Below are 72,089 nucleotides of genomic sequence, written 5' to 3'. Positions count from 1 at the left end.
ATTAAGAGTTCCTATTTGAGAACTTACCTTTGCATCATTTAGTCAGACTGCCATGACTTGGGAGTTACTGCTTGAAATCCTTTGGTGTAATTGAGATCAGTGAAACACTGTCACTTGTTTCTGAGACATATTATCTCTATGACTTCAACTTTCAGTTCTTACTGTAGCGACTTACCTAATTGCATATTTTATTCTAGCTTTCCTGGGGCACTTGCTGATTCTTCTGCATTATCTGAGTCTTTGATGTCTATTTTTAATGAATAAGATTTTCTTGTAGAAAACAAATCATGTTCTTGACAACTGCTTCCCCCTTCTTTCCTTAATACAGCACCATCTGTATTTATGCATGTACTGTAGAGCATTTATTCATTTTAAGTATAGAAAAGCAACAGCATAATTATATCTGTAGATTAAGTATTTTCTTCTACTATTTCTTTTTTGCTGAGGATGACAAAATAGAGAATAGACAGAAGGTAGAATAAAGATGTTTTTCTGCTAAAAAGGGTCCCTTTTTTCATTGTGCCTTTCAATATTTAGATTTTTTTTATATTATTCATATTTTTAAAACAATAACTTTGTGCAAATAATAAAATATGTAGACACATATATACAAAGTAAAATTCAGTGTTTCCTAAATCTTTAACTATAGTGAAATCTATGTTAGAAATTCTTTCATTTTCAAATTAGCTGACCTTAGATATAATCTCTACAATGCGTTCTTTCATTCCTTAAATTTGCATGACTGTTTTATCTGTCTTCTTAGTACCCACATCTATGTATGTCAGATAGCTCAGCAGACAGTGGAGCAGACACTCAGCTGGGCCTGACACGTCAAGTAGTTGAAATGAGCACCCAGTTCCCCTGCACCTATGTAGTGCCTTAGGGCCATCACTGGTGTACGTGAAAGTGGACATGTTTGTGTTGTGGAGTACAAATCCTGATGTGTGGAAGTAAATCTGTACAGAAAAGAAATAGCTCCATGAGAAAAGACAAGACCACAGAATAATAAACAAATTACCAGCAAATATGATAAGAATATGCTTTTAAATGTTATTTGCCATCACCATTTTTGTACACAACCAGGTTTTGAACAATTCAAAACGCATGTTTCTTTTCTTCATTCAATATCTTTACCCTCCACTATACAATTTCATCTGAACCATTAACATCTTGATTATAATTATTGTGTTCCTAGATTTACCCCAGAGAAATTCCATTAACTCTGTGTGGTTTCTTCCGATTTATATCAAGGTGAGGAAGATGAAATTCTAACCATTTGTTTTCCATTGTCATAGAATGAGGAAAACTGTGTTATAGCCTTTTGACGTAGTCTACCCTTTTATAGCTTCAGGAAATGAAAGCTGTTAAAAAATCCTCTCCATTTTTTTAATATCTGGTTTAACCTTTCCAGCCACATTAACCTTTGTATTACTATTAGTGGTTCAATTATTCATAAACTCCTTATTCCTAAAATGCTATTTTACAGCTTCCATGACTTGAAATTTCTTATTAATTTACTTTTCCAAATTCTTGACCTTAATAGAAAAGGTTATTTCCACTAGTAAGACTGAGCTTATGTCACTCAGTTTTGGCATGCAGAATTGCATTTTGTCTACTTCTTTGCCAGAATTCACTAGTTGGCTCATTAATTGATTTGAATCTCTCTATACTAGTGATTAAGGTAAGCCAAATATATCCAGTGATGGAAAAGAGTTTTGATGCCAGTACTGTGGTTGGTTGGTATCTTTATTTTTTTCTGGACAGTTAGTAAATCTTAGTTATTCAATGGTCAGTGAGTAATTAAAGAGCAATGTATAGCTTTGACTATAGTATAAACCAAATGCACTATGAAACATACTAGACATTTTTATGGTGAATAAGTGATTTTATCTAGGTAGCATTTTCCGGCACTGACATGGAGTATGACAGAGGATGATTAAGAGGAAGGAGAGACCATGGAATGTGAAGGGACTACCTCTGCCTGTTACTTCTCTCTCAATTCTGTTCTGTATCCTGTGAGCTGACAGATGTCAGGGCAGGTAAAATCAAGATGTTTTTCACAGGTGTTTCTCATCCAGAAACCCAGAATATGCTTTGGTTGAGCAAAAGCCTATAATTTTAATGAGCTGATTTTCTTGAGTAATAGCTTATGACTGGCTTATCACTACTTTCTTTCCCACATTCTGCTCATTTTTCCAGCTCTTTCTAGATATTGATATTTCATCTGCAGAAAGTCTGAAAAAAGTTTCTGAAATTGTTTGCACTGAAAGGGAAACGAAGCTGGACAAATTATAGAGGATGTATTTTAAGTAAGTGTAATAACAAATATAGAATAGAGAATATATATGTGAAAACTTGTTTATCCCATACATAACATTAAAAGATATTTCAAGTCAGGAAATTCAAAATCACTAGAAATAAATTCATGTTTCATTCATATAGTTGCACAGTTAAATTCAGTCCCACGGGAATTTGATGCTAGGGCAAGAATTATCATTATGGGCATTGCAGGACATTGCAGAAACGCAGAAACACCACTCTTAAAATTAACATCATGCTTTTAGGAAGAAAGTTTTTCAGGTTTTCAAACATTATTGATAGTTTTGTAGAGCAACCAGATTTTCTATAAGATCTCTGAAGTCTGAGTCTGCTAAATCATGTGTTTAAGCTATGTGAAATATTGATTCTAGCTTGGATACAGACATGATGTTTCTTCCCTACAAATTAAAAAAATAAAATTATCAGATACTTCTATTTAAATTATCATACACAGAAAATCTTTGTCTAGTTCATTTTGAACTTCTCCTATACAGATTTCCTGGAATACTGATATTCAGTTATATTTTTTGATACATAAATTATGTGTCGGCAATATATGTGTGAGTTAAGTTCCAAAACTCTTCTTTTGTCAATAGAAATTCAATTAGTAATACTATTATATCAAGACCGTGAGAGACCTAAACTCTGCTGGAGCAGCAGCTGGATAACCTCAGATGGCACTTCTTGGGTCCTGTATGACATGTACCCATCCTGTGCCAATGCAGGGGATACTTTGTGTCTGCACAGCTGAATCCTGTCCCAAATGACTGAAACACTCACTTACCTCCAAACTTTTTCCCAAAGTATCACTGTTGGATGTCAGAATCTCTTCTTTGAAGCCCAGAGAGCGGCTTGCAGAGTACAATGGACAGGAATAGTACGGCGCAAATCATGACTTTGTGTAATAGTTTTCTTGTGCTAAGTGCAAACAGATATTTATATGACCACGTGTGAAGACTTGGGAATGATAAAGTTCTTGCAGGCACAATGCATAAAAGTGAATTTTGTCTGTTGTACGTCATATGATATATTTTACATTATCATTTCTTTGCTACTCTTTTAGTCATAAGAGATAAGATGTACTTTCCTTTGGGTCTTGTTACTTTATGTTGCACCAATACCATTTCAGAATTCTAGTTCATTATAGCAACTTGTGGACTTATGAAGAAATCCCCACCATAGATGCAGAAGCAGTTCATTTCTTAGATAAAAACAGTGATTATTTCAAAGAAAAATTAAAAAACTGTGTCTATTAAAAATATATTTTTAATAATAACAAAATCAACAGATTTATTTCCAAAATTTAGGTTTTCAGTTAATTTACCTATCATCTTATAGGGGCAATGTCTTATTGCTTATTTGACGTGCTTATAAGATTAGTATTTATATGCTTGGTTGCTAGTTCACATCCCACATTTCAAAATATAGATATTTGAAAACAAGTAGTTAAACCTACTTTCCAGTTCTTACATAGTTTACAGTTGTTAGACATGGTAAGAATAGACACAGCCACAGTCCAGGAGGTTCCTCCAGTGTATGGATGATAACTTCCTCCTGCAAATGGTGGATGAGCCAACCAGGAGAGGAGCGCTGCTGGATCTCATCCTCACTAACAAGGAGGGTCTGGTCGAAGCAGTAAGGGTTGAGGGCTGCCTTGGTTGCAGCAACCACGAGATGGTGGAATTCAGGATCTTGTGTGGTAGGACCAGTAGAATACCAAGTAGAATTGCAACCCTGGACTTTAGCAGGGCAAACTTTGGCCTTTTCAAGCAATTGCGAGGGGAAATCCCATGGGCAAGGCTGTTTGAAGGTAAAGGGGGCCAAGATAGTTGGTTGGCATTCAAGGATTGCTTTTTCCGAGCTCAAGATCGGAGCATCCTGACACGTAGGAAGTCAAGGAAGAGGGCCAGGACTAAATAGGGAATTGCTGGGTATGCTCAAGTGGAAGAGGAGAGTTTACAGGTCCTGGAAGGAGGGACTGGCCACTTGGGAGGAACATAAGGCTGCTGCTAGAGGATGTAGGAAGGCAGCTAGGATGACTAAGGCCTCCTTAGAATTAAACCTGGCGAGAAGGGTCAAGGACACCAGAAAGAGCTTTTTCAAATACATGGCAGACAAAACTAACACCAGAGGCAATGTAGGCCCACTGATGAATGGGATGGGTGCCCTGGTGACAGAAGATACAGAGATGGCAGAGTTACTGAATACCACCTTTGCCTCTGTCTACTCTGCTGCAGGCAGTCCTGAAGAGCCCTGTACCCCTGAGACCTTAGATGAAGTCAGGTCAACGGAGCGGTTTGCCTTAGTCGATGAGGAATGGGTTAGAGACCAGTTGAGCAATCTGGACATCCATAAATCCATGGGTCCAGATGGGATGCACCTGTGGGTGCTGAGGGAACTGGCGGAAGTCATTGCTAGACCACTCTCCATCATCTTTACCAAGTCTTGGGAAACGGGAGAGGTGCCTGAGGACTGGAGGAAAGCAAATGTCACTCCAGTCTTCAAAAAGGGCAAGAAGGAGGACCCGGGTAACTATAGACTGGTCAGCCTCACCTCCATCCCTGGGAAAGTGATGGAACACCTTATCCTTGGTGCCATCTTAAGGCATATCAAGGATAAGAGGGTTATGAGGGGCAGTCAACATGGCTTCACCAGGGGGAAATCATGCTTGACCAATCTCATAGCCTTTTATGAGGAAATAACACGGTGGATGGATGGCGGCAGAGCGGTGGATGTGGTCTACCTTGACTTCAGCAAAGCATTTGACACAGTCTCCCCCAGCATCCTCACAGCTAAATTGAGGAAGTGTGGACTGGATGATCAGGTAGTGAGGTGGACTGTGAACTGGTTGAAGGAGAGAAGCCAGAGAGTTGTAGTCTATGGGGCGGAGTCTAGTTGGAGGCCTGTAACTAGCGGAGTGCCTCAAGGGTCAGTACTGGGACCGGTATTATTTAATATATTCATCAATGATTTAGATGAGGGAATTGAGTGTACTATCAGCAAGTTTGCTGATGACACTAAGCTGGGAGGAGTGGCTGACACGCCAGAAGGCTGTGCTGCCATCCAGCGAGACCTGGACAGGCTGGAGAGTTGGGCAGGGAATAACTTGATGAAATATAACAAGGGAAAGTGTAGAGTCCTGCATCTGGGCAGGAACAACCCCAGGTTCCAGTATAAGTTGGGGAACGACCTGTTAGAGAGCAGTGTAGGGGAGAGGGACCTGGGGGTCCTAGTGGACGACAGGATGACCATGAGCCAACACTGTGCCCTTGTGGCCAAGAAGGCCAATGGCATCCTGGGGTGTATTAGAAGGGGGATGGTTAGTAGGTGGAGAGAGGTCCTCCTTCCCCTCTACTCTGCCCTGGTGAGACCGCATCTGGAATATTGTGTCCAGTTCTGGGCCCCTCAGTTCAAGAAGGACAGGGAGCTGCTGGAGAGAGTCCAGCGCAGGGCAACTCAGATGATTCAGGGAGTGGAGCATCTCCCTTATGAGGAAAGACTGAGGGAGCTGGGTCTCTATAGTTTGGAGAAGAGGAGACTGAGGGGTGACCTTATAAGTGTCTATAAATATATAAAGGGGGATTGTCACGAGGATGGAGCCAGGCTCTACTCAGTGGCAAACAATGATAGGACAAGGGGTGATGGGTACAAACTGGAACACAAGAGGTTCCACTTAAACTTGAGAAGAAACTTCTTCTCAGTGAGGGTGACAGAACACTGGAACAGGCTGCCCAGGGAGGTTGTGGAGTCTCCTTCCCTGGAGACATTCAAAACTCGCCTGGACACATTCCTGTGTAACCTTGTCTAGGTGTTCCTGCTCCGGCAGGCGGATTGGACTAGATGATCTTTTGAGGTCCCTTCCAATCTGTAGCATACTGTGATACTGTGATACAGTACCTTTCAGAAATACAAGTTTTAAATATAAGGCATGAAAAACCATCCATTTACCTATTTAAAAAACTTTTTAATACTTTTTTTCTCAACCTCCTTGATAATCTATCCTAATACATCCACAAAAAAATGCCAGTTAAAAGAGCAACTTCAAATGTGAACACCTCTTGTGATAGTGCACTTTGCATGTCAAAGCTAAAGACACATTTTCTGCCTCTGAACTAGTAACCTTTTAATATAACCAAGTAACCACTGAATTTTCTGCCCTACATATCTTGAGACTTCATTTGAATCTTACAAAATATTCTGAGCCTGACCTTTTCATGCAAGAGAAGTCAAATGTGGTGACATTATCAAAATCTGTATTTTATTATTTTTATATTTATCACTTCTTCACACTGTGTGAAAAATTATGTCAACTTTTTTCTTCAAGTACAATAAAATAAGTCTCTTCAAACATTTATTAAGATTCCACAAGGTATGTCAATACAGAAAAGAATATTTTAAACATTTTTTCAACTGGATTATATATTTACTTCACTAATACAAAACCAGTTCCCAAGTAACTGAGTTACTGTAGATTTTCATTTGAATTTCATGTATTGGATGTAAGAGCTACTAAGTATAGGCAAATCTTACTAATTTAATATTTCCCATATAAATATTGTATTAGACATGCATTTTTAAAAATTGAATTGAGTTGAACCTATGTAATTTCCTGACTGAAAAAAAAAACAGGTGCAATGATTTGGCAGAAGAAAGACTATATGAAAAGAGATTCCTAGAGAAACTTAAGTTAATTAGGAAATTTAAAAGCCTGAACTAAAATCAGAACCGAAATATTTAGATGCAAGTGCACGTAACAGTGATTTCCAGGAGATTTCCAAGATCATCTATGACACAGTAAAAACCAAAATATATTCATGAAAATTCATTGCTTTCAGTTAGGCTACGAGGGTTTTTTTTTGTCTTTGTTCTTCTTCGAGCATGTACATATGGTATTTGTTGTGGATGAAGGTCACAAACTTGTCATTCCTGTATTTCAAAGAAATAGAGTGAAAACTAATCCTTTTAACTGAATTATAAGTTAATATTTTTGTTCTGTGATTTTATTTTTTTATCTAGTCCAGTCCTGTTCTGTTGTCCCACTTCCCTTGTGTACAGAAATAAATATCGGGGCGGGGGGAAGGTGAGCAAACAGCTGTGTGGAACTGAATATCAAAGATTTAGCTTTCTATCCAGTCTGTAAAAAACTGAAAGGTTTAGGATTTAGTTCACGTTAGGTTGTTGTTTTCTTTTCGTATAGGGTTTTGGTTTTAATTCAGGGATTTACTGTAGTCTGATTAATACATTTCCATTTTTTTTCTTCATTAAACTTGTGTAGGAAGATTTTATTCTAATGGTGGCTCACCAGATTTACCTTTTACCTCTGTGTATGTCTATTTCTTAGATCAGTATTTTGTTTTGAAGATTCTGAGGAGTTATTTCTTAATTAAATCTCGATTTTGATGAAATAAAGTATGATTAAACAGTTTTCCATGCTACCATATCCCCAAGCCTACTACTTTTAAACATTTGTCTTACAGAATCCTATTTGTAACAAAGTTATCATATAGGTTTGTCTTCAGGAGCAGCCTGATACTGGATGAAGACTTATGCTTATGAGAAGTCATTAACCCATAGCTGTGTGGTTAACTGAGCCCAAAGATGAGGGAGATGCAGATTTGAAAAAGAAGCAAGTGGTTTTTTTGCATTTATTGCACAGGAAGAAGTACATTGTGGAGAAAGTGATGGTCTTTACTACAGATTAACTTGGTGGAATATGTTGTGAAAATTTATATCTCAGGGTCTTTGATCACACGTCTTTTCTGAACGTGAGGAGTCACTGATTTGGATGCCCTGCTTGCCCTCACTATATTACAGGGTTTCCTCTGCCCATCACTGTTCCTTCCCCTCCCCCCCCCGCCCAAGTCTCTGTGTGTGCTGTGATTGGCCCTTAGCAATATAACCTTAAAATATGACAGAAGTTGGTTGTAGGATATCAACCTGAAAGGGAGGACTGCCAAAAGTGGAAAAAGGAAGGCTCTGCAGAGGGATCTGGAATTGTCAGACACATGTATATGAAATTAGATAAGATTAATTTCAACAACATAAATTAAACATATCTCTTGTCTTAAAACCCCAACGTATCATAAACTTCTAAATCTTATCTGTTTTACAATTTCTGTAGAAATCACTTAAATACAAAATACTTGTTTTAAAATTTAAGATAATTCCCATTAATTAAGAAAAATGGCTAAATACTTATTACACTGCATAATCTCATCAAATGATTTGTATTTATCCTAGTGTTAAAAAGGTGCTAACAACCAGGAACAACTGCTCTGGATACTCAGACCAGTAACATTCTTTAGCATGGTGGATGGATAGTATTTCCTGGCCCCTAACTACTGTTGTCATGCCAGGAAATGTTTCACAGGATCATAGGAAGGCTAAGGCTGGAAGGGACCTCTTGAGATCTAGTCCAGAGTTCAAGCAGTTAGAGGAGGTTGCTCAGGACTGTGGCCAGTTTTATTATCTCCAAGGCAGGAGACTCCACCACACCACTTCTCTGGGCAATCTACACCAGGGCTCTGTCACCCTCACAGTAAAAAAGTGTTTCCTGATGTTCAGAGGGAACAGGTCCTGTACTTCAGATTGTGCCCATTGCCTCTGGTTCTGTCCCTGGGCACCACTGAAAAGAGCCCGGTTTCCTCTTATTTACCCTCACCTCACCCTACTAGGAATTTATACACCTCAGTAAGACCCCACGTCCCACATAAAGCCTTCTCCTCTCCAGACTAAACAGTATCAGCTCTCTCAGCCTTTCATTCTGTGAAAGATACCCCAGTCCTTAATCATCTTTGTAACCATAATTTCACTGACTTCCTGTAGATTCATTCTAGCAAAATATTACATTAGATTTTTTACCTATTTCTTCTGTTGTTGTAGCTGGTCTTCAGTTAATTTCCTCAGTGCATAGTACTGTTTCTTTTCTCTTTTAATGTTGGGCCATATGTTTTGTTATCTGATCTTTCTTTGGTCAGTTACCCTGTTTGGAATACAAAGGAGTATCTGTCAGTCAACAGCTTCTAAAATCTGACCAAATTCATAATACTTATATTTTTAAAGCAGGTTTTAGAAATGCAACAAGAAAGAGACTAAAGCGAAAAAACCCCAAAATAACAAAAAACAAACCAACCAGCCAGCAAAAGTAAAAACCAGCAACCAACCAAACATACAAGCCTGCTAAATAAAAACAAAGAAATTATTAACCCTGATTTTTTTGTTGTTTTTTTGTTTGTTTGTTTGGTTTGGTTTTTTTTTGTTTGTTTGTTTGTGTGGTTTCTTTTTTGTTTGGTTGAGGTTTTTGTGGGTTTTTTGTTTGTTTGTTTGTTTTATAGCTACAGAGAAGTAGCTTTTTTCTTTTTGCAAAAGTTGTTTCTTGATTAACATTTCCTAAGACCAGAATGTCTTTCAAACAAAGTTTCTTAAAGTCTTTAAGCACTATATTTTCTATGCACTAAACAAGTAATTCTAGAATGCTAAAAAAAATAAAAAATCTCTTGTTAATCTGGAAACACATGAGAAAGTCTGCTTATCACCAAAATAAATACTTGTGATATATTCTCAGAAAATATTTCATAAAACATGAATGTAAGAGTGAGCAGATATTGCCATGGAAAATATGGAAACTAATTCCTAACAAGATAAATCAAAATACTTAGTTCATGCAGTTGGATAGTCACTTTGGGATGTTTCAGCTTTTCAGTTTCTGATAAGAAGGCAGCAGTAGTAATTTAAAGATAACCGTGAAGACAAATATCAATGATTTGTAACATATAAGATTTTCTTATTTCAGAATTCATGTTGCTTGTTGCTGCAGCTAGGAGAAATTATGTCCTAAAGCAATTAGTTACACAAGTTACGACTAGGCAGTATATTTTGTTAGCTTCATTTTCTTCTGGATATGTAAGTGATCGTTAATTTAAGTTACACTAAGTTTGAAATTTTCATTGTAATTTTTTCTGGTAGGTATAACAGCATACATTGCATTAAACTTGCCTTTGCACTGACTTACTCAAAATCAAGCACAAATCTGTCAGCATTATACATAACGGCACTTTCATACATAGAGGACTATGATAATTCAGAAAACAGTAAAGCTGGTTGAATATAAGTTTCCTTTGATTTTTCCTCTCTTTTCCTAGATTTTTCCTCTCTTTTCCTAGTAGGATATGCTCTCTGTTTTTATTTCTATGCCTTCAGCAATATTTCCGGCAATCCCATGTTGTCTGAAAGTCTTTATAAACTTCATACAAATATCTACATGGGCAGTTCTTGAAAGCCAAACTACTTCACAAAGTGAGCTTTTATCAAAGCATTAAGCTGTTAATAAATGAAGAATGTTTATCCTCAGAAGAGCTTCAAAGAGTGTTTTGATGAAGATGAGCCTTCTTTCTCTCTTGCAGCTGTCCTTGCTTGTGGAGGGGAGCTGGCAGGCCAGATAAGGCTTGCTGCCAGAGAAGAATAAGTAGGAGGAGGTGGGCCAGGTTTCAGTGCAGGTGTTCCTTTAGAACTTGCTGTTTGATTACATCCTAAACTGTATCTGTGAAAGTGAGGCTGCTTTTGTTCTTTTATGTCGGCCCTGTGCTATTTTTAAACATGATATAGCCCCCAGGAAACATTTGCAATTTTTTAGATCACTAATTAGAAAACAAAATCAAAGTGAACAAAGACACTGACCAGGAATCATTTATAACAGATTCATATTCATTTTCTATCTTTTCAGTCATGCTGCTGAGGTCATTCTCTTCTATAATTCATAAGTAATAATACTGAATGAGGAGATTCATCTGTAACCAGCTAAATAAAGATAGACAGAAAGGCATTAAGTTTAAAAAAATAATTTCTCACAGAACAGAAGCTTAATAAGCTTAATAGTTACTTATACGCTGGCAGAAGGAGGTTTCCAACACTTGAGTGTTTCCACCTTCAAGAACAAGTTGAATTGCTCTGATGCTTTCAGTGCCTGTTTTTTTGGATTTTCTTATAAATATAGCTCCTAACTTGAAAGACAGGTTCCTTTTTTTTTTTTTTTAACTTTTTTTTTTGCAGGGGGAGTGGTGGTGGTATTATTTTCTTCACAGGTCATTAATGTTTTTACCCTTTGTTCCACCTACAATATGCATCTATTTCAATCGGGCAGAAATTCTAAGTCAAGTCCTTGGAAAAAGTCTTTCTAACTTGAATATTAATCATTTCATTCATCATTTGATAGATTTGATAGATAAAAGACAAAGGCAAAATGACCTGAATATACCACACATAAGGATTTACATCTATAATAAATCCAGTTTCCAATAAAATCTTCATGGTCAATTAACCATATCATAGAATCATATAAACCAGATCACAGCATACACATAAAGATTTCATAGTAGATATTTCTTATTGGAATCATAAAATCATAGAATAGTTCAGGTTGGAAAGGACCTTAAGACCATGTAGTTCCAGCGCCCCTGCCATAGGTGTTTAGAAGTACTAAATATCATCACAAAAACTAGAAAACAAAATCCAAAATATAGAAGCAAGAGGATTACAGCCATTTCAACCTATGCCTGAAAGTGCAATTTTCCAGCTCTGTTTTCTCATTGCAGTGCCAAACTAGTTGAAAAGAAGTGGAAACTGGTCATGCCCCTTCAGCTGCATATTGCTCTGCTATGATGAGATACCTGGGAGGCATAAAATTGGTATTGGCCTTTTTTCAAGCTTTTTTCTTCTGAGTGGTGTCAAAAAAGGTGTACTGGTAATGCAGAAAAAAGATTCAACTATTTATACTACATGAAAGTAACTTGTTTCCAAGGCCCAGATAGAATTGAGTCTGGCCAGGAATGTCAGAGTTAACAGGAAAGGCTTTTCTATAGGTATATTTCTAACAGATGACAGACTACAGATAATGTGGGCCCTCTCCAGAGGGAAATGGAAAAACTGGCTACCCTGGATTTGGAGAAGGCTGAAGTTCTCAATGACATCTTTGCCTCCGTCTTCACTGGCAAATGCTCTGACCACACTGCTTAAATCTTGGAAGGCAGTTGCAGAAACTGTGAGAATGACAGCTACAGGTTGGGCAGAGAAGAGATTCAGAGCAGCCCTGTGGAGAAGGACTTGGGGATGTTGGTAGATGAGAAACTAAACATGAGCCGGCAGTGTGTGCACTTGCAGCCCAGAAAGCCAACCGTATCCTGGGCTGCATCAAAAGGAGCGTGACCAGCAGGTCAAAGGAGATGATTCTGCCCCTCTACTCTGCTCTTATGAGACCTCGCTTGGAATATTGTGTGCAGTTCTGGTGTCTTCAACATAAGAAGGACATGGAGCTGTTGGAGCAAGTCCAGAGGAGGGCCACCGGGATGATCAGGGGGCTGGAGCACCTCCTGTATGAAGACAAGGCTGAGAAAGCTGGGGCTGTTCAGCCTGGAGAAGAGAAGGCTGTGTGGAGACCTCATAGCAGCCTTCCAATGTCTAAAGGAGCCCTACAAGGAAGCTGGAGAGGGACTCTTCATTAGAGGCTGTAGTGATAGGACAAGCGGTAGTGGGTTCAAACTTCAACAGGGGAAGTTCAGGTTAGATATAAAGAAGAAGTTCTTTATTGTGAGGGTGGTGAGGCACTGGAACAGGCTGGTCAAGGATGTTGTGAATGCTCTAACTCTGGCAGTGTTCAAGGCCAGGTTGCACAGAGCCTTGTGTGACATGGTGTAGAGGCACTCCTGACTATGGAAGGGGGGTTGGAACTAGATGATCTTAAAGTTCCTTCTAACCACTCTATGATTCTATTATTTTTCAGGCAGCAGGTGGACACAAGGGGAACAAGTTTCTTACCTAACTCAGTATCAGGAGATTTAATACTGCCTTTCCCAGTGTCTAAGAGTATATCCTGACATCAGGCTGTCTGGAAGTACAGTTGTTTGACTCTGCTACTTTGTGTAGTTGAGCAATCTTTGTCACAACATTAGGGCAGTACCCTGACAACTAATGCACTAATTCCATATTCTGAAAGATAGGAGAAAGTGCATATTACAATGCTTTGTAGATTTCTCCATATTTTATGAATAGACACCAAAGAACAAAAAATCTTTAACTGTAGGAAAATTGGACTGATTTTATCAATTCAGCTTATTTCAGGCAGGACCCTTTGATTGCTTGTAAGGGTCCTTTTTTCCATTTTCCTTGACTATAAACAGGCAAGCATTTTAATCCTGATTCCCTCTCCTCAAACCACTTTTCATTCACCTTGTTTTTTTTTTCCCATTTGTTTTTAGGGAATTTTAAATTTTTATTTCATTTTTTTTAATTGTCAAAACCAATTCTCTCACTGAATTATAAAATTTAAAAGATTGAATGAATCTATTGTCTCTAACACACGCAAGCAAAACCAGTAAAGGCAAAAATGACCTTCACTTTTGTGATATTTCTATACCATTTTGTTTTTTTTTTTAATGGGAAAATATGATTTCTAAGTTAATATGTCAGTAAAATGGCTCCCCTTACAAGATACTGATGGCTTCTATAGCTCTTGGAGAAAAAGAGAATAATAACATTAAATAGAAGGACATTGTAAAAAAAGTATTTTATGCTTTTTTCAGCAGAACAACTAAGTACAGAAGACTAAAAAAAAATTCTTCTGAGATTTCCTTGTTTTTCAGAAAGGATATACTGAAATATATTTTGTAATACTCTACATCTTTTGCATCAGCTTCAGTGATAGAGCTAAACAAATTGATATTCTTTGAAAGCTGTCAAAAGGTAGCAGACCAAGATTATGTGTTGCCATGGTCATAGATCATAACCACTTCAAAGAACAGTTTTAAACTAATAGAAGGCTCTTTCATGCAGCAAAAAAATTCTACTGACTCAAAAGTGAAACTTGACAATTTCAGATAGGAACTGAGCACATATTACTTACCAAGGAAGAGAACTAACTTTTATACACGCCCATTATTCTCTTGCAGGGAATTCTCCACTGCCTTAAAATTTAAAATTAAAACCTGATACAGAAGTTAGAGGCACTTTCTTTCCATAAACAGAACTATGTGGATAAAGATATTTTTAGTGTGAGAAAAATCCAGCTGATCTGAACATTCTTCATTTGGTTGCCTAAAGATAAAGATAAAACAAATTTTTTTTTTTTCCCATATGTCTTTATATTCAGTAAAAGCAGAGCAGAAGGTAAAACAAATGGCTAGATTTAACTACTTGTCATTGGAAGACCTAATCAAGTAGGAAGTGGCTCTGAAACTGGATCTTCTCATTCAGAGCTGTGTTGTTAAGTATTTCAAGATGAGTTTCTCATTGTCAAATTTCATTTATTAGCAGATAGAAAAATTTCAGCTGAAAGAAGGAAAGGGAATATGTTAGGCCAGCTGTTGTCCTGCCTTTACAGAGTTCAAGACCCCTATTATGTTTTATTCTCTTAATGAAAAAAAACATGAATTTGTGCAAAGAGATAAGATGAAATAAACTCTTTCATTATTGTGTAAATGTACTTGGAAGGCTAAGCTGAACTGCAACAAAATGAGGAAAAGGACTTGATAGTACAACAATCCCACTGCTCACTAGAGAGTTGCAAACAGAACACGGGAAAATAGGGAACATAGGAGAGACCTCTGTTCAGACTCTGTGAAATCCTTGAGCTTGCTTACATTTTATGGTAGCATCAGGAAGAAAGAAATACATTAAAACCCCCAGCCATCCAGGAATGTATATGATTTACCAGTTTACCCTTATTCATGAGATGTAAAAAATGCCATTTTTATTTTATTGACTGTGCAATGTACATATTTAACTTTTTTTGTTTATGAGTCACAACAGCCTTTTGAAGGAGACCAATGAACAACAGCTTGGTTACACTTTCCACTTTTCCTACTTTGACTCTCCACCTAAAAGCCAGTCAATTAAAGAGCATAGTGGGTAGCTTTTTAGGGGGTTTTTCAATATGAGAACATACTGAGCATATTTCAGCATGAGAACTCACATCAGACATGACTTAGGGAAAAGTCAGCAGGAGGAGCAAGGCTCAGAAGAAAGGAAGCAGAATGTCAGTAATAATGGGATGGTGGATTGCTCCTTTCATGATAGATATTATCTGCAACTTTGAATTCAGATGTTATGCATTGAAGAAGCCATGTTTTATCCCTAGCTTTTTTGACAGAATATCTGTCTAGGTTGGAGGTTGTTTTGTTTTGTTTTTTTCAAAGGTGTAGTGAGTAAAGAAAGGAAGCTTAAAAATATAATTGACTTACAGGCTGTATGATCACAAAAGGAGCACTAAGTTATTTCTTCCCTCCTCATCTCGCCTCTTACAATGCCTTTGAACATGCAGTTCTTTAAGATTATTTGAGATTAAAAAATATTATATACAGATAAAAGGTAAAATTTCTGCATACACATTAGTGCCCTGAGAAAGAGTATATAACTCACTCTGCTCTATCCCCTATAACCCGTCTGACAATTAGCTATGCTCATTTTGATTTTGACTGCACCACAGTAGAGTGGATGGATTTGCAGCGTCCAGAGCAGCGCAGTGTGGAGATAGCAGTTTGACATTCATATACTGAAATAAAGTGCTCTACTTAGGAGAATTTCACAAAGGTTTATATTCAAGGAATGTCTCTAGATCTTTGTTTTTTTTATTTATATGGTGAACACTGACATCATAGATGCAAATGCTAATATTTTACAGAACGCAGTCCTAACTGACCCAAATTACAGCTAATAAAGCAATCTAAAACCCCCACAAGTTTCTAAAACAAGATCACTTGTATGTTTATGCACTGTGGGCTGACATCCTGACCAATTTATAATTTCTTTCATTACTTTGTCCATTGCATAATTTTCTATTTCCAGTATAAATCCTTGGAATACAATAGAAGACTTCATAAGATCTACAAAAGGTAAAGCTACTGTAGGAAATGCACTGCTACATTTTAAATTATTAGCTCAGACTATTTGTACAAACACCAGAAGACAGAACAAATGCTATCGAAGAAAGCTGCACAGCTCGCCAGCAGTACTGACCAGCAGTAAAAGTCTGTTAATCTCAAAATAATTAATTAGTAGGATAAAACTAAATTCACTGGGTAAAATTTTCACCACTTTCTCTCCCTTTGTGCAGAGAGGATGCATGAGGGCTGAAAATCAGTGCCATTCAACACCTAATTTAACAGTTTAGCACCTCAGTGGTGCTTAGACTTAGTTGTATGTTGGAAAGTAGGATGACTTACTTGATACAGGTAAAGAAGATAAAAACATGCTATGTTTTTAAGTGCAAAGATGTAACACGAATAAAAAAAATCCAAAAATCACTCATTAATCTCATTAATTCTGGTGTATTTTCAGTGAAGCTCTTCTTTCACCCCATACAATAAAGGAAAACAACAGCAATTAGCAGAAGTGATCTTTTATAATACAGTGTCATGTTTCTAAATAATAACTAAAACCTAAGCAACTTAATTTTTATGTTAATGTATGTTCCTGATTGCTTCTACATCTGAGAGTCCTGACTTCTGATTAGAAGCCTGTATCCTTACTGAAATTGAGAGATGGATTCTCTCCAGATGAAAATAGGAAATGAAGATAGAAATATATATTCATTTCTCTTTGGTGGAGAAATAAATTAAAATGTGAACAGTTAGCATTCCTATTTGAATGCAACCCTCAGCAACGCAATCTGCTAAAGGAGTAAGACAGCCACTATGTATCATTGACTTTTAAGGACGTTACCAATATTTCAGGTGGACATAGTGAAAGTACTTCCCCACAGAAAGCCCACAGAAGACCTCCAAACCCTGTATTTATGTATTTTGGTACATATTTCTAAGTGTCACAAGTTTAGCAAAAAACATAAACATACATGCTTTGTTTCCAGCTTCCCTATTAAGAAGAAGCAACTAGTCTTTCCATCATTGAACTGAAACTGTGCCTTATGCTTAGCATCTGAATGATCTGAATATGTGTCCTGGCTTGGTCCCCTTAAATGTAATTTTAATTGATTCCCTTAAATTTTTCTTGCTTGAAACTTTTAAAGCAAAAATGCATTGAAATATATATTAGGTTTGTTCTACCTAGGTCATCTATCAGCTAGGTCTAGGCTTATATCTCTCACTCCTGACTTGGAAACTAATTTAATGGGACAGAACTGATGGATTCTTTTCTGATGTATTTCAGTGCTGCTCACACGTTGCCCATATATACAGGGGGACATAGATAACGAAGAAGCTTTTTATGGAGAGCCAAAGCTGAGAGGTCTCATCTGATTTCAGCTGACTTCTGTGTGCTCATCTCAGCTCACACTTACACAGCAGTGAGCTCTGTGTTGGTTACCTGGTTTCAGATGGTTCAGGGATAAGGTGGGAGAGAGTTTTGCCTTGTCCAGTGTCTTCCCTGACTTCTGGAAGTGAATGGCTCATTCTCTACCTGGGATTATAATTATTCTGGACACCGGTTCTTTGCTCACAGCTTTATGGAGATGAAAAGAGTAAAATGTTTCATCTGAGACGATTGTTCTTGATTCTTGCTGAAATTAAAGAGTATGCCATTTGATGCAATACTTTTTCTACTGAGATTCAGGTACCTGAAGGAATGTCTTCATACAGACATTGCTCTCCCCTGTTAATATCCTGACATAAAAAAAAACGTCCAAGAAAAGTCTATTTCCTTCCAGTCTGTATTACAACTCTGAGCATAGGTAGTGCTGAGGTCAGATTGTAGTAAGCATCTCTAAGTGTTAGCTGAGGAGCAGTGAGCAGTCCAGGAGATGACCCTAGGAACCTACAGAGAAAATCAGCTGGCACTGGTAGAGAAAATGGGAGGGCCCCAGCTCTTCCTACTGATTCAAGGAGATAGAGCCAGTGCTGGCAGGTGTTAAGGAGGCACATGTCTTATCTGGCATGGTAGAATAAGGTGAACTACTTCAGCAATAAGAAAGAAATCCTACCCAGAAGTTCCATCCTTCATTTAGTCATATTCTTTTTGTTGTGAAGTGATAGTGAACAATAGAGGTTATTGAATAATTTACAAGTGGATGTCCCTGAGGTCTGTAGGTGAGGCAGTTCAGGATAGGTGAGTTATTCTTTTAACCTTAAGCTATGACATAACAGTGCAGCATATATGAGACAATATTTAATCAGAAAACAGTGAGGAGGACATGTAATATCTTCCATTGTATTCAGAGATACAGAGAAATAAGTGCAGACTGATTGTGTGCAACACATTATTTTGAGAAATGCTGCTGCATAAATAACTGGGTAAGCAGGCTAGATTTGATTGCTTCCACATAGGCTCCAGTGCTGCTTGGGACAGGCCAAGTAAACATCCAGTCCATGTGAAATATTGTTCCTGTTACTGTGTATTTCTGACAGGAAAGCTGAATGTAGATTAATTGGTCAGGTAATGTGGCCTTAAAGTCTGGGCAGCTACTGTGGCTCTGAGCACAAGGATTAGGATTGAAAGAGTTCCTATTTTCAACTAGACACACAAGGTTGAGCACCCACATTTAATATCTCACTGTCTTGAGAAGTCCGCTCAATAGTAGGTCTCCATTTTAGTTTCTTCTTTCTTATTAAGAGGCATGAAGAAATATCTGGAGGTTAAAAGTATGTCTGCCCACTTTTTTATTTTTGTTTTAGTTCTTGGGTTTTATTTTTGTTTTTTTACTAAACATATTATCTGATCTAATAAAAGATATCATTTCTCATCACAAGCTGTTATTGTCAGATATCACATCTGAAGTATATATGCTATCTCTGCATTTTCAAGACTGTATGCCTGACTCAACAGTTCAGGTTCACTTGAATCAACAAAATCCCAATTTCTATGGGGAGGCAGACACGTCTCTCCAACCATTCTCCAAGGGTGAAAGTTGCTGTCCTTCCCCAGCTACCTGATTGGACTCCCTGCACTTACCAGTAGTAAAAGCTGCATACATGACTAGTGTCAAATTTACCTTAGAAAGAAGGGACACTTTCAGTGACACCACTGTTCATATGCAGAAAAACACTCTGGAAAACTTCTGCTTTTCCCTAAAAATTGATTGACCAGACCAGTTTTGTCCTTCCAGGCATTTATCAGAACCAGGCAGGGCAGAGAGAGTGCAAATTGTTGCTGGGTGTCATTTTTGGGGGGAGGTTATTAGCCCTTTTCCACATTTCAGGTGAGATTATATGCAAGGGAAGCAGGATACTTGATACTAGAGAACTACATACCTCACCTAAGGCTGCAGACATCCTCTGGGTTAGTGGTTCAATACCTCTAAACTCGGCATTAAAGGGTCAAATCTGGATGTTGCAGTACCCAAGCATCTTTAAGAATTTAATTGTAAGTAGTTGTTTAAAGCCATATAATAAATTTCTCACAGGTCATACCTTCCAATCCTCCGCTATCTTTTCCCATGTGTCTCATCTTTACTGATATCTTCTACCCAGAGACAGTGACATGTTCTAGAAAAAGGATTAGTGTTATACATTAAATTTAAGCTATACTTATAAAGGTTTATATAGCAAGGTTTTGGTATGTTTTCTGCTTTTTTTTTTTTTACTATTTATGTTTGGTTTATAATTAAAATTCTTTTTTCTAGCCAATGCTTTCTGCATTTCAGGTGGTTTATTGCCCAAGTGTCTTGCAGCACCTAAACATATTGCTAAAATCCCTTTCTGATTGGGATTTTCCAACATGCCAAGCACCACTGAAAGTAATTTGACTGAAAGAGAAAACTAAATCAGAAAACTACAGAGTTATGAATATGTCCTGGCTTTCTTCTGAACAAAGAGATTGTGACTTTCATACCATTTTTTTTTTGACCTTTCAAGACCAAACCAATTCCTTTTTCTGATTAGTGATGTAGCAGTTTCAAAACAACCCACATACAGACTATGGCCCCAATTATGAAGAATTTACAGGTGTGCAGTTGTGCTATGGTCTCAAATCAACAGAGTATGTTTCCACTTACCACTGAAAGAACAGCTAAATGTCACAGTCTGGCTTTAAATAGATTTTCCTGGCAGATTAGTCAATTATTTCCACTTTCAAGATAGAGTACATTCATACAAGGTTTAAATAACAAATCCATCTTAATCACCCACTGTCCCAATATTTTTCAGATTAAATGTAAAAGTACTAGTTATGTTTGATTCAAAATTTCAGTTAACATGCATAGCACGCTCTCAATATGTCATTTCCAGCAGAAATCATTAACACTTGTTTCTTCAAGCCTCCTGCTCTCTCACTTATTGAGTGTCTTTACCAGCATTCAGGTTGAAGCTTTTTAACAATCAATTAAGGTTTAATTTTCTTTTTTTTTTCTCCTGAAACCCTATTAGTAGAAGTTTGAGGTTTTACTCTCTCATCTTGACAGCTCTGCTTTTTCTAACATTTTCTAAATCAAATGAACTTCAGCATACCTGGGGAATTTTTTTGCAACTTAGACCATGTTTCTTATACTGCTGTATGATTTCATCAGTGAAGATGTAGAAATAGAATAATCAAACTCAGTCTCCTACACATTGTAAATGTATGCTAAAAAGAAATTGTTCTACAAATGCCTGAAAATCAAGGCTAAGTTACGATGAAAACTACTGTCATTTTTCAGGAAAGTGTCTTTAGACCATATTCTGAGGTACCTACGGCTATGTAATTTTAATATTCCAAAACATGCATATATTACATCTCTTTATAGGAAGCTTTTAAGAAAGCAATGGAATTAATAATGAGATTGCATAGAAAAAGAAAAATAATTTTCCTTGGAAACATTTTTGCATTATATTGCTCCTTTACTCTTTACTACTTGGAGTAGGGAAAGGAACATGAAATTCTTTTTTGTATTTTCGTTTTCCCACTGATTCTTCTTACTTAAAGAAAAACACTGTTTCTTAATCTCTGAGCATGATGAGGGGCTACCTGATTACTTAATGCTTAAACCATCAGCCATGCTTCTCAGATTTTCACTAGCTGAGGTCTGAGTGTTATCTCCCCAACAAAGAGACACACACAGACATTCCCTTCCTAGCATCAGTAATAATAATTTGGTAATAACTAATAAGAATATAACCTTTCAAGAAAATATTTTTTACATGTGCACAGGCTGTGCATGTCAAAGGAGCTAGAAGTCTGCACAGGAGCTTTGGTGGCCTGGCTTCTGAGTTGTGGTTTGTAATGTTTATCTAATTTTTATTTTACACAGTCATTGATGTGGAGAATTGGTCCATAAATACTGCATCTTCATGGACGTAGGTTTTTGAGGGAATAATTATTTTTAATGATTTTTTTTATCATTCTGTTTTCTCTTAATGCTGTTCTAATATCACAAAAGGGGGAATTTTACAGGAAAAAATATCAGTGCTAACAGACAAACAACTCTGTTTTCTTGTGAATTTTGCAGGCAATAAAGACTGGAAAGCAAAAAAGAAACCAGCTGAAGTCTTTTATTTCCAATTATTGTAACTAGGTTTTTATAATTTTCTTTTCTTTCCCCTACCACTAAAACCAGTTAATTTTAGTTGGGTCAGACATGATCTATGAGGAATCATTCACAAAGGTGGCTAAATTCGTTTCTGTAAGCAATGTGACAGTATGTCAGAGAATAAAGGCATTTGCCATCATGCTGATGTTGGAGTGTGACTGATTGGTTTGCACTAGATTTTGCCTGATGAATGCTTAACTGTCTGAAGAAAAAATAAACAATGTAACAGAGCAGTGAAGAAATGTTGCCTTTCCCACTACAAAATATTTTATAAAACAAAAATATTTTTTTATTGTACGAAAGTAAATGTACATCAGAGCAATATCACTAGTGGTATTGAGCTGTTGTAATCTGGTAAAGAAAAAAAATGAGCTACAGGTTGATCAGTCAAATTATTCTACTTTGGGTCTGGGCTTTTTTAACCTGATAACTCAAACTGTGAAATATTTTAATCAGAAAAAGCTTGGTTCAAGAAAGAATAGCATTTTCCTTCTTAATATCAGCAATTTTTGAATTAAGACAAAATACATCAGTATCAAATTTTAAAGTGTGTATTTTTTTTTAATCCATTCTTTTCTTACAGAAATATCAACAGCAGTTTTATTATATTTCTGTCAGCAATAGAGAAGTCAGAGGACTTTTTGTCTTATGGCCATGTTCATTAAAGTTTGATTCTAAGCAGATATTAAATATAATATACATAAACCTAAAACTACATTATATGTTTCAGGCTTAAATCCTTACTGAAGTACAAGTTCCATTAGGTAGAAATAATAGAAAAGGCTATTAAACACTTTTGTGATATCCTGATCTGATAGTGTTCTTGTACTCCCTGACAGGCTGCACACAGAGGCTGGTGATGAACAGCTCGTTTTCAGACTGGTGACCTATCACTAGTGGGATCCCCCAGGGATCAACATTGGGCCCAATGCTTCTTCATATCTTCATAACTTATCTGGAAGATGGGACCAAGTGTACCTAGATGAATTTTATTGACAATATTAAACTGAGTGGGGAAGCGAATTCTTCATGAGGGAGAGCCACTCTGCAGGATGACCTGGATAGGTTGGAAGAGTGAGCTAACAAGAACATTATGAAGTTCAACAAGGACAATTGTAAGGTCCTTCACCTGGGCAAACAGTCCAAGACTGCAGCACAGGCTAGGATCTGCCTGGCTGGGGAGAAGGTCTGTGGAAAGGGATCTGGGTGTGCTGGTGGACAACAAGCTCACTGTGAGAGAACAGTGTGTAGCTGTAGCAAAGAAAGGCAACAGGATGCTGGGTTTCATCAGCAAGAGCATCACGAGCAGAGATAAAGAAGTTATTATCCCACTCTACTCAATGCTTGTCAGGCCGCTCCTGGAATACTGTGTTTAGTTTTGGTCCTCACTATACAAAGAAGATGTGGACAATCTGGAGAGGGTCCAGAGAAAGGCCACAAGGATGCTCAAAGGACTGGGAAGCCTGCCTTATGAGGAAATGCTGAGAGAACTCTGTTTGCCCTGGAGAAAAGAAAGCTCAGGGGAGACCTTAGCACTGTGTTCTAGTATTTAATGGGAGGCTACAAAGAAAATGGAGATTTCCTACATTCAAGTGGTCATATGGAAAAGATGTGGGATAGTGCGTACAAGTTACTCCTGGGGAGATTCCAGTTGGACGCAAGAAGAAAATTTTTCGTAGTGAAAACCATCAGCCTTGGAATAATGTCCCTAAGTAAATGCTGTATTCCCCAATGTTGGATACTTTTAAAATTCAGCTATACAGGGTGCTGGGCCATCTTGTTTATACTGTGCTTTTGACAAAAAAAGGTGGACCAGATGATCCTCAAAGGTTCCTTCCAACCTGATGTTCTATGATTCTATAATTCTATGACTCAGAATTGTTGTAGGGTAGTAGCAACACTATATATCCCTACCAACCTTCACTGCATTTGAGGAACATGAGAAGAAAGTATTAAGTGAACCCTAATATTTGTTTCACAACTACAATAGTCATCACTGAGTCTATTATCTTGAGAAGAAAAAAGAGCCTACATCTGTCCTGGGCACCTGCAGTACTGTCTTCCACTACCACATATTGTTCCATGCACCTGCCACTGTCAAGGCCATCTGAGACCACAGCACTAGATGGGATCCACACCCATTGCTGAGCTAAAAAAGAAAAGAAGTTCATAAATTATAACTATATTGAAGATTAAAATTTGAAATGACAATCTACTTATTAATGGCTTGGGAACAAGACATTTCTGTCTTAGACATAGATGTATGAAGAGACATTGAAAGGAATATAGCACTATGTCATATGGGGGGGATATGAGGATGCTTCTGCTCACTGCAGTTTGATTACAAGCAATAAAAGGTGGCACATTGTCTCTGAACCTTTGCATGCATTTTTAAGCATGTTTTGCAAAATACTGTTCTATTTGAAACTGCTAGTTTAGATTAGCTTAGCATGGCTGGTGGCTATCTTGTCACATTGCATTACAAACATATCAAAGGCAGAATTTTCAAGAAGATGTAGAAAACTGAAAGGGAGATACAGTTCAGTTAAAACACAAAACAGTTCCTGTTGTCTTTCATTGTACAGTACTAAATGATTTTCAGGCAAATACTTAAATATGAAAATATACTACTGTTTTCTTCCTTTTTGCTTTGAGGATGTAGTTCTAGGGAGGTATATATAAAGTAAAGCATAACATCATTTAATATATATCATTTGACCCAGCAAGAAAATCTGTGTCAGCTCAGATAAATGCCTAAGCTGGTCTGAGGTAGAGGGAAAGAAGCCCAAAACCCAGCAACAGAAAATGTTATATATGTATGTTTACCTAAGTGCCTCTTTTCTCTCTGTATTTTGTGTCTGGCTTGGAGAGAAAATTAGATGTTTCTCTCTTCCATCCATCTATTGAGGATGAGATTTAGAATTTTGTAAGCCTATACTTTCTTGCTCCTATGACTTACATTCCTGACTGTATGTTGGCTGAATAACAAGAGTGATGGAAAGTGTAGCTCAGTTATTTGGGATAAGATTTTAACCCAAATGCAGCCAGCTGATAAAAGCTATTTTGGAGAAAGAGAAGGAAGACATGTGAGTGGAAGCTTGCCTTGAAGAATTCTGATAAGAAGTCCCAATGCATATCCCTTATCTTGTTTTGGATCAGGTTTTGAGTGTGTCATGCTTAATCAATCACCATTTAAACTATGTTATAGTTACATACCTAGCTCTCATCACAGGTCCTATTGATCCTGGTTCCAGTTCATGGACATGACTTCTTGCCTGAACCTTGGCACTGCCTCGTTACTAAGGCCTTGCAAGAAATCACTGGACTCTGGACTGGCCCTGGTCAACACCCATAGCAAATACAGCCCTTCTCACTTGCTGAGTGCTATGGGATAGGGCCCTGGACAGAAGGACCTACCACGACTGTTCTGTACACTGTACACTGCCCTTGAAATGCCCTCACAGTGCTGCGACATAGATGTTCCCAGTGTGCTTACATGATATGGTAGTCTATATTCCCAACCCAAGAAGATGGCAGTCTACTTTCCCAGCCCAGAAAATTCAGAGCTTTTCAGTTCAGATGTTTTCAGGTTTTTTGGTCCTCTGACTAGCGCTGCTAACTTCCCCAACTACTCCACATTAATTTTAATATGGGCTTAGACACCATCTTACTTGTAGATACCCCCACATATGCATCTCCATGACTGAGCTGATCCCCAGTTCTCTATGCTAGCCAACTGAAATTGTCTGAATCTGGAACTGATTTAACCTCTGAAGGCAGTGGTAGGGGACAAGACTGAAAACTCCTTCTTTCTGAGGAAGGTATAGGGACAGACAAGGAGTTTCCTAATTTTTTTATTTTTATTTTTTTTTCTGGCAAATTCTGCTCATGGACCTGATAACCACAATATTGCTCAAACACTGAGGAATACCAACCATGCTTTTAGAGTGCTGACTTGCGGTTTTCAAATTGGTTTCATTCAGTTCCTCCTAAGTAGACATCTAGGGTTACTTAAGATCTCCAGGGCAGTATGCACATGTGTCTCATGACAGCTCAACATGAATATCTAACCCAAATGACAGCAAGTGCTTATGTGTAGGAAACAGTTCCTGTATAAACAGGCAACATGCCATCCTTAGCAGATACCCCCTCTGAAGAACCAAGAGGATAATTACTACTCTATGAGTCACTGAGTACCCATATTTCCCAAAGTCTCAATTATTTAGTTTCCATGACTTAAAATTTCTGGGATATACATTTTCTTGCTAGAGCCCAAGCAATGGAAATAATGTGTTTTATAGACAGATAAAATAGGAAAATTATTTCTAACATTACATTTCAGGTATGATAATTAACTACCTAATCTGACTGAGTGAGGTGAGCATCCTCTGTAGAAAACTGAAATACTGTAAGCTGAACTCACAAATGTTCTACAGAACTGCTAACCAGACATATAATAGTCCTTAGTAAAATTTTCAAACTATAAAGATAGTTTCAAACTATAAAAATAATTAAAAAAATCATATGCTTACTGTGATAAACTTGTTCACTGTGCATTTAGGTCATTTGTACTTAGATTGCAACAGCTTGCTCATTGCTTGATCTTGGTTTAGATGCTACCACAGCTACAACAGGCATCAGTCTTCTCTGTCTTTTAGTCATTCATCTTGTCTGCCCGGAGTATTTTCTTGCAGCTTGATTGAGCTCTGTGTATGAGGACGCTTGGATGACTAGTCTTAGTGGCTTTGAAATAATACCCACTTTTTAAATGACTTCACAAAGTTAAAATTGGAGCTTAAGGAATGTGTGTTAGTAAGCTCTTAAGCTGAAAGAGACTTTAATAGTTTGAAATTCTGTGGATTTACAGTTTTGCTTCTTTGTTTACTGCAGAGTGGTTGGATTACTTCAAAGAAAACAATACAAAACAATAGAGGCACAGGACTGGAACATCAATTTATTCCAGTGAATAAAGTTTGGAAGTATATACCATGATAAGAGGAAAACCAAGTCAACCCTGATCTTTAGCAAGGGGACTATAAAATGAACTATTACACACTTCCAGATTTGCCTGCTTTGCAATGGATTTAGCTTTGGGGATGCCTGAAGGTCTCTTACCTTTCACAGAATATACTTCTTCCATGGTTATACATGGAAATGAAGTGAATTCACTGAAGTTGAAAAGATGAAAGAAAAGTGTGCCAAACCACCTTTGCTTAAAATATATAAATACTCAAGTTTTGACACACTTGCTTAAAATGTATAAATACTGAAGTTTTGAAATACTTACAGCATAATATGTGTGGGAGAAGCACATCTAGTTAACATAATCATAGTGGAAATAACGGAAGATATGATCCATAAATTAGAAACCTGATTGTGTGAATCACGCTTATTAGCTACTTGCAAATCAATATTTCCCTAGAAAAGGTACTTGTGAAAGCAGTGGTTCTGGGATAACATGATAAGAAGCTTCACAAAACTCCAGGGATTTTTGTGCTGCAGAAGAGGTCTGATCATGATTTATACAGTGTTGTTATGTGGGGATTCAGATAACATTTTTAAGCACTTTTGCTGCTTGGATACCTATTTATTTCTGACATTTAATTTAACAAGGAGACTGACATATGGGTTTAGTAGTATATTGCAGCTGAGATCATGTTGTTTTGCATTCCATTTTGTAAGTTCGATCCCATCTTTGTAACTTCCTTATGCCAGGCAGAATTCAGCCTTCAGAAACTGGGAACAAACCTGACTCAATAGTAATCACTGAAGATCAAAATTTGAAGTCCAGATTGCGAGCAAATAGTCCTCTCTGTTTAGTGTAAAGAACCTCTTTATACATTTTTTCATATTTGTATATATATTTAGGTATCATATATATATATATATATATATATATATATATATATATATATATATATATACACACACATCGTGTATTATGAAACCCCTCCAAACTGGCCACATTTTAATTGTTACCTACTGTGGTTTAGATCTGGCTTAAATTTGCATAATTGTGCAGTGTAGCACATAGTACAAGCTAAACTTCCATAACCAAACCAGATAGGAGCAGATAGGAGTAACAAATAGCTATTCTGTATAGAACCAATTATCCTTGATTACAGAATAAAATGCAGCACAGATTATTTTTTTTTTTTCCTTTTGACAAATTGACATTTTCTGAACAGGAAAATGTTTCTTCAGTAAAATATCTCAGCAGTTTTGTTAATATTCAGTGTGTATTCAAAGAGCAATGTTGTAGGTGTAACTGTTGACCTTGTTAAGCTGTACACACCATGCAGCACACATCACAAAGTAATTCCTAAGCTTGTATTTCCTTTGAAAATTCAGCAACCTCTGAACTGGTCAAGTTGCCATAAATTCCTGATAAATTCTTAGACACTGAGTTCACCAAAGATGAGGAAATGAGACATTCTCCTGATTAGGCTGAAGACATCTGGAAAGCAGACATTACATGAGAAGTAATAAATAATTAAATCTGCAATTCTGTTTCTATTTCTCTGTTCTGTACTTCATGGAAGGGTCTTTAATACTATTTTGCTATAATTTACTCTGACTTACACACCATAATATTATCTCTTGGTCCCACATGTTCTATTTCAAACTCCATCCCCAACTTCATGGCCAGCTAAAACCTCCATATTGTGAACCACCTGTGCTGCCAAATCCCTTCAGTTTACGTGCATGTAAATATTGTCTAAAACTATACTCATTTTTGCATCATTCTAAACTGTCAGGGGCCTTGTTAACTGTGACTTCATGAGCTAGAAAAAAGGGAAAGAAGGCAACAATAGAAAGCCTGTGCATTTGCTTGTATCACTGCTTTGCTACTTGTTTCGGCTTCTCCTTCCGTTTCCCTGGAAACAAATATAAGGCAAATGAAAACAAGGTAAGTATTTTAAAATATTGACTTTAAAAAAACTTCTGCTTATTCTGTTTTCACTGGATCCTGTCCTAAGGAACAAGAGTGGAAATACTTAACAACCAACCACTGTACAGTAGCAATGCCTGTTGTTACTGCAGCATTGGTACCAGATCTTTGGTTCTTCTTTTTGCTTTTCTTATAGTTTTCCAAAATACAACTCTATGAGGAAAAAGAGGATAAGAAAACTGAATGGGAAAACAGCCAAAGCCAACAGCAGAGAGCCAGACCTCTCTGTCGCATTCAGCTGCTCTATGAGCAGCACAGTTGCCACTGTAGAAGGATTGCCCACAGGCACTTGGAAGTGCTCATTTCTGTCACACTACATAGAACAATAGACTTTATCCTTACTAGAAACAGCATGACAATGTAAAAATATGTTTTTCTCTAATACAAGAAATGAGATCCTTATAATATGCTCTTTATTAAAAAAAGAAAATTAAAAAAATAAATTCCTTTCATCTGAGACAATGTGATTGGGGAGTGATTAGTACTTTAATGTTTCAGACCTATTCCTGAAATCTCTATGCTTATCTGAAACGTATTGGAACCTTGATTCAACAAATCTAACTGGAGAGCTTGAAAGAACAGAAGTCTCTTAGATTTTCTTGGTGTTTGATACCTGTCAGAAATACTGGGACAGCATTATTTTTAACAGTATGTTTAGTCATGGCTAGAACCAGAAACATGTTCTGTAAAACAAAGGGGGAAACCTAAATATTAGTAACAATTTAAATATATTTCTGCAATAAAACATGAACAAGTTGAAGGCTAATGCTCAGGGAAACTGATTTCTCTTTTTGGTAGTGTAGAACCATATATGCAAATTACAGTTTGAGAGATACCCATCTAATTGATCTCTCATTGAAGTATGATTTTGTTTGAAAGACATATAACAGAAGTACCTGGTGCTCTGTAGCAAAGACGGTTAAATCACGAGGGCAATGCTTGGCAGTGCAGGACAGCCTTTTTCATTTAAGCTTAGTGGCAACTGCAAACTGGTAAGTACTGTTGCTTACACAAAGTATAAGTTACTGCTATGTAAGTGTTGTGGTGACAGCAGAACTCAACATCCATTGCGTATTCAACATTTTTAAGCTACCAGACATCCAGTTTCTTAATCAGAGGCTTTCACTTTGATATGTCTGCTTTTCCTCTCTATTTTTTTTTGTCACTGGCAAAATATGTTATTTAGAAATTAGTTTTAGATAATACTGGAGAACTTATGAAAAAAGAAAAAAAAAGAAAGGTTGAGTTAAAAGATACAAATGCAGACATATGAACTACAGCTATTTTGTACAGCATGTTTCCATTCAGAGAGAATTGCTCAGGCTGTCAATAACAGGAAAAGTGAGGTCTCCTTTCCTCTGACTTCTGTGCCTACACTTAAGATGTTGCTAGATTACTTGTATCATGCTGGATCAATTTGGATTTTTTTTAATATATATTTGCAATATTTTTTCCAAATTGTTCTGGTTTCAGTTTTATCTTTATTTACAAACACTTCACAGTGCTGAAAATCACTAGGTACATAATAAGTCAGCTCAGTGTATCCATTTCAACATTCTTTAGGAAATAAGGCAGGACTTCAGTGTTTTAGAGGGTCTGCTAGTCAAAGCAGAAAACAGAGTAGAAGATCATACATTAAAATAAAATTATAGTGTAAAAGGTATAGGAGACTGTGGAACAAAAATGCATATGCATTCACAATGTGCAAGTTGACAAGCTTATCTGGCTGTCTTTAAACCCTTTTCTATCTCACTGTGATACCCAACACTAGTGCTCAAGCAAACTCAAGCTCCAAGTAAGTGGAGTTGAACACCATTCTTTGAAGAAGGGCTATTACAAAGCATACAGTACAATAAAGTGCAATCCTGGAAGATCAGCATGTTTCATTTCTTTTATCTCTATCATTTCCTTCTTCTTCTGATTGTCTAAGTATCTCTTTTAAAGACAAATACAGGAGCCTAGTCCCAAACCTGTAATTCAATAAGGAATATTAGTCCTTTCTTCTTCTATGTCCCAACTATCAGAGTTTCACAAACCTCACTTTAAAATCATCAGAATCATAGAATATTTAGGTTTGGAAATGACCTTAAGATCATCTAGTTCCAACCCCCCTGCCTTGGGCAGAGACACCTCCCACTAGACCGTGTCACCCAAGGCTCTGTCCAACCTGGCCTTGAACGCTGCCAGGGATGGAGCATTCACAACTTCCTTGACCAACCTGTTCCAGTGCCTCACCACCCTCACAGTAAAGAACTTCTTCCTTATGTCTAACCTAAACTTCCCCTGTTGAAGTTTGAACCCATTACCCCTTGTACTATCACTACAGACCCTGATGAAGAGTTCCTCTCCAGCATCCTTGTAGGCCCCCTTCAGATACTGGAAGGCTGCTATGAGGTCACCACACAGCCTTCTCTTCTCCAGGCTAAACAGTCCAAACTTAATAAAGGAAAGAAAAATAAAGCACCAGGAAAGTAGAAAAGAAATAACCTTCATAGCAGGAAATGCTGCCAGAAAATCTTAGAAATACTTCCGATGGAAACATTATTAGTAGAAATACCCAAAACTCTTTTGGGGGGTGAAAGCCCAAAGTGCCTAGAAACTTTCTGGCAAAAGAGAGATTAAGAAATTGCCTCCTGTATTCTCACTGTTTTCTGTTTCATAAGAATGTTTTGTTAATAAGGACATTCTTAAGGACAGTTTCTCTGTACTTCAGATTTTAACCTCCATGTCCAGAAAGAATATAAAAATTGTGTTTTAGGCTGACCAGAATGTTCTGGAGGTTAACATTACCTTGTGGTTGTGTATAGATTCACTTGTCTTCTTGAATCTATGTGCCTGTTTCTAGTGTTCAGCTTCACTGTTCTTCTGAAAGGATGCTTCTATATTCTTTAGGCCAAAAAGCTAAATGACCTGGAATCACCTTTCCTGTTCTTCTAGGTTGACTCTTGGTGGTAAAATACACTGCTTCAGGGTATTTCGAACCCAGCTAAACATATTTTCAGTATTACTAAAATAGAACCTGCTTCAGGAAAGCAGGATTTGGGTTTGATCCTTTTTTTTTTTCCTTCTGCAAAAGCAGTCCGCTGAGCTAGAAATTGTATTCACATCATGATGAAAAGGTTGTCTTACATTTCATTCCAGAGTCCAGAGACTAATAGCACCTAAGACCTTAAAAGCTTCGAATGGGAAAAAAAAGCATGCAGAACTAATGGACAGAGGTACAATAGACATATAGAAGGTCAATGATATAATTCTCCTCAAATGAGTAAATTTATAGCATGAAACAAAATTTTTTTATTATTCTCATGGATGTAAAAGCATTAATCAAGTGTTTGATAGCTTTGGGCACACCCATTGTGTGTTTCATCTAAGACCTAAAACCTCTATTGATATTACAGAAGCTGCAGATCTGGGCATGTTTACCTGGACTAGAATTAACTTCAAAAGTAAAGGATGATTGATTAAATAGCACTGAGCTTAAAGTATATTTATCATATTCAATGCAAATTCTGGAAACAACAAAAATAGATACTTGTCAAAACTTGTCATTTGTATGCATGATGATAAAATACAAGGTGTTTTAGGTGTCTCTTGTCAACAGGATGTAATTAACTGTGGCTACATTTAGGTAGCATTTTTGCTGAGAATATCAACAGCTCCGATTCTCTCTGCAGGGAGTGTGTTTGCTTAGAAAGGTTCTTAGCTTTTCTGAAACTCTGTCATCTGGTTCTCTTCAGGGGTTTCAAAGCAATCATCCCTCTGCTCCAAGGAACTAGTAACAAAACCAAAAGTCAGTTTTGCTCATAATTTATTTTTGCAAGATCGTGAATTTTGGTCATGAATTTTGGTCATTTTTTGAGCAATACTTTTGTATTGCTCTGGTCATCATACGTAAAACACCAACATCCTGTGTGCTATCTTGGGTTGCTATTTTAATGTTTTGAAAGACTGCTTTTGTGGATTGACTTGATTTTTTTTTAAAATCAAATCTATTATTATGAAAATATGAATGCTGCTTGGTTTTGTTGCGTCAGAACACAAGAATAACTCAAAGCAATATTTTATTACAGCAGAATTAATGTTACTTAAAGATATTGGGTACTTACTAAATATAATTCTATAGCATTTATCTTATTCCATATCTAATTTGTCTGCATGTTCCATACACAAATATACATAGCCCATTGCATATATCGTTTTGCATATTGACAGAACTTGTGCCTCTTTTTCTGTAGATCCCAGTCTGGAACATTTATTAAGAATAGTTTTAGCTGCAGGGCTAATGAGGTATGGATGACAAAATGTGAAAGGAATAAATTATGGCATTTTCTTTTTTGTGTCTGAGAGAATACTCTTCAGTGAGTGCTGTTGATAACTTGGGCTGCTCTTGCTCCCCAGGAACCCAGAAGTCTCTCTTTCAATACAAGCATACCCTCTGCAGTGTTTATGGATACAATATTTAATTAAATCAAACAACCCCTCTCCCCCCTCCAAAAAAAAAACCACAACAATCAAACAACAAAAAAACATCTGGTGGTGACAGGTGGTTTAAGACTTAGTAATTTTTTCTTGAAAAACCCATGCTATTATGGTGAATAATAAAACATCTAATATTCTTAAGAAATTTCTAGAGATGTTCACAGGCTTATAGCTTCTCTATTTAATATAATGTACTACACCATCATTGATACCTTATATGACAACAGAAAAATTATATTATTAATTTCTCTGTAAATACAAATAGTTTCATGGATGCTTTCACAATACTTTGTGAACTACATCTTAGAGTCCAAGAACTAATTTCCTCTCAACTAACTTTAACAATATCCAGAAATCAGAATCAATATGAAACAGTAACAATGTAAAAAAATCATTAACTAGGCTTCCTTTATAGAAGAACTAAACAGATGGACAAACAACATAATTTTGTTATATTTTAATATCTGCTAACATACTTGTGGACCAAATGTTAAGAATTACTTGTTGTTTTGTTTTTGTGAACCACTTGTTCTCTGCTTTCATGCTGAAATAAGTTCAAAGTGAACACAGGAACATACACCAGAAGAAATTAAAATAACATTTTGCTTACAAGCTTGATTGATAGACAGAAACAGATACTGTAAGCTGAGTATTATATTGCAGCTCAGATGTGATCCCTGCTTTTTACATTTTCCATCAGTAACTCTTTGTGACATTTCTCAAAGAGAAGTATTCCTGGCACAACCATGCTCATTTCCTGTCAAGCACCTGCACATCACAAATGAGCACAAAAGACAGCAATCCACCCAGAGGAGTTTTTCACCTTGAAATAGACTTTCCCTAGTGTCATGTTACTGAAACATCACAATTTCCTCTGTTTGCTGAGAAATGAACCAAAGTCACTGATCATAGAAAGAACAACAAAACAAACCCACAAAACACCACCAAACACATTAAACTGTGCTAAACAGTGACTTTCTATAGCTATGACTAAAGAATGCACCACTGTATTCTGGAATAAAATCGTTAGGCAGAAAAGAGTATTGTATCCTGGTTTTGGCACAGTTGCCTCTGGGTTAATTTCAGTCAAAATCAGTCAGATTAACTAAATTATTTAAACTAAATAATTTCATTTTTGCCCATTAGCTCGTTCATAATACAGCATCTGATTGAAAAAAATGCTGCATTTCATTTAACACTTGTAGTAATGCTTCCTTCTACCACAAATCTTGCTTCCATAATGTTCTTTATATTATAGTTATGTATGATGATAACACAGGTATAACTATTCTGAGTATCTATGCATCCTAGACCATGCAGTGCTGCAAGATTTAAGATTTAGTAAATTTCTAAAAGTAGATTTAGTGCAAGCATCCAGTTGGATGTGCAGGATGATCTGCTGTAATGGCTGTTCTTTCTAGCAACAGAGTATATTAGTGTGTGCGTGTTGTTGGTAGTGGTGGTTTGTTGTTTTGTTGTGTTATTTTTTGTGATTTTGTTTGGTTGGCTTTGCTTCAGTTGTTTTTTTCCTTAATAGCCAAATAGAAAAATTTAAAATATGTCTGGGTTTTTGGCAAGTCTCAGATACACTTTTTTATAATCATGTGGTTAACTTTCTAATTCTCTTGACCTTATGGAAGCATATTCTGACTGACTGAAACACTAATTATCAAAGAAATCTCTCTCCTTATTGCTGTAAGATCTTTCTATATATTAGGTCAGTTAATATCCTATATTTTTTCCTTGCAATAAAATATATTCTGTAGTAAAATTATCATAAATATATTTAGTTATTTCTACATTAGTGCAATTAAGCAGCAAATGATACCTAAGACACTAAATATAACAGAGAACAATACAAATTGAGACAGAATTTCTGTAAATAATGAAAATATAGGCATTTTCTACTTATTTTTATCTGAAAGATATCTATTTCTAATGTTCTTTAGGTATTTTTTCCTGCAATCTGATTCGGAGAAAACTCCAGGAGCAAACGGAAAAAACTTGCCAACAAAGAATAGGCATTCTTATCCTGCTAGCCATTAAACAGGTTCATTATCAATCCACTGGACAATCTCCTTGTTTTGCATATATATCACTGTGGATGCAAGTTTCATCTGTGTGACCTCAGCACCTGTTTCAGGGATGTTGCAGGATTTATTTTTTCAGGTTACAAAATAACTTCTTTTTTTCCCTATGCTTTTGCATCACTTTTTATAGTAAAAAAATAGATTTATTTATATTCTTCAATAACTTTTTAAAAAGTACTGCATTTTTTTTTTATGACCATATATTGACTTCCTGTGTGGAGATTATCTATCTGCCTGTCTATCTCTGTTTTTCTTTCATAAAAGATGTGATAAAGCATGCCTCTTAACAATTGATACTGTAAGTCAAAGTTTTAGAACAAAAAGTCCAGAATGGTTATGCTGGAAAATCTCTGAGACCCAATGAAAATAAGGTGCAATCAAGGGTGCATATAAATATTGTAGAAAAGACAAAAAGTTATCTATTATAGTATTGGAATATATTTTATAATGGAAAGTTTTTTCTTAAGCATTTCTATAATTTTCTGCATTTTGCTCTTTCTTAAGTGTCTGTCATTATCTTTTTAGAATTTCATCCATAGGGAGTCTCAAAACGATTGTCACTGTCTTTTCCATGGGGGTAGCGTTGTAGCTTTAATGGTTTAAAAAATGTAAGCAAGAAAATTTCTTAAATCATAGAATCATAGAATAGTTAGGGTTGGAACCTTACGCTAAATAATATCACCCAAGGCCTTGTCCAACCTGGCCTTGAACACTGCCAGGGATGGAGCATTCACAACCTCCCTGGGCAGCCCATTCCAGTGCCTCACCACCCTCACAGGAAAGAACTTCCTCCTTATATCCAATCTAAACTTCCCCTGTTTAAGTTTTAACCCGTTACCCCTTGTCCTATCACTACAGTCCCTAATGAAGAGTCCCTCTCCAGCATCCCTATAGGCCCCCTTCAGATACTGGAAGGCTGCTATGAGGTCTCCACGCAGCCTTCTCTTCATCCCTATAGGCCCCCTTCAGATACTGGAAGGCTGCTAGGAGGTCTCCACACAGCCTTCTCTTCTCCAGGCTGAACAGACCCAACTTCCTCAACCTGTCTTCATACAGGAGGTGCTCCAGTCCCCTGATCATCCTTGTGGCCCTTCTCTGGACTTGTTCCAACAGTTCCATATCCTTTTTATGTAAAGGACACCAGAACTGCACACAATACTCCAAGTGAGGTCTCAGAAGAGCAGAGTAGAGGGGCAGGATCACCTCCTTCGACCTGCTGGTCACGCTCCTTTTGATGCAGCCCAGGATACGGTTGGCTTTCTGGCCTGCAAGCGCACACTGCCGGCTCATGTTCATTTTCTCATCAACCAGCACCCCCAAGTCCTTCTCCTCAGGGCTGCTCTGAATCTCTTCTCTGCCCAACCTGTAGCTGTGCCTGGGATTGCTCCTACGCAGCTGTAGGACCTTGCACTTGGCATGGTTAAACTTCATGAGGTTGGCATCAGCCTACCTCACAAGTGTGTCAAGGTCCCTCTGGATGGCATTCCTTCCCTCCAGTGTACCAACCGAACCACACAGCTTGGTGTCATCGGCAAACTTGCTGAGGGCGCACTCAATCCCCCTGTCCATGTCAGCGACGAAGATGTTAAACAAGACCGGCCCCAACACCGATCCCTGAGGGATGCCAGTCGTTACTGGTCTCCAGCCGGACACTGAGCCATTGACCACAACTCTTTGTGTGCGGCCATCCAGCCAGTTCTTTATCCACCAAGTGGTCCATCCATCACATTGATGTCGCTCCAATTTAGAGACAAGGATATTGTGTGGGACAGTGTCCAACGCTTTGCACAAGTCCAGGTAGATGACATCAACTGCTCTACCCCTGTCCATCAGTTCTGCAGCCTCATCATAGAAGGCCACCAAATTGGTCAGGCACGATTTCCCTTTAGTGAAGCCATGCTGGCTGTCAACAAGCACCTTGTTGTTTTTCATGTGCCTTAGCATGCCATCCAGGAGAATCTGCTCCAGGATTTTGCCAGGCACAGAGGTGAGACTGACTGGTCTGTAATTCCCCAGGTCATCCATTTTCCCCTTCTTGAAAATGGGGGTTATATTTCCCTTTTTCCAGTCATCAGGAACTTCACCTGACTGCCATGATTAAATAGTCTCTCATTTTCTCTTACCTGTAAAAAACATAGGAGTTTCAGAAAGCCTTTCTTCTTGTCATTTATAGGCACACTCAGCAGTTCATAATCCAGTTCTTTTCTTTTCCCTACAATTCTTTAAAACACCATCCTGCTGCTTAAGATGTAATTTGTCCTACTGTTTTATGAGGGGAGCTAGCTGTGGTCAATAGCCAAACACCCACATAGCCCCTCACACAGCTCACTCTGCTCTCCCATAAACAGGAAAAACATAGAAAGCAGGTGAGAAGACTTGTAGATCAAGATAAAATCAGTCAAATAAGGGCAAAAGCTGTGTACAGAAGCCAAGCACGATGGAATTCATGCACTGCTTCCTATTGGCATGTAGGGGTTTAGCCAATTCCTGAACAGCAGGACCTCAGCACAGGAGATGGTTATTTGGGAAGGTAAATACCATAGCACAGAAGTCTTCCTTCTCTTACTATTTCATTACTAAGGATGACGTCATATGGTACGGAATATCCCTTCGCTCAGGTCAGCTGTCCTGGCTGTGTCCCCTTCCAGTTTCTTGTCCACTCCCTGCCTAATTACTCACTGGGGAGGAGAAGGGTGAAGAGAAAGCATGATACTGTACAAGCACTGTCAGTAACAGCTAAAACACTGGTGTGTTATCAACACTTTTAGGCACAAATCCAAAACACAGCACCATACATACTGCTATGAAGACAAATAACTCCATTGCAGTCAGACTCATTAGCTCCAATATTGGAGCTCTACTAAAGACGGGAAAGATTAAAAATGTTACAGCCTACAATCATATTTACATCATCATCTGCAGTAGCACTCTAAATCAGAAGAAAACACAGGTGGAGTTCAGTAAAGAACAAGAAACTTCAACATTGGATACGTTCTCTTTTAATTTAAATTTGATATATAATTTAGTTATGGTTTCCATTAAAAATAAAACCTAATTTCATCCAGTAAAATATGCAGTATGGCATTTTCAAATTGCCATTAGGAATTCAGGATTCCAAAAAGACTAGAAAAGAAATCAGTAGCAAAGCTACACTGAAGAATCAGGAAAAAATCTATAACTACTGTATAATATGAGATACACTTGACTTATCCTCTGCAGGTTTTCCGGTGTATCTAATGAGCTCGTAAGTTTACTGATAGCAGAACAACGCAATGGCATGCAAAACTTTCTATTTTGCTTTTATGCATGTATCAGGTGAAGCACTGTGAAATAGAAACAAGAATCAAGTTTTAGTTGTGGCCCAGTTTAGCCAACCAATTTGCCAACCTACTAATTTAACTGCTTGTAAGAAACTGTTTCTCTGAAAAGAACATGGCAATCAATTCCAAATAATTTCTATTTAAAATTCTACCTTGGCAGGATTCCACTCCACAGATCATCACACAGGACTGGAGTAGCAAAATTGCTGCTTACTCCTCTCTGAAATGCTTGGCAAGGAACTCAAAGTGATAAAAAGTAAGGATGAGGTAAATCAGGAATGAAATGGGAAATAACAATGATTGTCACCAAGGTGGAAAATGTATTAATGGATACTTTATGGCACTTTATCTTTTGCCAACATTGTCTTCTAGCTCAAACAGATTTTTCCCTCTGTGATAATTATTCTAAACATCAACTCCATTTATATTGAACAGTCATATCCTGAGGTGCCATTTTGCTGGGCTGAGCAAGACGATGTTTTAAAATATCCTCTCATGAAAAAGGTTGCCCGTGCTCTTGGTGCTAGTAGCCTTTTTCTGTATTTGAGTCCTTTATCAGAAGCAATCAAAACTGCACACAGTGTTCCAGATAAGGTCTCGCTATGTCCTAATGAGGTAGTAGCAGGTTTAAACATGTCTACTGGAAATATTTTATGGCTTGGATATCTGATAGTTACATGTCTTTCATCACACTAAACTGTTGTTTTCTACTCAGTTATCACAGACACTGGACTTTTTGCTGTTTATCTCTGCGAAGATCAGAAAAGTCTGCATTGTTAAGCACTTGAGTATGGAATTACTGAAGGTTGTTCTATTTCTATTAGTCCAAACATCAAGGCCAACGAACTTTTCTGCATACTATACTGAATTTGATCTGTACTTGAATATATTTTGTACTATGTATTATTGTCTTAATTTTAATAAAGAGAGGAGGGAAAGGAAGATTTCAAAAAAATAATTAACTTTGAATAAAACCTTAGTAAATGTGGAATCCTCCAACCTTACCTCTACACAGGCTTCTACTGTGTTTTTTCTATAGAATCAGAACCTATGGGCTAAGAATCTATATATCCATGGTGATAAGTAATATCAAGTACTTACAAAGGAGGCTTAGTGAGGCTGTTTTTCTCAAATAATAAATAACACAATGAGTTTTTTTTGTCTAAAAGAATCATATTTACATATTTCCTATTTATAACTTCATTATCACACATATATTACTTGTATACTTTGCATTTTGTATACGTTTATGTATACAGCCATTTTTACTCATCTGCATCTTTTAACCATTCTTTCATTTTACATTAAAAATACTTTTTTAACCGCAAAAAGACAAGAAAAGATAAATCCCTTTTTACATACCTTCCTTTTACATACTTTACCTCTAAAAAAAGACTAGATACAGAAATGAAGGATTGTGGGAAATGCACTAACATTTACTAACTCAAAATACAAGGTACTAAAGACATATGTAAACAAAGCTTAGTAGTTAAGAAACAACAGAAGTGAGACAAACCTCACTGCCTTTAATTTGCCTTCTTCATTACTTGAGAAATATATTCATAAAACACAGGTACACAAGTGTTATACTGATTAGTTCTGCATCAGTCAGGTATGTAGTGATTTTCTGTTTTCCCTCATTCAGGTTTCATTTCAATCTGAAATAGTTATTGGCTTAAACCCTAAAACCTGGTGTTTAATTTTGAAGTGTAATACTGAGGCATTAAGTTTACTCACATAACTTACTATCACATTTTTCAATATTAACTCAAATAAAAAGCAGGTGAATTCTTTTGAATCTTATACTAGTCCTTCATGGCTATGACATTGAACCTATTTCCAGTATTACTAAGACCCTGTTACGATTTGCAGTGTACGCATTATTCTCTCTGGAGTTGAAAGGGATATAACTTTTTTAATGGTTTTATCTGAAAAGTGATCTGCATTCTTGCTGTAGCTATGCTGTAAGTAGGCCACAAAGCCAGCTGAGATTGTGTTATTTCTGCCTCATCAGTTAGCACCTTTGGATGAGAAGGCAGATATGATTTATGGTGGAACAGAGGCTGACAGAGCCCAGCTGGAAACATTCATACTATAGGAGCTGAAATGCAAAAATATGGCTTACTGTTGAAATGCAAAATGTAATCTAGGTCATATAAATGCAGATAAGTAATTCAGTCTTGTAAAACTGCCAGAAAAGAGCCCTAAAATACCAATGTCTGTGTCTTCTGTCTTTGATTAAAGATGCCAGAAATACATTTTCACTGTAAGGATATTCTCACTTCCTGATCTTATCAGACAGACTAAACTCAACTGCAAAGGAAAAGCTATTGTTGCCTGGAGGTGGTTTGATGACCTATGATAAACAAGGTAGTAGTCTGTTCCAGGTGAGGGTGTACAGGTGTCTGCACACATAACTTTCACAGTTGGTATTTATTGTTGAGCTTGTTTGCTTGATCATTAGACAGCACACATGTCATTTTAACATTTAATGCACAACATTTCTCCAAAAATAATAGCAATTTGATTTAATGTTAGAAAAAAATACTTGAAAAAAATCCTGGTATTCCATTAACGTTAAAATTGTAGTAGTAATTGTATAGATTTATGTATGGTTTTCTGTAATAAATTAAGTTGAATGTGTGGGGTTTCTGTTTTGTTTTGTTTTGGTTTTGTTTGTGTGCAAAATTAAACTACTGAGCTTCTGGCTAAAACAGTACAATGTCCCATCCAGAACTAACATCGAATTTTATGCACTGGGTATACTTACAATGATCTTTAGATGAGATCTGAGCACATTTTAGGCCCCAATCTACTGTTTACACAGTTACAGTCATGCCTGTATGCTCTAACACCTTCTGCCTTGGTTGACCACCCTCTTGAGAATGTCCTGAGTATAAAAAAGTTGTAGCATGTTAACGTCAGTTTTGCCGGTGAGAGGACATGAAGCTTCTTCCCTCCCTCATTCTGTTGTAATACTGACAAGAAAAAGACTTGTGAAGAAGAGCAGATACTGATGTTACTGGTGTAGTGACTGCTTAAAACCAAATCTCTGGAGATGGTACCTGATCAAGCAACTTAGACCAAGCAGAAATTATAAGTGTACACGTCCCCAAAGGCTCCGACAGCTAAAAAGATGTGATGGCATCCATTGCAGTAGCAGTTACCCTTGGCTGAGACAGACTTTTGTAATCATGAATACACTGTAACTCAGTTTTGATGTGTGATGAGAAGAATAATATTTATACTGAGAATATTTTTTGGCCTGGTACAAGATTTATCTTGCAAGATTGGACTTGTGAATTCTCACTTTTTCCACTGGAAGAAAATGGAGCTCTTTGCCTTGTAAATGTGTGCTTCATGGTTAAAAAAAAAAAAAAAAAGGTAAAAAAGTGCTACTATTTCCACTGTTTAAAAAAAAAAAAAAATCCTAAAAAACAGTTGTAAAATAATACAGGAGAAAAGTTACAAACCTGAAAAACTGAAGATAGTTATAGTAAAAATATTACTGACTGAGTAATAAAAAGACATGTTTGGAGAGGGAGGGGAAAGTGGGATTTGGTTTAAAAACATAATTCTGTTTCATAAACCGTATGCTACAATGAGTGTATCCTTTCTCTTTGAACACACAAGAAATTTGCATGGTTCCAATTTCAGAACTGTCATTTCAGGTTTAGAACACAATTTTAAATGTGTATGCCAGTGTTTCCTATAGATGCTGGGGGAAGAAACCACTCACTTTTTTGATTTCCTGCAGCAAAGAAAGCTGTAATCATAGCCCTTGCATAGAATTTCCATTTCACCACCCTGCTTCTCTTCCTTTTTTGCTTCTTCCTGATCTTCTGATAGTCTATGTTACTTGTGCTCTATTTTTATAACTTTGATCAGCTTTTCATAGTAACTACATTTATTTACAATGCTTTTTTTTTTCTTTTTCATTTCCTCACAAGATATCTTAATTTTTGGGGGGTTTTGGCTAATTTTATTTACTCCTCCACACTTTTCTGAAACTTTCACCTCCTTCTTGCACACTGATTTCCTGCTTTACCTTAGTTTCTTCCTAACTGTTCCTCTGTTCCCTCCAGAAAGCATTTTCTGTTAATCATGCCCTCGTGAACCTCTTTTCTATCTGAAGTGTGATCATTATTTTTCTTATATTCTTGTATCTTTCTCTGTCCTTCTAATTTTCTAGTTAGAGGGAGGTATAGTGAGGGTATTTCAATAGGGACAACTTTGTTATTAAAACAAAAAAGGAATTGAGAAAGGCATTTTTCTGTATACAAAATTTACAAATCCCATCTTGCAAAAGTTATCATATTACAAAGAGAGCTTCCTTTAAAGAATGAAACATAAGTCACACTTCACATAAAACTGAAATACAGTCCAGATTTTATAATACTTGTATACATTTTTGTTGTTGTCTGTTGGATCTCTAATATAACTGAAAGTTACAGATTTACCATCAATTGCATTTTTCACATTTATAAAATATAATAATTATACTAAAGTGCTCTGTTAAAATATAGTTTACTAATTTTAAGACTTTGAATTAAAGTCATAAAATGTTCCTGTCGTGGTTTAAACCCTAGCCAGACAGCTTGTTCACTCACTCCCCCCCTTCTTTGCCTCCCCCTACTCCTGGAGGGACAGAGAGGAGAATCGAAAAGAATGCAACTCCCATGGGTTGAGATAAAAACAGTTTAGCAACTAAGGTATAACACAAATCGTTACTGCTACCACCAATAATAACAATGATAAAGGAAATAACAAGGGAAGAGAATACATCACCTCACCACCAGCCAACCGATAACTGCCCCCCCCCCCCCCCAAGCCCGACCGAGCACTGACCCATACCTCCTCCAATCTCGCAGTCCCCCAGCCCTTCCGGGTAACTCCCCGTTACATCCTGGGCATGACGTGCTGTGGTATGGAATACCTCTTTGGCTAGCTTGGGTTAGGTGTACTGTCTCTGCTTCCTCCCGGCTTCCCCTCCTCCCTGACAGAGCATAAGGCTCACAAAGTCCTTGGCCAAACCAAACCATCATTGTTATCAGCTCTGTTCCCGAGCTGAAAGTCAAAAGACTGCGCTGCACCAGCTACCAAGAAGGAGAAAAATGACTGCTACTGCTGAACCCAGGACAGTACCCTTTAAGGTAGTTATGTGCTAATAACTTAGTCTCTTTGAACTCTTTAAGAAGGCAGATATTATTTAATAAATTTAATAGTGTCTCAGTAATAATAATTAATTAAAATGTAGTAAAATAATATATGTTAGAGGACTTCTTTAGAGGGTTTTTTTGCATTTTTGAAACATTTGAAAAAAATCTGAGAGAATTCTTCTAGCTTTTTAAAAATAAAGGTCAACCAAGAAGTTCTTATAAGTTCTTAAAATGTTGCATTTGTTATTCTCTCTAAAAAAGCTATAATGCTGAAAATACATTCATGAAATCAGTGGAAGACTTCCTATTGCTAGAATAAATTCAGAATCTCCCGATGGTAACTTCCTATTAGAGATTAGCAGCCAAGTAATCAAAATCACCAATGCTTTGAAAACTCAGTGATAGGAATGGAAACATTTAGCTTCCTCACTACTAAAAGATTTTAGTACTCTTTTTTGCTGATTTTTTAAGGAAAGAGAATAGCAAAGAACATGAGTTAAAACTTGTAAAGCATAGCATCAGTAAACATGCAGCTTATCACTTCTAATGTATGAAGGGAAGACGTTGTGCTTTATTTTGAAGCACTGTAAAAAAATGGAATTGCAAAGGGAAATACAAAAGAGAAATGGGAAAAAATACTTCAACCACTACTTACCTTAGGCTGCCATATCTTTATAGAAAAAAACAGCAGTAGGTCAAGATTTAAAAGAAAGTTTACATTTCACAAAATGAACCTTTCCCTCCTCAAAATATCTCAATCGATGTCTCGCTTTATTTCTGTGAAATCTTTGAATTAACGGTAGATCAGATACATATTATCTAACAGGATTTCATTCTTATGAAATAATTTTAATGAAATTTTACCATGGCGCTGTTTACCTTCCTTTGAGCCTGTGTTATTTACTTCTAAATCCTGCTAGCATCAAGGCTCCATAACGTTTTGTTCACCCCCTTAAAGTAAGAGTTCTTCAGGTATCAGTACAAACCAAGGAGTTAAAAGCAGAAACTGATGTAGCTTGTATAACACCAAACTCGATTTCGAAGCAAAATCTGAGAAAATGTAAGAAACTTGAGTAGGAGTGATGTATGATACATAACCAGAAGGGACAGACAGATGCCATTTTGGCAGCAGAAGTATTATTATCATAGAAGCAATTGGATTAAGATAGCATGTGTGTTTAGAAGCTCTGCTCTTCCCTGAAACATCTTCCCCCGGTCCTGTAACATTAAATGTAAAAGCATACTTACCTTTTTTTTTGTCTTTATGTATGTTTTGACTTTAACTCTGAATAGCATGTTGATTAAGCTGGGGTGGGGTTTTTTTGGTTTTGTTTGGGGGTTTTTTGTTTGCTGTTTTGGGGTTTTTATGTTCAGTTGGGATTTTTTTGAATAAGCTAGTGTCATGGTTTAAGCCCAGCCGGCAACCCAGAAATCACGCAGCCATTCGCTCACTCCTCCACTTTCTCCCTCCCCGCTCCGAGATGGATGGGGAGGAGAATTGAAAGAATGTAACTTCCCCAGGCTGAGATAAGAACAGTCCAGTAACTAAGGTATAACACAAATCACTGCTGCTACCACCAATAATAATAATGATAAGGGAAATAACAAGGGAAGAGAATACAATTGCTCACCACCTGCCGACCGATACGCAGCCCCACCTGAGCAGTGATCTAGCCCTTCCAGGTAACTGCCCCCAGTCTACATACTGGGCATGACGTGCTGTGGTATGGAATACCTCTTTGGTCAGTTTGGATCAGGTGTCCTGTCTCTGCTTCCTCCTGGCTTCCCCTCCTCCCTGGCAGAGCATGAGACTCACAAAGTCCCTGGTCAGAGTAAACATTACTGAGCAACAACTAAAAATATCAGTGTTATCAGCACTGTTCCCAGGCTGAAAATCAAAACCACAGCACTGCACCAGCTACTAAGAAGGAGAAAAATGACTGCTACTGCTGAAATCAGGACAACCAGCCTTTTGATGCTACTGATTTTCAGGTAGTATTTTTTTGAGTGCCTGACTTTGCATGTCCAGTATTAGTTAAAGTATCTAATAGGCACTAAGTCTGGCACACTTAGTGAGTATGATCAAACATGCAACTGCAATCACACAGACCTTTGAAATTTTAATTATATGACTGGGTCAATATTATTAAAAAATAGGAAACTGGCTAAATTACAACAAGCATTTTCAAGCAATAGTTTTTGCATTTGGGATCCTACTTTATAGAGTTAGTGCTTGCAACTCTAAAATTTTTTTGTGAGTAAAATGTAATTCTTGTTTATGTTCTTAATAAAAGGTCACAGGCATTCTGCATAAATCATACTTAAAAACCAATTTTTTATACAACAGTCCAGATCACTCACTTTCTTTTACTGACTGATCCATATTTGTGCTAACTCAAATTTTCCTTCTCACTAGATAGGCTATCTAGGATAGGTAGGCTTGCTTCTCCCTTTATGTCCCAACATCAGACAGCATTGCCTAAACTATTTCAAAATTTAATAATTCTGACCATAAATAAACTCAGCTGCATGTTGTTATCACCCTATGAAAAATCTTAATGCAGTAGTCTAATAAGCAATCCACTTGCTTTGAGTTTTGAAAGCTTGGAGTTTATGGTCTCATCTTGAGGTACTGGATCCAGAACTCTGTCCTGCGTTCAGCTGTAACAGCTATTTTTCTCCTTCCTAGTAGCTGGTGCAGTGCTGTGTTTTGGCTTTAGTGTGAGAACAATGCTTGTAACACACCGTTTTAGTTGTTGCTCAGTAGTGCTTACCCCCATCAAGGACTTTTCAGTCTCTAATGTTCTGCCTGTGAGGAGGGGCACAAGAACCCTGGAGGAAGCAGAGACAGGACACCTGATCCAAACTAGCCAACGGGGTATTCCATACCACAGCATATTATACCCAGTGTATTAACTGGGGGAGCCACCCGAAAGGCCCAGATCACTGCTCGTGGTTGGCTGGGTATCGGTTGGCAGGGAGTGAGAAATTGTATTGTGCATCACTTGTATTTATTGTTTTTTTTCCCTTTCGCCTTTTAGTTTTATATTCTCTCCCCTTGTTATTTACCTTAGTAGTAGTAGTGGTGGTGGCAGTAGTACAATATTATAGCTTAGTTATTAAACTGTTCTTATCTCAACCTGTAGGGTTAACCCTAACGATTCTATGATTCTATGATTCTATACTCTTTCGATTCTTCTCCCCATCCTACCCTGAGGGGGAGACGAGAAGAGAGTGAAGAGCATGGTTCTGTGTTACCAGCTGGGCTTAAACCACAACAAAGTAGAATAAACATTGAATTACAATAAATAGGAAGCTGAAATTCTTAAAATCTATGGAAGAAGAGAATTGATATATAGCTTTGACTTTTAAGATTTTTTTTTTTTTTTTTTCACTTAGGAAACACTTTACTCCTGGAATTACAATATTGTTGCAGAACTAGGTATTTATTTTCAGAGATATATTGATGACATATTGACACAAAAATGTGTCCATAAAAATGATGAGCAATAATTTAAATTTGGCTTTTAAAGAAAATCATGGGTGTAGAAAGTATAATGATAGTTCTTTATTCAGTGTTTTAGTTCATTACAAATATTATGTCATGTACATTTTATGTCGAAATTCCATTATTATAGTAGGAAAAAATTGAAACATTTGTGGTAAACTGTTTTCAAGGAAGTTTTTACTCATTTGTAAGCCTAAAAGTCTTCCTTTCTTTCACTTATAGAATTATAGAATCACAGAATGGTTAGGGTTGGAAAAGACCTTAAGATCCTCTACCTCCAACCCCTGCCATGGACAGGGACACCTTCCACTAGAACAGGTTGCTCAAGTCCCCACCCAGCCTGGTCTGGAACACTTCCAGGGATGAAGCATTCAGAACATCCATGGGCAACCTGTTCCAGTGCCTCATCACTCTCATTGTAAACAATTTCTTCCTTCTATCTAATGTAAATCTCCCCTATTTAAGCTTGAACCCATTACCCCGTGTCCTATCATTATAGTCCCTGATGTTATTTTGTGTCTTTATTTCCTTTTATTCTTTTAATGTGCCATCCAGAGTGACTCTTTCGTTTGAATGAAAAGACATATTTTTTGATTGTGCATTCACATTACAACATCCACTCTTAGGAGCATACTTTTGGCAAGTATCCAAGTGCTTAAACTTTTGCAATGAAGTATGCAGTAATTTAAAAGTTTATTAGTGATGAGAAATTCTAATTTGTAAAGTGTAAATCACTTCCACAAGCAAAGTAGAATATTTTCAGTAATCCACTCCACTAAATCCACCTCTTCCAAAGTGCAAAAAATCCATTAAATAACTTTCTAGCTTACATTAATATAGGAAACAAAAGTATATATATTTAGTAGGTTCGGATCAACCCAAACCACAGCGGTGAGTAGTACATGGCCACTGACACACAGGATAAGAAGAAGCCTCCCCCCTGCCACCTCCAGCAAATATCCTGCCTGCTCCCAGTGGCCTTGGCAGCCATTTACTCCAACAGTCACACCCTTTTCTGCCTTTCTGGTCACATGCTCTTTGGCATCCTTGACATCTTCTAAGGAGCCTCAACAAGGGGCCCCCGTTGCAAATCATGTCACTTCCATAGAAGAGCCCAATCCTGTGAGCTGAACTGAGAGGCCCCTTTACTCAAGCCCAGCCCAACAGGATGACAGGATTACTGGGACAGACTTTGGGCTTTGCACGGAGCTGCAAGACACAGGAAAATTTGCCTGCAAACATGGAAAACTAGAACAAAATACGATCCCAGAAGAATATGTGCTTGGGGTACAAGAAGGAAAAGAGCCAAATGGGATCACACAAAATATTACGGGAACCAGAAGAACTGGTGAATGGGCTGATGAACCACAAACTGTATTTTAAGCTAAGTGTCAGAAAGAGAGGGAAGGTAGTGACTGGGAGGAGCTCCCTTTTCCAATGGAAGATGTGTAATAATTTAATCAATAACCATTGTAAAATTTATCCTGAATGCAGCAGATCACATGATTAAAATTATGTTGGTAAAAGTATTGTTTGAGCTCAGGCTCTTAGCAAAAGCACTTATCTCTGTTTCTAAAAGTCAAGTTCAAAGGAAAAATTATAAATTTACCCAAGCTATTTGCAAATTTCAGTTAGGAGATTCAAGATCCATTAGCTTCTCTGTTTGAATCTCTGTAATATCTATCAGCATTTTTCCATTTGGGCAACAAGTTAAACACCTTGTTCAGTTTTAGTTTTACTGACGGTTGCCTACTATAAAACATGACTTGACTGACTGCTATTAAAAAAAGTGCCAATATTGTCTCATTTTTTGAAAAATTCCTTTAAGGTAATGTTTTTATTGTGATTGAAATTCATGAACAAGGTGATTAGAAATATCAGATGACCAGAAAAGAATTTAGCACAAGATTGCATTAATATTTTCTTAATTACTTGCATCCCAAATCTAGACATTCTCTATTAAAAAAAATAAATAAATACGCGCATTGCTTCAGCACAGTTATTTATAACAATTTGATAGTGGCATGTCCATGTAATTTAAAATTTCCTTCATAGTGATGCACCAATGGGCAAAACTTGCTAATTACGCTGTTTGAGAAACAACAATGCTTAACAAGGTGTTAAGCATTTCTTTAAAAGTGCTGACATATTACAATTACATAGTACAATATCAGCAAATGGTGCTGATGTTCAGCACAAACTATTGCTTAGTCTTGAAATTAGTTTTTGCATAAACTTTCTAGAGAGAATGAGATGAGTAAACTACACAGATCTGTACAAAGATTTCACTTCAGCAAAGGAAAACTGGAAACTGACCAAATGCTTTTATCTTTTTGGAAAGTTCACATAAGAAAATTTAGTATTAATTCACCAGATATCACTTCTTATTCTCTAGATTTTCACTGTTGTCTTTTACTGCTGATCCTGTAGAAGTGGGCACAGTCTCAACATGAGGGCATGCTGACTTTTTGTTGCATGCTATTTGTGGTGCTGAGGCTTTTTGGGATGCAACTATGGCTGCCACTACAGAAGAAGCATATAAATTCTCTTTATCTCACAAGCTCTTGGCCAGGACTTCAGTATGTAATGAAATAAATAGGGAAGACACACGACACAGTGAAATGAACTTGAATGAATTAGACACTGAGTTAATATAGAAAAAAACATGTTGGCTGCCCTGGCAACTCCTCTTTTCTTGATGTAGTGGAATAAAAGCATGGGAACACTATACAAAAAACATTATTCTCTTTATGGAATAAAGGTGTACTAAACTAAACAGATTGGGCAGATGATGGTATGTTGCGCTAGTTTAGGATTCTAATATGTAGAAAAGCAGTGCCACATAGGTTGAATTTAAGATTGAGGGCAAACAGTAGGATTTATCTATTCATGTGACTGGCTTTTTAACAAAAGACAGCTTTTCATTATTATGTCATGTATCATTCTGATCCATATATCATGTTATCTGTGACACAGTAGTCCTGTCTTTGCTACTTATTCTTTGCTACCTCTGGCACATTATTATATAATTCTTCCCATATTGGTCTTTTGAATTTCACTAAGCATTCTGAAAAAAAAAAGTACCCCCACAAAAAATGCAAAGAAGCCAACCAAAATAAAAAAAAAAAATTGCAGATGTCTTAGAAAGAAGCAGTCAAAACATCCAGAAACAAAACAAAACAAACCCAAAGCAAACCAACAACAACAACAAAAATATCAAACCCACTGTAGTGGTTTAAGCCCAGCCAGCAACCCAGAAACCATGCAGCCATTAGCTCACTCCCCCCTTTTCTCCCCCCCCCCTTTCCTCCCCCCATTCCCAGAGGGATGGGGACGAGAGTCGAAAGAATGTAACTCCCATGGGTTGAGATAAGAACAGTCCAGTAACTAAGGTATAACACAAACTATTACTGCTATCACCAATGATAATAATGATAAGGGAAATAACAAGGGAAGAGAATACAACCGCTCACCACCTGCCGACCGATATGCAGCCCCACCTGAGCAGTGATCTAGCCCTTCCAGGTAACTGCCCCCAGTCTACATACTGGGCATGACATGCTGTGGTATGGAATACCTCTTTGGTCAGTTTGGATCAGGTGTCCTGTCTCTGCTTCCTCCTGGCTTCCCCTCCTCCCTGGCAGAGCATGAGACTCACAAAGTCCTTGGTCAGAGTAAACATTACTGAGCAATAACTAAAAACATCGGTGTTATCAGATCTGTTCCCAGGCTGAAAGTCAAAACTACAGCACTGCACCAGCTACTAAGAAGGAGAAAAATGACTGCTACTGCGGAAACCAGGACACCCACAAAACCCACACAAAACCAAAAGAACCCATCGATAAACTATCAAAAGAATGTAAGACAGCTCACAAACTTAAAATGTTCAAGAAGTGGCCACCTAACTGTGGAAAAATTAGCGTTGAACTTAACGTTTAAAATACAAACTAGATTATGTTTGAGGTCAAGGGAAAAATAAAACAGTAACTCCTCTGAAATCAGGATTTTTCATTAACATGTTACCAATATTAAGTAAATTTCAAGGGTTATAAATATGTTCTGGATGATTTGTGGGCTGTATTAGGAATCTGGATCTTTGGTCTGAAATACTCTGCCTTTTATATCTTGATTTTACTTGTGGAAATGTCTTGTAACTATAAATGTTATATTGATTTTTTCATTACTGTACATCTTATGGGGGTTTTATCATGAAGTTAATTTTAATTGTGGATTTTACGTTTTCAGGTTGAAAGCCCAATCAGAATTAAAATGGCATTGGATTGAATGCAGCTGTTCTGCTTGAAAGCTTTTTAAAAGGAAATTTATGTATCTAAATAACATCAGGTCTTCAGCAATTATGTTGACTTGTTCAATGGTCAGAAAGACACACAGACTTTTGGAGGGGGCAGGCAATTAATTTCAGTTAAATTTATCCTCTTAAAGAATTTAATGTTTTGATGTAGGTGTTATTTAAATAACATCCTCTTGTTCCTCTGAAGGAAGACATTTTGACAGACAGAAAAGTGGTATCAAGTTTTATTACAGTCTGTTCAGTCTGTTAGTGAATCATTGATGTCCTATATAAATGTGTTTCACCATTCAGTGTCTATTACCAACCCTTTAAGGACGTGCAGTTTTAAGCCCAACACACAGAGCAGTAATTCAGAGCTTCAGAGAACCACAGTAAAGTGACTAATGTATCTGTGAAATGTGAAAGCTTCTGGCTTGGAGCAACTCAGATGGTTTGTTAGCTGTAGCTTTTTTAGTGTGGATACAAATGGCAGCCACAGCTATGAACTGCCAATACTTTTTAAACAAGGAAGCACTCATGCATAATGAACTTTTTGTTTAGCTTTTTTCATGTTTACTTGTTGTATAGGCCCATATTAATCTGCAGAAAGATGTGATTGCCTGATTTGACTTTGAGAGTTAAAATGAATTTGTACACAAAGATTTATAAAATGAATTTGTACATAACGTCAAGATTTATAAAATGAATTTGAACATAAAGTCAAAATTTGTAACTAGGACGGTGGAATAAGTTCTAAAAATGCACCACTGGAATTCAGTACAACATACGGCTTTGTTCTTTAGTGTCTTCAGAGAATTCGTATTAGATATGTCCTATTTTTTAAACGCTAAAACCTCAGAGATTTGTAGAACAGTTGTATTGAAAGGAACTGCTCCAGCCTATTGGGAATGTAAGATGCTCAGAGTTTGAAATTTGTCAATACAGTTATGTCTGTGAATGAAATCAGTGTCTATCTTTTTCTTTCTTTTAGATTGCTTTAGTTAGGTGTTGATTAAGCTATGGTGAGGACAGCTGTTGCAATTAACACTAAATGAGATTTGTTAATTGGCTTCTTTTGAAGCAAAGTAGGGTTTTTCTTCTGCTACCCTTTGTGCTCCTTGTGAACTTATATGCAGAGTAAGGATAATGAAAATTGACTGTGGAGTGAGTGACACTTCAAAATTCAATCTAACTACTACAGCTAGAGCTGACATTAGAATTCAAATAAATGAAAGTGAAAAGATGTTATAAACAGTACTTAAGGCAGTAACTAACCAAAAAGTCATTCATGTAATAAGTTAATTTATTATTTAGATTTATTAAAAATTAATATATGCCTTAAAGAAAAACAAAAAAAAACCAGAATCTCCAAACAACAACAGTAAAACGCCAACTCAAGAACATTAGTAGAAAGACCCATTTCTCACCAGAAGATGAGTGCAAAATGTACTTCCTCATGCAGAAACACAGGTTATTTTTACTTGTTTAGTATTTTGATAGCAGGCTGAAAATTAGAGAATTGCACAAACTGTAGGAGGGAACGAAAAATCAGGTATTTTTTTTAATTATTTAGAAAAACAGCCACTTTCATATAGAAAAAGGAAGAAAAAACTGTCCTGAGAATGTGTTATCTGCAGAACTTCTGGTACCCTGTCTTACAAAGAATTTGTTAAGATTTGTATGAAGCTGTTTTCTCTTTGAGGGACCATGGACTCAAGGGTTAAACACTATATAACACTTAAGTGCTATGAAGCATAATGTTTTAGCAACTGAACTGCACACTTGAATCTGTAACGCTGTATGAGTTTCTTGGCTTTTTATGCTTTGTATTGAGTATATAAAGAGTGTTAGATGGCTTATTAAAAAATTCCCAAACAACACTCTCAAAGAAATAAACAAAGCTAAGATAACCAGGGAACAATTAGCTTATGACAACTGGATGTAAATGATATGCATAGGAGGTGTATATGGAATGTTTCCCAAATTAAATTTGAGCCAGGAGAGTCCAATGATGAATGTAAGGGGACTGCTCTTAAATCTTTCTGTTCATGTTACGTCACTTGGCAGCACTGTCAAGAATGGAAATATTTTGGCCAATGGTGAGAATCTATAGTGGAGTTTTGTATTCAGATGGCTTTTCCCTGCTTTATTCTTTGTTTATTTTATTTACTGTGTTTCATTTTAGCATTATTAATAAAATATATTCCACTCGCAAAGCAGCCAGTCATTGGATTGGATTCATGCAGCCTCTAAATTTTATGGCATAGATCAACAGATGAAATTTTCTATGCCATGAAGAGGATTAGATAAGATGATGCCTCAGGGGTCCCTTCCAACCTGAGCCATTCTGGGATTGTAGGTTTCTGGGAAAAGGATTCCATGCCTTCAGCTATAGGTAAGGAACAAAAATATCCTGAAAACTGCAGCCTGTGTACACGGTTAGGAAAAAAAAAAAAGATAAAATTCTCCAGGAACATGATGCATTGCTAGGCACTTTACATTTTAAACTCCTTTAAAAGCATCTAAGAATTTTTAAGACAAAAATCACACATGAAGGTATTGTCATTCCAGATAACAGAACCCACACCTTTTAAATTTAAGTATCTGATTACCTAGAATGGTCTGAAGTATTGGGTTAAGGCCAGTTTGAGGTCTTGGGTTTGACTGCACTGCTGGGAAATAATTACAGATTTGATAAATTCTTACAGTCGTAAAATGTAGAATCTGGTTATGATCATCCAGTTTTGCTTGGGATAAAAAATAACCTGAAAAAAAAATGGATTTCTAACTAACATTAAAGGCAAATAGTAGATAAGGTCTTAATGCCCTTTAAAAAAATGAAGAAAAAAAAGAGTATCATCTTTTTTAAAACTCTTTTGCTAATTAATGCCTTAACTATTCAGATGTTTGGATATTTCAACTTAAATTACACTTAATTCCAGTGATACTACAAGAAATTACTTCAGGAGACTTCTTACTTTTGTAAGCACCACAGAATTTCTTGATCTTAAAAATTTAGTGTTCTGACATAAAATGGCTAATAGTTAGTCTTTCATTAACAACAAGTAATCTAATAACGATAGAGGTAGAAATGAGAACACATGCAAGATCCGGAAGGTATCTAGAATTAGTAATATATTTATTAGTATGGTCCATGTATAAAGTTGAATTGACATTTTCCCTCACAACTCTCATATGACAAAGCAGTCTCCACATTATTTTTTTTTTCTCTCTGTCTTCTTTCACTCTGTGTATGTTATGAGGTTTCTTTGTTTCTCATAAACTGGAATCAGTGCAGTAACAGTTGTATAGCACTGTAAGGAGAATTCCTTTTTTACTGAATTGCATTCAGTTGGTTTCCAAAAGCAATGTCAACTATAATTTCCCAGCTACTGAACAGGGTCAAAAAACTGTTAAGATATCAAATAAAGATATTTTGTAAGTAAAACATTCCATAGTTAAATAATGTAAAATATATTCTAAAGTTCAGCCAAAGAATAACTTGTTATGAATGATCTAACTTTGAGTATGTTTCCCCATTCTAACGATGGTTAAAAAAATCTGACTTTTTAAATTTGTTTTTCAGATGGAATTGTTTGTTTTTTAACTGATTTTCAGATAGAATGAAACTAAACAAAGAAGAAAGATTTCTCAGCTTAATGGTGATTTTGAGAATTATGGTTTAGGTCACTGCAAAACTTGCAGGTAACATTACACAGTTTTCTATGAAAAAAGAAAAGTCACAGAAGCCTTCAAGTTCTACCCTGGCCACAAACGCCACCAGTTCCCTGGGCACGACAGCCTTGCCTCTGCCTTCCCTTTCTGACTCAGCCAGTATGGTCCAGGCCCAGAAACCAGAAATTGCTCTTCTACTTCACCTTGAAGGATGTGATATATGGTCTTTCTTCAAGAATATTTGTAGGTTTTGTTAATATGAAGTGAGGAACCGAAGGGAGACACTATTTTAGTTACCTGTCCACTTCAGTTAAATTTTTCTTTGATTCTGGAGGGAAATGTTATTCTCAGGAGACCACTAATTTAGTTCAGGTAAGATAGTTTCCTATTCCTAGCCCACTGTTCTCAAGAATAAAGGGAAACATGGGAGAATGGACTGAGAAGACAACTCCATCCTGATGGCTGGAAGAGTGGTCTAAAAAGTATGAGCATTGATACTGGTCTCAGCTTTCAGGACATTTGTATGTTTAATGTAACATCTGTGTGTTACAACATGCAATGAAGTTACTAACAACATGCATAAAAGAATCCTTGCATTTCATTTTTTTCTAGACCAGTCTGTTTTACCAAGCACAAAAGACAACTGTGAAACTAGATATACTTTTTCTTCCCACAACAATATTAATTCAGTATAAAGCAGGACAACAATGCTATTTGGACTTCAACAGCTGAACAGCAATAATCTCAAGTTAATATTTAAAAACACTCTTTTTAACAAATGTTGTTATGGCATAGAACAACCTCAATAAATTAAAAGAATAATTAAACAAAAAAATTATTCACAATTTGCCTAAGACAGTTACTGATATCATATTGTGTTCCTCTTCTCTCATACTTATCTTAGCACTTGTCACAGTCCTCAATGTTTTTTGCTTAGGAATCAGCAAAGGAAAATATTATTAACCAAAACTAGGGACAATTTGCATTACATTCAGATTTCATTATCCTTAAGCTTTCAACTTTCAAAGTAATAAAAGATGGAGGGAAAAAAAAGAATAAACAATAACAATGTAAACTTATGGTGCTGTGGGAATACAGGGTACATGAAAAAAAGTGCAGGAGGCAAATTTTTAAGCTGCATGTCATTTTTCTCACATCTGACACTGTTATTTGTTCCATACCAGAGTTACAGAAAATTAAAGTACCTAGCTTTAAAATTAACAGCTGCCTTGCCCCCTGAAATTCAGACATTCTGATAATGTCCATATTTAGAAGAAAGGTGAACTACTTCCTATAGGTTTATTAGAAGCTACAATATAGGCAGTACGGTTTCCATATAAGTTTCTTGATTTGCACGTCTACAGTATTTTTCTTATTCTCTGTGGTTCATTAAAGAAGTGGTTACCATGTAAGCTGACTAGTTGTTCTAAGTCAGTGAGACCAAAAGAGACTGGAAGGGGAATAGTAGAAGAGTACTAAGTCATCGATTTAGACGGGAAGATGGTCCTAAGAGCTACATTATCAACTCAAAGCAGTATATGCTACCATCAGTGATTAGGAAATTAAGTACTCTTACTTCAGGGAAACTGTGGGTTTTTTTGGTTTTATCCCTGATGAGATTTTTGACTAAGTGTAGGAGAATTATCCAGGGAGTTTGTGTGTTAGGAATACAAAAGATCTAGAACAGTTACAGGAGGAAACAGAAACAGCAGTTCCTCAGCATAGAACAAATCAGCAGTCATTAACTTGAGCCATTTTAAAAAACAGATAAACAAATAATAAGGTTATTTTGTATAATTATAGGAGTTAGATTTATTTTTTTTCAAATTTTTACTATAAAACAGTCATCTGCAAATAGGTCATGTTATCAGAATCAAATGACTAAACACTGCAGTTCTGTTTGAGACTAAGATTTCTGTGAGTTCTGAAATAAAGTGATATGCTTTGTGGTTTAATCAAAGAAATCAGCATTTCTTTTTATTTTTTAAATAATTTTTATTATGTTAATACTAAAGACATCCTGAGATCTGTTTTACATATATTAGTGGAATTTCCAATTTCTAGATATTAAAGAATTATTTAATAAATTTTATAAAGTTCAGAATTCATTTTTAAAGTGTGAACTTCCCAAACAAGCAACACAGGTTTCAGCAAGGAAGCAAATAATGGCAATCACTAGCATTGGTGGCAATCACTTTCCCATTTTCTTCCCTTAACATCATTGGGCTATCTGAGTTTGATTCCTTTAATGATCCTTCACTATTAGTGAGATGTGCTGATTTATGCAAGATTACAGACTGAGGGCATGGTCAAATGTGGATGGACCTTTAGCAAAGAATGGCCATGTTCCCAAGTCAGCAAGTACCTACATGGAGCTCAACATGAACCAAGGATGAAGGAGGACGTGGGTAAAGAAGCAAAAGTAACAGTGCAAGCAAGATAAGAAGAAACTGGACTGTGCTAAGATACAAAATAGTGGACTGTTAGCAAATTTTAAAGGTTAAGTTCTCATATGTTTATTTGATTAATTGTTAGTAGTTGCTGTGTGCAGCAAGAATATGTATCAAAGTATAATATACCAAGCTATTGCATATGGATCCAATCATAATACAAACTATTGAATATGTATCTAATTATACTACAGCGAGCTACTGTAGACAAGTCCAAATATTATACAGCGAGCTATTGTAAATGTAACCGTAGATGCTGCGTGTTACAAGAAAATGTATCCGATTATAATAAATGTATCCGATTATAATACAGCAAGCTATTGCAAGCAGATGCAGAGAAACAGTATAAAAAGTATTGATGCTCTGTAATAAATGGCTTTGGTCTGACCACAGTGATCTCTGACTGAGTCCATATTTTTTCTGTGGCAGTCAAATACTCCAGCTGTGTATACATTAGGGAGAGAGTCATGGTAGACTGTATCAATCATCTGTTTTGTTCAGTATTCTGTATCAGAATAATCCCTCATGATGTCTAGAAAGATGAGAAATGTTTCCACAATGTGAGAATTATGTGTAATCTGCCCAAACAGGGAGGTGTGGGGTGTTCTTTCTTTTTGTGTTTTTTTTTTTTGTTTGTTTGTTTGTTTGTTTTTTTACCAAGGTAGTAAATGGTTATTCTGAAGTCCAAGAGATTCAACTGAACCTTGTCTACAGCAGTGTAGATATTGACAGGTACAAATGGCATTCTCTTAGTTTCTTTACTTTTAGAAAATGAATTTAGTTTGTTCTTATATTCAGTGAAGTATCAAAACAAGAATTTGCACAGCGCTATATTACAGATACTGCTGTCTTCCTGTTCACATCTGTGATACAGCAGGTATGTGTCTATGTTCCTTCATATTCCCCGACATATAACTGTATTTCCTTCTTTTTTTAATGTTCTCTAAAGATCATTAATCTTTCCTTCTAGCTATTATTTATGTCTCTTATCAGGTTTTTTTTTTTATTCTCTCAATTTTTCTCTGTCTTTTGATATATCATCACTGAAAACATTTGTCCCACTCTTTTCAGATTACTATTGTTTTACTGCCTTTTTTTTTTTTACCAATATGGGATTATTATTTTTAGGTGCAGATGTTATTATTCCTGAAATTACACATAGTGAATTCCAAAAGGAGAAAGATTATTTATACACAGTGACTAGAGCAACTATATAAAACCAGCAAGCAGAATTTTTAAGTTAAATTACATATGCTGATCACACACAGAATCACACAGAATCCCAAGGGTTAGAAGGGACCTCAAAAGATCATCTAGTCCACCCCCCCTGCAAGAGCAGGGTAACCTAGAGTACATCACACAGGAACTTGTCCAGGCAGGCCTTGAATATCTCCAACGTCGGAGACTCCACAACCCCCCTGGGCAGCCCATTCCAGTACTCTGTCACTCTCACAATAAAGAAATTTTTCCTGATGTTCACATGGAACCTCCTATGCTCCAGTTTACACCCATTGCCCCTTGCCCTATCACTGGCCATCACTGAAAAAAACCTAGCTCCATCATCCTGACACTCACCCTTTACATATTTGTAAACATTGATGAGGTCACCCCTCAGTCTCCTCCAAGCTAAAGAGACCCCACTTCCTCAGCCTCTCCTCAGACGGTAGGTGTTCCACTCCGTTAATCACCTTTGTGGCTCTGTGCTGGACTCTCTCCAGCAGGTCCCTGTCCTTCTTGAACTGAGGGGCCCAGAACTGGACACAATATTCCAGATGCGGTCTCACCAAGGCAGAGTAGAGGGGGAGGAGAACCTCTCTTGACCTACTAACCACACCCTTTCTAATGCACCCTAGGGTGCCATTGGCCTTCTTGGCCACAAGGGCACATGGCTGGCTCATGGTCATCTTCCTATCCACCAGGACCCCAAGGTCCCTTTCCCCTTCACTACTGTCCAGCAGGTCAGCCCCCAACCTGTACTGGTACATGGGGTCGTTCTTCCCCAGATGCAAGACTCTACACTTGCCCTTGATGAAATTCAACAAGTTACTCTCTGCCCAACTCTCCAGCCTGTCCAGGTCTCTCTGAATGGCAACACAGCCCTCTGTGTGTCAGCCACTCCTCCCAGTTTAGTATCATCAGTGAACTTGCTGAGGGTACATTCACTGGTCCCAGCACCAACCCCTGAGGGACTCCACTAGTCACAGACCTCCAGCTAGATTCTGCCCCATTGACCACAACTCTCTGCCTTCTTCCTTCCAACCAGTTCTTGATCCACCTCACTACCTGATCATCAAGCCCACACTTCCTTAGCTTATCTATGAGGATGCTGTGGGAGACAGTATCAAATGCCTTACTGAAATCAAGAAAAAACACATCTACCGCTCTACCATCATCCAGCCACCTAGTTACTTGCTCATAGAAGGCTATAAGGTTGGTCAAACATGACTTCCCCTTGGTAAAGCCATGTTGGCTGCTCTAAATGACCCCTCATCCTTGATATGTCTAGAGATGGTGTCAAGAATAAGTTGTTTCATCACCTTTCCAGGGATGGAGTTAAGGCTGACCGGTTTATAATTACCCGGGTCCTCCTTCTTGCCCTTCTTATAGACTGGCGTGACATTTGCCATCCTCCAATCCTCAGGCACCTCTCCTGTTTCCCACGACTTACCAAAGATGATGGAGAGTGGCTCAGCAATGACCTCCGCCAGCTACCTCAGCACCCACAGGTGTATTCCATCCAGACCCATTGATTTATAGATGTCCAGACTGCTTAACTGATCCCTAACCCAATCCTCATCCACCAAAGCAAACTCCTCCTTTATCCTAACTCCTTCTAGGGTTATAGGAATCTGGGTCCCCTGGGGAGAGTCAGCAGGAGTAAGGACAGAGGCAAAGAAGGCATTCAGCACCTCTGCCTTCTTTATATCTTCTGTCTCCAGGGCACCCACCTCGTTCAGCAGTGGACCTATATTGCCTCTTGTGTTAGTTTTATTCGCTATGTATTTGAAGAAGCTCTTTCTATTGTCCTTAACCCGACTTGAAAGATTAAGTTCCAAGGAGGCCTTAGCTCTACTAATTCCCTCCCTACATCCTCTAACAACTGCCTTATGTTCCTCTCAAGTGGCCAGCCCCTCTTTCCATAATCCATAGATTCTCTTTTTCTGTATGAGTTTGCCCAGCAGTTCCTTGTTTAACCATGCTGGTCTCCTGGCTCCCCTAATTGACTTCCTACCCATTGGGACACTCTGATCCTGAGCTTGGAAGAAGTGGTCCTTGAATGCTGACCAACTATCCTGAGCCCCTTTACCACCTAGTACCCTTTGTCATGATACTTCCCTTAGCAATTGATTGAAGAGGCAAAAGTTGGCCCTTTGGAAATCCAGAACTGTGGCCTTGCTAGTTATTCTATTCCTCCCACACAGGATCCTAAACTCCACCATCTCATGGTCACTGCAGCCCAGGCTGCCATTGACCATCACCTCTTCAACCAGATCCTCCTTGTTGGTGAGTACCAGATCCAGCAGCGTTCCTCTCTTAGTTTGTTCGTCCACCATTTGCATTAAGAAGTTATCATCAGCGCAATGGAGGAACCTCCTAGACTGTGAATGACTGGCTGTGTAACTCTTCCAGCAAATATCGGGGTAGTTAAAATCCCCCATGAGGACCAAGGCATGTAGTCATGAGGCTGCTTTCAGTTGCCTGTAGAAAGCCTCATCAACTCCTTCGTCCTGATCAGGAGGTCTATAATAGACCCCCACAACTGCATCACCTGTACCAGCCTGTCCCTTAATTCGTACCCACAGACTTTCCACTTGCTCCTCATCTGCCCCTGGACAGAACTCAATGCATTCTAGTCGCTCTCTCACATAAAAAGCAACTCCACCACCTTGCTTTGCTGACCTATCTTTCCTAAAAAGCCATTCATGACCACATTCCAGTCATGTTACCTGTCCCACCATGTCTCTGTAATTGCTACCAGATCACAACCTTTAGACCGCATACAGATTTCTAACTCCCCATGTTTATTCCCCATGTTGCGTGCATTGGTGTACAGGCATTTCAGGGAGCGAGCAGAGCACGGTAGTGGCACCCTTGGGAGGCAGGAGACCTTCTGGTCTTCATTAATACTAGAACAATGCCCCACTAGTTCAAACCCAGCTACACCCCCCTCACATTTTGAATATAACCTAGAGCTCTGTGAGTGAGCGCTACTAACTTTTGCCCCAGTACCCTTTTTCCCCTGCAGGACAGGGTCTAAACAACTATCCTTTCCCTCAAATGAAACAATAGATTGAGAGTCCTCCCTAGTTGGCCATCCTTCAAGCCCTAGCATGTTTCTCTTGGGCTTGTCCCCAACAGGCCCAGTTACCTCCCCTTCCCCCTTCCTACCTAGTTTAAATCCCTGTCAATGAGCCCTGATAACTCCTGCCCCAAAAACCTTTTCCCCCTCTGGGCCTGGTGTATCCCACCTGCCACCAGCAAACCAGGTGTCTCATATAGCAACCCATGATTGAAAAACCCAAAACCCTGCCTTTGGCACCAGTCACATAGCCATACATTAATCTGCAGACTCTTCCTATTTATCTCTTGACCCTTGCTTGTAACAGGTATGGAGGCAAACACCACTTGTGCTCCAGATCATCTAACCACCTGTCCCAGGGCCCTGAAGTCTCTCTTCATTGCCCTTGCCTTCCTTGTAATAATGTTATCACTGCCAACCTGAAAAGCCAGCAGCAGATAGTAGTTAGAGGGCTGCACCAGATCAGAGTTTCCTTTTAACATCTCTAATCTGAGCCCCAGGTAGGCAGCAGACTTCCCTGTGGGATGGATCAGGTCCACAAATGGGCCCTTCTGTTCCCCTCAGAAGGGAGTCACTCACCACAATTACTCTTCTTTTCTTCTTGGTTAAGGAAGTTCTAAGGCATGGGGGTGAGTGACAAGCCCTAGGTGACTCACTAGATAGATCTACCCCTCCATCTCCATTTACCTGGCCCTGTAGTTCCAAGATCTCATACCTGTTATTCAAGGGCAACTGGGAGGGAGAAAGGGATTGCTAGGGTTTTCGCTTACCTCTCCGAGGAGGGAACTCCCTCCACACCTCCTTGTCCCTTAAGTTTACTCCTTCTATCTGATGGTAGGAGGGAAGGGGATCCATCACTTGTTCAACCACTTCCCTCTGCCCTTGCCTTAGGGTGTGGCTCCACCAATCAATTTCACTTTCAAATTCTCTGATGGCTCTCAACCTTTCTACCTCCTCCCCAGTTTCAGCCACCTGCCTGAGCAGATCATTTATTCGCTCACACCTCACACAAGCAGTGTCACTCCAGTACAAGTGCCAGGCTCAGGCATTTACTGCAGCCAGAGACCTGCATGGTCGCATGTCTGCAGGAAGCCTCAGTCTGGGTACCCACATTATTCCTCACTACAGGTTTTGATCGTGTTGTGACCATGATCTATCTGGTCGATCGGTCCGTCTATGTCCCTCCACACAAGCAAGCAGTCCTTCCTCCTCCTGTGCTCCAGGCGAGTCCTCTTGATCAGGCGGTCATCCCACTCGCCTGCCTGCGTGAACTGCCTCGACCTGCTCTGGTTGCCCGTTCTGTTGCGCAAACTGCCTCCCTGGGCAGGTTTTTAACCACTCACAGCTGGTGCCGCTCCTCCTGCCTCCACCCCCTGTGAGTCAGCTCCTTGGTGACCTGAGCTGCCACCTCCTGGGCAAGTCCTGTCAAGGACTTGAGGCTCCCTCCTCAGTGGCTCTTGTCGCTCTGAGTTGAGGCTCCTGGACGTTGATCTCCCCCCGCTCCGCTCTGGTGTTGCAGGCATCCTCTCTCAAGCTGCTCACCCCAGCAATTCAGCTACTCACCCCAGCGTGTGCCATGTTAATCATGTGCCATTAAAAGGGTTATATATTGTAAAGTTAGCATATAGCCTGTTTGTCTTGGTATTCTAACAACCACCACTCAGAGAGAAAAAACTTACTGTTTCATGATAGATTTTTTTTTCATGCTTATACTGCATCTCTTTTCTCAGAGACCATTTTTTTCTTCACTGATGCTTAGAGAACTTTGCAGTCTGAGTAACAAGTATACTCTTGTAACATCCATATACGCCAAGCACTCTCTCACTGCTGCCTTGATAAGCCAACCTTCTTCTCTGTCCCAGAATAACAGCTTTCAGTTGTGATCCAAACAGGAGGAGGGATGAAAGGATTTCTTCAACTTGAAAACTTTATGACTTGTGAATCCACTGAAGCAGCTCCTTTGAATGTCAACAAAGTGCCCTATGATCTATTGCAAATCTAAAATACTATTCAGTCTCTGCATTAGACTGCCAGAAATCCCATTATGCACAAGTAGACATTCACTATATTATAGCTTCATTTGCAATACAAAATGAAAATTGTCTAAAAATCCTTAAAGACACGATAAAACACATCTGTATACTTTTTTCAAATCTGTACCAAAACTTTGTTTAAAAATAGATATTAATATGTTGAAGTAAGCTTCATCTTATTTCAATTTCATTCATTATCTAGTGTTTACCAACAGAAACATACTGAAAAGTAACTGGTTTCTTGATGCTTGAAGCACAGTCTCTGCTTTTTAAAAGCTGATTGTACTTAGATAGCTCTGCCATTTGAAGAACAAAGAAGAGAGCATTAAACACTATAAACTATTTGAGAGTTAGAATATTGCATTTTTGCTGAGACGTATGCTAAAGCATTGACACTACTTTATCATATTTTATCCACACAATTTATGCATGTGTGGATGACAGCAAAAATGGTTGTGGGAAGAAATATGATTCAGCTTTACAAAATATCACACCAAATTTATAACATGAAAAAGAAGCAAGAGAAAAAGGAGCTGTAATCTTCATGAAGAAGGGCACAGTTGTCAGATATAACTGAGAGGTTGGGATGAGACTCCAGCTTCTGGAAGGGAGTATGATATATGCATGGAATGAAGAGATTTATATTTGATGAAAAGCAATGAATGGAAGAATATTCATTCAATGACTGCTACTAATAAATTAGACCTGTCATCAATGACTCTGTTGTCCTTGGAAAAAAAATCAACACAATACAATAATTTTTATTGTCCCATATCATGACTGAAACAGGGAACTACTGTAATCAGTCAGGAGACAGGCATAGAGAAGTTATGGTATAGAAACCTTCATTTGATGTGGAAGATTGATCACCAAGTTTTCCATTTGAATTAGTACCAGCAAGACCTTGAATCTATCTGTTGCACATTCATAAAGGATATCCTAAACACTGAGTTATTTTTAACAAAGAATTATGTCCACGAATTTTGACTACTACTCTGAGAAATAAGGTTAATGCCCAGATATTTTGTCTGTACTGAATTATTTCCATGTTTTCTACATTGAAACCTTTTTTAAATGGATGCATTGGATGCAATGGAGGCGGTCGACCTTGCACCTCAAGACTGCCTCTGATAAGAAAGAAAGAAGGGTCATTGTAGTAGGCGATTCCCTTCTGAGAGGAACAGAGGGCCCGATATGCAGAGTTGACCCTCATCATAGGGAAGTGTGTAGTCTGCCTGGAGCCCGGATCAGGGATATCATTAGAGCGCTCCCCAACCTGGTGCACCCGACAGACTACTACCCGCTGTTGGTCTTCCAGACAGGTGAGGGCGAAGCTGCTTCCCGCAGTCTGAGGGGGATGAAGAAAGACTACAGGGCCTTGGGGCGGATGGTGAAAGAGTCTGGGGCTCAAGTGATCTTCTCCTCCCATTTTCCACTGATGATGTGGGACGGAATGGGAAAATTCAGTTCACAAACGATTGGCTTCGAGACTGGTGCTATAGGCAGGGCTTTGGATTCCTTGATAACAGCTGGTTTTATAGGGCACCAGTCTGGACAATGGCAAGTGGGAAAGGTTTATCTCACAGAGGCAAAAGGATGCTGGGGCACACATTAGCAGGGCTCATTTGGAGAGCTTTAAACCAGATTTGAAGGGGGATGGGGTTGTAGCTGGGCTTGCCCCAGTGGGGCAGCACTCCAGAATTGATGAAGACTGGGAGGCCTCCTACAATCCTAGGGTGAAATCGGTGCGCTCAGCTCGCTCCCTGGAATGTCTGTACACCAATGCGCGCGGCATGGGAAATAAGCAGGAGGAGTTGGAAACCGGTGTTAAGTCAGGAGACTATGATCTGGTGGCAATTACAGAGACGTGGTGGGACAGCTCACATGACTGGAATATAGTCATGGAGGGCTATGTCCTTTTCAGGAAAGACAGGCCAGCCAGGCGGGGTGGTGGGGTTGCTCTTTATGTGCAGGAGCAACTACAATGCACTGAGTTCTGTCCAGGGACAGATGACGAGCGAGTTGAGAGTCTGTGGGTGAGAATTAAGGGGCAGGCTGGCAGGGGCGATACTGTTGTGGGTGTCTGTTACAGACCACCAGATCAGGGTGAGGAAGTTGACGAGGCTTTCTACAGGCAGCTGAGAGCGGCCTCACAGTCACAGGCCGTGGTCGTCGTGGGGGATTTTAACTTCCCTGATGTTTGCTGGAAGGACCACTCAGCAACCCAGCCACAGTCCAGGAGGTTCCTCCAGTGTATGGATGATAACTTCCTCCTGCAAATAGTGGATGAGCCAACCAGGAGAGGAACACTGCTGGATCTCATCCTCACTAACAAGGAGGGTCTGGTCGAAGCAGTAAGGGTTGAGGGTTGCCTTGGTTGCAGCGACCACGAGATGGTGGAATTCAGGGTCTTGTGTGGTAGGGCTAGTAGAATAGCAAGTAGAATTGCAACCCTGGACTTTAGCAGGGCAAACTTTGGCCTTTTCGAGCAATTGCGAGGGGAAATCCCATGGGCAAGGCTGTTTGAAGGTAAAGGGGGCCAAGATAGTTGGTTGGCATTCAAGGATTGCTTTTTCCGAGCTCAAGATCGAAGCATCCCGACACGTAGGAAGTCAAGGAAGAGGGCCAGGAGACCTGCGTGGCTAAATAGGGAATTGCTGGGTATGCTCAAGTGGAAGAGGAGAGTTTACAGGTCCTGGAAGGAGGGGCTTGCCACTTGGGAGGAATATAAGGCTGCTGCTTGAGGATGTAGGAAGGCAGCTAGGATGACTAAGGCCTCCTTAGAATTAAACCTGGCGAAAAGGGTCAAGGACAGCAAAAAGAGCTTTTTCAAATACATGGCAGACAAAACTAACACCAGAGGCAATGTAGGCCCACTGATGAACGGGATGGGTGCCCTGGTGACAGAAGATACAGAGATGGCAGAGTTACTGAATGCCGCCTTTGTCTCTGTCTACTCTGCTGCAGGCAGTCCTGAAGAGCCCTGTACCCCTGAGACCTTAGATGAAGTCAGGTCAACGGAGCGGTTTGCCTTAGTTGATGAGGAATGGGTTAGAGACCAGTTGAGCAATCTGGACATCCATAAATCCATGGGTCCAGATGGGATGCACCCGCGGGTGCTGAGGGAACTGGCAGAAGTCATTGCTAGACCACTCTCCATCATCTTTACCAAGTCTTGGGAAACGGGAGAGGTGCCTGAGGACTGGAGGAAAGCAAATGTCACTCCAGTCTTCAAAAAGGGCAAGAAGGAGGACCCGGGTAACTATAGACCGGTCAGCCTCACCTCCATCCCTGGGAAAGTGATGGAACACCTTATCCTTGGTGCCATCTTAAGGCATATCAAGGATAAGAGGGTTATGAGCGGCAGTCAACACGGCTTCACTAAGGGGAAATCATGCTTGACCAATCTCACAGCCTTTTATGAGGAAATAACACGGTGGATGGATGATGGCAGAGCAGTGGATGTGGTCTACCTTGACTTCAGCAAAGCATTTGACACAGTCTCCCCCAGCATCCTCACAGCTAAATTGAGGAAGTGTGGTCTGGATGATCAGGTAGTGAGGTGGACTGTGAACTGGTTGAAGGAGAGAAGCCAGAGAGTTGTAGTCTATGGGACAGAGTCTAGTTGGAGGCCTGTAAGTAGTGGAGTGCCGCAAGGGTCAGTACTGGGACCAGTATTATTTAATATATTCATCAACGATTTAGATGAGGGAATTGAGTGTACTATCAGCAAGTTTGCTGATGACACTAAGCTGGGAGGAGTGGCTGACATGCCAGAAGGCTGCGCTGCCATCCAGCGAGACCTGGACAGGCTGGAGAGTTGGGCAGGGAATAACTGGATGAAATATAACAAGGGCAAGTGTAGAGTCCTGCATCTGGGCAGGAACGACCCCAGGTTCCAGTATAGGTTGGGGAATGACCTGTTAGAGAGCAGTGTAGGGGAGAGGGACCTGGGGGTCCTAGTGGACGACAGGATGACCATGAGCCAACACTGTGCCCTTGTGGCTAAGAAGGCCAATGGTATCCTGGGGTGTATTGGAAGGGGGGTGGTTAGTAGGTCGAGAGAGGTTCTCCTCCCCTCTACTCTGCCCTGGTGAGACGCCATCTGGAATATTGTGTCCAGTTCTGGGCCCCTCAGTTCAAGAAGGACGGGGACCTGCTGGAGAGAGTCCAGCACAGGGCAACTAAGATGATTCAGGGAGTGGAGCACCTCCCTTATGAGGAAAGACTGAGGGAGCTGGGTCTCTGTAGTTTAGAGAAGAGAAGACTGAGGGGTGACCTTATTAGTGTCTATAAATATATAAAGGGGGAGTGTCACGAGGATGGAGCCAGGCTCTACTCAGTGGCAAACAATGATAGGACAAGGGGTAATGGGTGCAAACTGGAACACAAGAGGTTCCACTTAAACTTGAGAAGAAACTTCCCAGTGAGGGTGACGGAACACTGGAACAGGCTGCCCAAGGAGGTTGTGGAGTCTCCATCCCTGGAGACATTCAAAACCTGCCTGGACACATTCCTGTGTAACATTATCTAGGTGTTCCTGCTCTGGCAGGGGAATTGGACTAGATGATCTTTTGAGGTCCCTTCAAATCTCTAGCATACTGTGATACTGTGATAGTGTGATGTGTGAGTTTCAGATCCTAACTGTGAACATGAACCAAAGTGAAGGTCATGGCTAAGTCATAGAGAGTCCTTAAGAAGCCTTATTATTCCTGGTGGAAAGCACCTTCTCTGATGAAGTAGTTCTTCAGAAAGTTCAGGGATTCTGTGTGCTTTCTTCCTGGTAAACGAAATATAATTTTACCTGTAACTGTAGGCCTCTATAGGTCTTTCAATTAAAAGAGGGTGGTACTACATATGCAGCCACAGCAGAACTTTCCTGACTGATAAGGTGCTGTCAAGCAGCTGCCTAACAGTGCTTTCCCTCATCTCCACTACTGAGGGTTTTATAGTCACATGACATGCATCAAATCAGTTCATGACCAGTCATGCTGTACCTTTCCAACAGCTTCAGATGTTGCTCTCCTGTCTTGTGCCCACGACAAGGATCCTCAGGTCTCCATTGCACTACCACTGGCTACAGCTCACCATACTCAGTCACTCACTTCTTGATCAAGCCAAGGTCATGATGCGTTCATTACAGGTCTCTTGAAGAAAATGAGTATTGATGCTTGAGGAATACCAGTAGCATTCAATTGTTAAATGGACTAATAGCAAGGACTGAATGCCTTGCTAAGGTTGAAGCACACAACAAAGTAAACAACACTCTCCACTTATAAAAAGAGCCAGTCATTTAACTGTGGCCTGCAATCAAGTTAGTTAAGTGCAATTAGCCCCTGATGAATCATCTTGGCTGTTCCTGATCACATTTAGCATAACCCAATCAGAAAAGAAAATTGTTGGCACTTAGTCCTGAATTTATTCTGCTAGCTTTCAGGCTTCCAAAATTTTGGCAAAACTGAAACTTTATTGAGTGTTAATGTAGGTCAAAATCAATGTCACAGGAGCTAATGCAATTGCTTGTCAGAACTAATGAAGTTTATGTACATATTACCAGTCTATGAGTAGTAGATATTTCACATAAAATTAATAATTCACAGTATTATTTTTTGCCAGAAATGAAAGAAAAAATATTTTTCATTCTCTTTTTACTTTTTCTTGGTTTTTTTTTTCTTTTTTCCCTTTGGTTTTTTGTGAATTTGTGTGAAAAAAGAAAAAAGTTAACCATCAATGATGCAGTATATAAAAATGAGTTGCTGAAAATAATCTCTTGTGTTCGTTTTCCATATCTACTAAATAACATTTTTATTCAAATGATATTTGACATTTAAATAGCTAGCTTGTTATAGTTTGGCTCATGTTTGCCACAACAAAAAGAAGACTATTTAACCTTTTCATTATTTTCCTGACATATTTTCCTACAATGATGACAATTCAAAGAAATTGAAACATAAAAGCATTTTTGTTATTTTATGGAATCAGGTAATTGAAGAGCCAGCAAAGGGGGTGTCTGTTGGACCTGATATTTACAAACAAGGAAGAACTGGCTGGTGATGTGAAGGCTGGGCTGCAGCAGCCCTGAGAGGAGGAAACAAAGCATAAAGCACAGTCATGAGCCCTGAACTTCAGCAAAGTTGACTATGGCTTCTCAAGGACCTGCTTGGAAGAATCCCATGGAGTACAAGCTTAGGGAAAAGAAGACAGGTATTTTGAATTTCAAGGTGACCTCCTCCAAGATCAGTAACAGTCCATCTGGAGGTGAGGAGGTCTAGCAAAGGTGGCACAATGTCTGGATGAATTAATAAGCTTTTGAAAAAAGGAATGGTCATAAAAAGGAAATATACAAGTGATGGAAGCAGTGGCAGTCTTGGATACTGTCAGATCTTGGCTTCTACAGGTACATCAGTAGCAAAAGGAAGATTAGGGGAAGTGTGGGCCTACTGTTGAATGGGTCAGGGACCCTGGTGACTAAGAACATGGGGAAAGCCAAGGTACCTGTCCTGGGTTCAGCAGTAGCAGTCATTTTTATTCCTTCTTAGTAGCTGGTGCAGTGCTGTGTTTTGACTTTCGGCCTGGGAACAGAGCTGATAACAACGATGTATTAGTCTGACCAAGGACTTTCTGAGCCTCATGCTCTGCCAGGGAGGAGGGGGAGGAAGCAGAGACAGGACACCTGACCCAAACTGATCAAAGAAGTATTCCAGACCACAGCACGTCATGCCCAGGAGGTAACTGAGAGTTACCCATAAGGGCTAGGGCGGTGTGGGGTTGGATGAGGCATCGGTCGGTGTTTGGTCGGGCTGAGGGGGTGAGTTATCAGTCAGCTGGTGGTGAGGTGTTGTATTCTCTTCCCTTGTTATTTCCTTTATCATTATTATTATTGGTGGTAGCAGTAGTGATTTGTGTTATATCTTAGTTACTAAACTGTTCTTATCTCAACCGTGGGAGTTGCATTCTTCTCGATTCTCCTCTCCGTTCCTCTGTGAGTAGGGGGAGAGCAAGAAGGGGGGGAGTGGGTGAACGAGCTGCCTGACTGGTTTTAAACCATGACAGTACCAAATGCCTTCTTTGTTCAGTCTTAAATAGTAAATACAGACTTCAGGAGTCCTAGACCCTTAAGACTACTGCCGTAGTTCATAACAAGGAAGACTTAATACTGATAGAGAAGAATCAGGGTTGGGAATATTTACACAAAGTGGATGCACAAAAGTTGATAGAATCTGATGGTTTGCATTCACAAGTGCTAAGGGAACGAGGCTACTCTCAAGTACCTTCAGAAGGTCATAGCAATTGAAGGACAGTCCTGATGATTAGAAGAAAACAAATGTCACTGTCATCTTCCAGAAGGTGACGAAGGAGGATCTGGGAAGGTACAGGCCAATAAGTCTCAAATGGGAAGGTGACAGAGCAAATAATTCTGGAAACCATTTACACACATATGAAGGACAAGAAGATGGCTAAAACTAGTTGCTATGGACTTACAAAGGGAATTTAATGACACTTAGTGGATGTGGATGAGGGGAGATCAGTGCATGCTCCTTATCCCAACTTTACATTAAGCTTTTGCCTCTGTTTCACATAATGTCCTCATCTACAAGTTGTGTAAGTTCTGGATAAATACAAGTGAGGTAATCTGAAATCTGACTGAGCTGCTGGGCTCAAAGGGTTGTGACCATGTTGTTCATTTAGAGGCCAGTCACTAGTGCTGTTCTCCAGGGTCAATATAGGGCTAATACAAGTCAACATCCTCATGAGTAACTAGGATGATGGCAAGATCATTGCCCAGGGAGGTTGTGCATGCTCCATCCCTGGCAGTGTTCAAGACCAGGTTGGATGAGGCCTTGGGTGATATGGTTTAGTGTGAGGTGTCCCTGCCCATGGCAGGGGGGTTGGAACTTGATGATCTTAAGGTCTTTTCCAACCCTAACTATTCTATGATTTTATGACCAAGGTCTGGCTAGGGAGACTAGAACTATAACTTCCTGAGAATTCTGGGGAATTCAGTGGAATCTGGAGACCTGGTAGGTTCTAAGTTCAATGTGCAGGAAAGACATACGAATTTGTGGCATTTA

Source organism: Pezoporus occidentalis, unplaced genomic scaffold, assembly GCF_034315485.1.
Source record: "Pezoporus occidentalis ecotype Australia unplaced genomic scaffold, CSIRO_AGI_Poc_V1 ctg81, whole genome shotgun sequence".
Classification (NCBI taxonomy): domain Eukaryota; kingdom Metazoa; phylum Chordata; class Aves; order Psittaciformes; family Psittacidae; genus Pezoporus; species Pezoporus occidentalis.
The sequence above is the reverse complement of the archived record's forward strand: the minus strand, read 5'-3'. Positions refer to the sequence as shown.